Below are 72,089 nucleotides of genomic sequence, written 5' to 3' on the forward strand. Positions count from 1 at the left end.
ATTTCCTCAAAATTGCTTATTTTTCCTAAAATTAAACCACATTAAGCCACATACTATGACAAACACATTTTACTCTTCTTACTAAGCATAATATAACCAAAAATATTAATTAATGTAAGAAAATGATAGTTTTAAGGCTGGAGGATGGCATGATGATCTTCAAAATATACATGTTGATGGGACTCATCATCATCCCCCTATTGAAGGTGTTGCTTACTCTCTGAGCAACTTATTCATCCATGTGAATCTCTTTCGTGGCCTTGGTGGCCTCTCTAATATCCCAAGGCTCCTCAGATGGTGTGACTTCTTATGGGAAAAAACTTGCATTTGTTTCTATCTCAGTCCACTCCCTCTGCTCTTCTATTTCATCTCTTCCTTCTTGTAAGCCTAGCATAAAGGGTGGACTGAGTTTGAGTCTTATCCATATAATGTTCCTGAGGGTTGGCCATATTCTCTAGCAAGCTTGCAGACTCTATGTTCCCAACATTCTATATGTGTCTTCAAAGTGCAGAATGGCTTGATCCTGGGTTGCAATGTATTTGGGTGCTAAAGTAGCATCATTAGAGATGAGGTTGTGATTGTTGATGACAGCCTTAGGGCTCACTAGCTCTGATCTAATATACAAGGGTTCCTTCTCCTTTTTTTTCATTACCATTTTCACCTCCTCAGACTTGTCTCGTCATGATTCATCAAGATGCTAAGTCCATTAGCTGTATGTCTCCCAATATTGAATTGGGATCCCATAAATTCATATCTGTCAAACTGAAATTGTGCATGTAGAATTCAGTTAAATTTGTCATGTCTTCCATACTAGTCCGGTTGCAAAACTCAATAAACGTCGTGTAGGCCTAGAAAGGAAAAGACCCATATTGTGCTAGAGTTGATAATTGGAACTACATAAATTTTTCTTTGAGGAAGAAATCATATGATTTTGATGGTTTTCTGCATTGCAGGCCTTCCATAGAGAGACTTTCCATGGTGGCAGGTCGTGTTTCTTTCTCTTGCAATCTCTCTCTTGACCTTTTCTTTTCTGCATGTAGCTACTCCTTCATAATAGACTCCCTTAGTCTCAAATCAGTTAATTCCTTACCCATTTTAATGAATTTCTCCTCCATGAGGCCCACATCTTCCACGTTCTTGTATTTGTAAATTTGTATCCATGTGTGGGTTCTTCCTCTCTCTATCTTTAACTCATAGAGGAGTGGGATTACAAATTTTTTACAGATAATCTTTCCTCATTCAATAAATTTGAAGTAGGACCCCAAGCTAGGTTGTGGATCAGGATCTTGGAGCTCTTGTAGGTCCTTTCCAACTAACTTTGATGTGGTTTATTCCTTTTGTAGCTCTTTTTTGTGCTCCTGTAGCTTGCCTTGTTCCTCCTATAGCAGAATTTTCGCCTCCTGTAGAAAACCTTGTCTCTCCTGTAGCAAACCCCATCTCTCGTGTAGCTTTTATTCTTCTTCTTTCATAAATTCATCTTGTTTCCTTGGCTCCTTGAAGGTCACTAGCCTAGCAGTGGTCCTACCCAAATATGCGACATGTGACTTGGTTTTGGTTTTAGGAGGAGTGACCTCCTCAATCTTTCCTTCACTAGGTCCTACTTCTTCCTTTTTACTTGGTGATTCATCAATAACTATAGGGACCTTTTTGGGAGCTTATGGTTTCCCATACCTAATTCTGGTGTTCTTCCTAGTTCTGAAATATAGGGGACCTTGTCTTGGTTGCCTCCCCTTGGGCTTAACAAGAGTGCCCTATGTAGCCAATGTTGCAGCTACTTCATGTTCAGTATCCCCTGAAGATATAATTTTTTGATGTGTTTTTTCCTCTTCTTCTTGGGGTTTAGAAGTCTCCTCATGGCTTAATCTTTATTCTACTTGCTTTCCCCCTCCTCTCCTTTAATTTCTACTTCTCCTTCCTCTGTCTCTATTGCCTCTTTTTCCTATGATTTTCTCTCCTCTTCTTTTGTTTTTGCTGCCTCTTCCTCCTCTGTTTTTGTTCCTTTTTATTCTTCTATTTTTCCTTCTTTACCTCCAATTCTAGTTGTTGTTGTTTCTACAGGTGTGATGGCTTGGGTTAATATGAAAATATCCCTATCCATGTCCACAAATTTAGTCCATAGGACAGGGATCCTCAAGTGGCCCAAAGCATCCATCACTATTAAGTTGTTGAGGCCATGGTGAGATAAGTGTTGGTGCTTTCCTTCCCTCAACTTCAAACTCATCTCCATGATTGACTAGAGGAACAAATGGGGAACACTAAGTCTTTGAGGGAGAGGCGATTTCGCCTTGAATCCCAGCTCATGAAGAAATCTGAAGTGGTAGGCATAAACTACAGTCAATATCCCTTCACAAGATATATACTTAAGGATATGATAATCTACCTCATCCTAAGGTTAATGTATGATTTCTCTTCTTACTCCATTCTTATCTTCTATAGGTTTCTCTTTCGAAATGGAAAATTTTTTCCTAGTTGTGACACTCACTTCCTTGTCTTCTTTGCTCAACCTAATTCCTAGGCATAAGATGGTAACTCTGCTTATGGTTTCAAGACTTAGAGATATGTCCAACCCTCTAAAAATAGTAGTGGAACTATCTTCCCCTTGAGAATGTAATGCCATGGAAAATCCGTGAGCAAAATCATCATCATACCCCTTTAAAAACTCAAAGAAACACAACCATTGGTGTCTTCTGAATATGTCCACTACAGGAGGGTGTTGGTGAATCCTCTTGGTGTATGAGGGTTCTCTTTTATTAAATCCTTACCCCATTTCTTCTATTGTCCATCCTTAGTGCTATTTAGGTGTGGAATTCAAAAAAAATTAAACAACCTCAGTGGTGAAACAGTGTTAAATTCTTTGGTAGCAGTGAGGGAGAAGGGTGCTAGAATTGATATCAACCAAAATACTTTTCTCTTCTCCTAACCATTGTAAATTTCCAAAAATACCTCCTACTGCCTAATTAATTTTTCTAGGCTATCAATTTCAAACAGACTTCTCATGTAAGTGGATGTAAAAACAAGGAAGGAGGGTGTAACTTACTTCTTTCCGAAACAATTATGTGTGTGCATGATTATTTTGAGACAATTTCGAGCCACTGTGGCTCCTTTTTCACCTTCCAATTTCTCTTGTAGCTCCTCTATGGCCCTCTTGTAGCATTTGCAGGCCTTTTTGTAGCTTCCTTATGTAGCACTTGCAGACAGGGTTCAAAACTTCTCGATGGCACCCTAGGTGGTATAATACAATAACTCATCCTTCTTCTACCTATTTTTGGAATAAGTGATGGTGAAAATGAAGTCGAGCGCAGTACATAATATTATTTGTTGGGGTAAAAAAATATCTGAGCTCTCTAGTGAAATGGAATTAACACAAGTTTCCTTTTTGGATTGTTTCCCCCCTCCTTGTAATCATTTATCTCTCCTCGTGATTATCATCCCACTCTTCGAGGAAACCACCTTACTTTGAGTTGACATATCCACATTGCATGGGTGACTTAACACAAAACTAAGTATACTAGCTGAGGGCGGTCAAGTTCATTGGCCACCTTTAGCCTATTAAAACACCTTTCTCGACCATTGCACATTTTAGTCATTTTACGCATACAGAAGAGGTGAGGGTTTCCAAACTTGAGCCTGCCTATGGATCGAATTTCTAGAGATAGTTGCATGGTGGAGTTGGGCCATATAACATCACGATTAAGGGAGTTGAATCTTTTACTTGTTTCTTGTACATGTCTTCATAACTTGACGATACTTTTATTGATGACTTTATTGTGTGTGTGCAAGTGCCCCTCTGATGTCTAAGTTGTTAATGTTGGTGGGATGCCTTCCTAAGAATGATGTGTCCCTTATTAGTTGCAGACAAGGCTCCTTCATGCCTTCTATGGGTGGAAAAAAAATATATCATGGATATATGTTGTCACTACACTGGCTGCTACATGAGGAGTTTTCTTCCTGTAACAGTCTTTTGATCCTCCCTTGAAGTCTTCAATTTGCATGATGGTGTTGAGGGAGATGATGACAAGCCATGAGGACAAGGTTAGAGTCATGAGTAAGTAGTGCAGACATTAGAGAAATAGAAAACATTGTCTTCTGTGTTGTTTTAGAGGTAGGACAGAGTGGAAATTTTGAGCAAGCTTTGGTGAAATGGAGTGTATGTGTGTGCATGGATGATGAGTAAATCATTGGAAGACCCACTTTATCATTTCCTAGAGGAATCATGTAATTTTTAGTTTTTCTTCTCATTGGATCCCCCTCTTGTAGCTTCATAGGCTCCTTTTGTAACATTACAGGACCTCCCATAGTAATACAGGCTTCCTTGTAGCATCACAGTGAAGAGGTGACATTCGAATTTCTTTGTGATTGGATGGTGGAGAGAGATGGTTATATGAGTGGAGAGTATGGAGATAAGGTGTATGGATGAGATTTTATAGGTTTTTTCATGTAGCTATAAAATATTCCAATTGTGTGTAGCCCTGCAAAAGAAGAAAAAGGTTAGCAAGAATGGTGTAATATTCTTCCTTGTGTTCCTCTTTTCTCTTTTTTTGTTTTTTTATATTTATTTTTAGACAATAAGGTTTCCTATGTGGAGGTTTTCAACCTGCATTCCTATCCTAGTCACCTTAGAGGAGTTTTTCACCTAGGTATCTTTATTTTTTCTTCTCTTTTTTTTTTATTCTAGGCTGCCTCAAAGAGGTTTTCAACCCTAGATTTGACCTCGGATGCCTCATAGAGGTTATCATCCAGACCTTTTTATTAATTTTTTTTTTTCAAATTTCTAGGAATGTTGTGGATTGGAAGCTATGAAACTCCTAGTCACATTTAATTCTATGTTGACTGAACTGATAAATTCTTCCTTGGATAGAGGTTTTTTATATAGCTTCAACCTATAACCATTTACAAGTAATGGAATACCTTTCTCATCAATGGTTCTGATCTGGACAGATCCATCTTGTCATTAGCTTCCCTTTGAAATATTTGAACCTAGAATCATATAACAGGGCCCAATCCCCTTCTTGAAAAGAATTTTCCCTGATATGCCTCCCATGCCGGACCTTTCTTTGCAATTGTATGACTTCGGTGTGTAGGAGATCTTGCATTATGAACTCATCTAATCCATTAACTTGGAGCGGCCTTTCTTTCTATGTTGTAGTGAAGCTTAAGTCCAACTAAGTTTCCATCCTCAAAGTGTTATATTCAAACTCAATAGAAAGCAAATCCTTTTTCTCATAAACCAAGTCACATGGAGTGAACCCAGTGGTGGTTTTCAAAGTGGTGTTGTAGGCACTGTTAGGATATTCCGACACATAGGATATAGTTAAGTTCAACTTGGTCTAGTATAGAGTTAGGTTAGAGTTAGGTAAAGTGTGTTTCTTTACCGTTGTACATTTTGTAACTTATAATCTGACGGTCACGATATGTAGTGATCCGACGGTTCACTCTCACCTCGGTATTACCGACACTTGATCCGTGGCTTGACACCCGATTGGTCCATGAGTTCTATTTAAAGCGCATGGAGGGTCATTGTTCGGGTAATCCGTGCATGAGAGAAGCTTATGTAAATTTTCATTCTTTGATTAATAAATTGCCTGTAGTACCCACGTTGGGACAGGCCGTGGACTGTTTCCCTCCTTGCACTCTGAGGGTTTTAACCACGTCAAAAATACTGGTGTATTGATTTGAGATCTGGTTGTGAGCGGTGTCCTTTTGGTATTCTTTCTGTGGAACTTACCCTGTAAATTCCTACATGGTATCAGAGCTATTTGAGGGCCGCGTCCGTTGGTGATCCAAATCTGAAGCCGGTAGAACTGCATGCGGCTGTTGTTTCCTAGATCTGCTGTTTCTGACTGCTTTCGGGCCGAGAGGACTGCTCTGTTGCGTTTGGAGCATCTGTTCCAGTGAGGAACCCCTTTCGTTTCACGCGAAAAGGTTTCTGGTAGCCCTAGCTGCGTCATTTTTCAGATCGGGAGGTATACAGTGTTTTTTTTTGCAGTTTACTGTTATTTTCTCTCTGCTTATTTCGGTCTCAGTTTATTTAGCCTTTTTTTTTAACCGGATCTATACCTTTCATTTCTGCGTATGCTCTTTGCCCTGCGACTCTGTGCGATCTGGGCAAATCAGAAACAGAAAGGAAGGATTTTTCTCATGTGTATGCTCTTTTCCCTGCACCTTAGTGTGATCTCAGAAAATCAGAAACATTGAGAAAAATATTTAGTTTTTCGGCTAAAGCTAACTTTGAGATTTTTTTTTAAAATTTCTAGTTTTTTGGCTAAAGCTAACTTCGAGCCGCAAGGTTCGTTTTTCTTTGCATATTCGTGTTGGGTTTTGTGTTTTGTGTTTTGTAGGGAAAAAGAGCTTTCTCAAGGCAAGCACGCAAACCAAGGCCCCCCCCCCCTCTCTCTCTCTCTCTCTCTCTCTCTCTCTCTCTCTCAAATTTTTTGTATAGATCAATTGGTTCAAAGCTATTTTAAGAGAGTAGAGGTCTTGGGTTCAAGTCTCCATTTTGTGGGGGCGGATTTTTTCATTCCCGCACATTTGCGTCTCCATTTTGTGGGGGCGGATTTTTTCATTCCCGCACATTCGCGCACTTTGCCGACAACGTCAACAATTTTTTTTTCAAAAAGCCATAACTTCTTCATCCGGAAGCCTTTTTCAGAGCCGTTTTTTTTAAAACCGCCTATTTTTTCGAGATCTATCCGTTGGAACACTTACTTTCAGCATCTTCAGCTTCAGTTTTTTTTAAAAATGGAAAGTCCATGCCAAGTCATTCTTGACAGCACTAACTACTTCCAATGGGTAGAATACATGGAAGATTTACTTAGAAGTAAAGGTCTCTTCAGAATAGCCACAGACCAAGAGAAGAAACCAAAAGATGAAGACAAGGCGGCAAAATGGGAAAATAGACAAGATCAAGCACGTGGTTTGATAGGGATGTTTATTTCTCCTGATCTTAGATTCCACATTGCAGGACTTGAGACTCCTCATGAAGCATTAGAAAAACTTGCTAAAGTTTTTGGGATTAAAAATGAAATTAGAGCCCATCAACTTGAAAATGAGCTGCTTACTTTGGATCCTAATAATTTTTCTTGCATTGAAGATTTCTTGTCCAAATTCAAGACCCTTAGATATCTCTTGGAAGGTGTTAAAGTTAAGAAAGAAGATGGTAACCTTATTTATTCCATCCTTACTAAGTTGGGACCAGCCTACTCTGTATTTGTTTCCACTTTCCATTCTACAAGGGAAGCTTTCATTTGTCAAGGACAAGACTACAAGGCCCCTTCCTTTGACTCCTTTTGTGATTCCTTAATAAGAGAACAAGAAAAACTCTTACACCTTGGTCTTCTTAATCTTGGAAACTCTTCCACAAAAGCGTTAGCCGCCCAGCAGCAACCAAATTCAAAGAATCCTAAGAAGTCATATCCTCAAAAGAATGGTCCTAAACCATCTCAGCCTCAAAATGAAAGATCATTTCAGCAAAATGATAAGACCAATAAAAACAAATGGAAGAAGACTGATAGACATTGTAACTTTTGTAATCGAGATGGCCACTTAGAATCTAAATGCTTTAAGAAGATGGAAGCCTTGGAAGCCGCAATGAAGAAACATAACATCCATGTGGAGCCTACTTCAACTTCAACTTCCGGAATGGCACTTTCTGCATGTCATTGTCAATCATCTCAGTCTGGTTATGCATTAAATGTATCTTCTTCTTCTTCTCATTCTCATGAGTGGCTCATTGATTCTGGAGCCTCTTGTCACATGGCCAAAAACCAAGCCATGTTTTCTTCTTTAAATGATTGTAACACCAAAAATATATATATTGGTGATGATAGATCTCTTAATGTTGTAGGGACTGGAACTGTTCATCTAGACAATGGTCAGTTTAATGATGTATTATGTGTTCCAACCTTATCCTGCAACCTTCTATCTGTCTATCAGATAACTCATTCAGGTGAAGGTAAAATTGTTGAATTTTCACCTCATGATGTTGTAATCAAGGATCTAAAAGATCCTAAACAGATTCTAGCTACTGGTCTTGCTGATGATTCCAAAAGGTTGTATAAGTTTCACAACTTTGGGTCATCCAATCTTCCCTCAGTATTTGTTGCTCATAATGATGAAGTGAGCAAACTTTGGCATGAGCGATTTGGTCACTTAAACTATCGCTCCCTTCAGCATCTATGTAAAGAAAATATGGTGACAGGTCTTCCTATGGTATCTTGCAGAGATGGTGTTTGTTCCGGATGTGTACTCGGAAAACATCATCGGGACAGTTTTGACAAACGTGCCTCTTGGCACGCCTCAGCCCCTTTACAGCTTGTGCACAGTGATTTATGTGGTCCTCTTCCTGTTGCTTCATTCTCTGGCTGCAAGTACTTCTTAACTTTCATTGATGATTTCTCCAGACGCACTTGGGTATACTTCTTAAAACTCAAGAGCGAAGTATTTAACACTTTTTTGGCCTTCAAAGCCTTTGTTGAAAAACAATCTGGACATCAAATTCTTAAGCTAAGAACTGATAATGGTGGAGAATATGTTAAAAACACATTCATCAACTTTTGCACCGAAAATGGAATTCAAATGCAACATATTGTTCCATACACTCCACAACAAAATGGTGTAGCTGAAAGGAAAAATCGCACCTTAAAGGAAATGGATAATTGTATGCTGCAATCTAAAGGACTCAGTCTTAGTTTTTGGGCCGAAGCAATTAATTGTGCAAATTATATAATCAATCGCACTCCTACTAAGGTTCTAGAGAATATCACTCCAGAAGAAGCTTGGAGTTCCATTAAACCAGATGTAAGTTACTTTCGTGTGTTTGGAAGTGAAGCATGGGCCCATATTCCAGATGAAAAGCATAAAGCTTTAGAACCTAAGAGTGAGAAATGTACTTTTGTTGGATATTCTGAAGATGTAAAAGGTTATAGACTTATTCCATTTAAGTCCAAAAATGTTATCATTAGAAGAGAAGTAAAATTTGATGAAAATAAATCGGCCTGCGAGCCTAGTCCGGCGGATGTGCCACCTCTTCCTATCTCTTCTACTTTTGAAAACATTTCTTCTTCAGATGATGAAAGCGAGGATGATAATCCTCCCCCACCTTCTCAGGATCCTCAACTTCCAAGATGGGTCCGTGCTACTCGGGATGCAGCAGGTGATCTTGCCGGTGATCCTACAGATCAGCGACGTACACGTTCTCAGTTTGAAAGAGCCTCTTCTTTACTGGCTCAAGCTCCAGTAAATCATGATCCTGACACTTTTGCAGAAGCTTCAGGCCATCCACATTGGGAAGCAGCTATGAATGAAGAATATCATTCATTAATGACAAATGATACATGGGATCTTGTTCCTCTACCAAAGGGACGCAAACTTGTTAGATGTAAATGGGTTTATAGAACCAAGTATGGACCAGATGGGAAAGTTGATAAACATAAAGCTCGTCTCGTTGCTAAGGGCTTTTCACAGTTTGAAGGCATTGACTACACTGAAACCTTCTCCCTTGTTGCCAAAATGAACTCTATCCGCCTTGTTCTTTCCCTTGCTGCCTCTTTAAAATGGGAAGTCCATCAGTTGGATGTTAAACTGCCTTCTTGCATGGGGACTTGCAGGAAGAAATCTATATGGAACAACCCATTGGCTTCATACAAACAGACTCCAGCCTTGTTTGTCGACTTAAGAAATCCCTTTATGGCCTCAAGCAAGCTCCTCGGGCTTGGTATGCCAAAATGGATAACTTTCTTTTAGAATCTGGCTTTTCTAGGTGTCATTCTGACAATACTGTCTACACCAAGAAAGTGGGCAACTCTCTTATCATCCTTGTTCTTTATGTTGATGATCTTATTCTTACTGGTAGTGATCCCAACCTTATAAACCATGTGAAGTCCAGCCTTAAAAAGAAATTTGAAATGACAGACTTAGGACATTTACACTATTTTCTCGGTCTTCAAGTCTTGCAATCCCAAGAGGGTATTTTCCTTTCCCAGTCCAAGTATGCTTGTGATATTCTTCGTCACTTTCACATGGAAGACTGTAAGCCAGCCCCTTCTCCCTTTCAGTCTGGAGTCAAACTTTCAGTCTCTTGTACTTCTCCTGAAGTTGATGCTACCTTATACCGTCAACTTGTCGGAAAACTCTTGTATTTAACCCATACTCGTCCTGATCTTTCCTTTGTTGTTGGCCTTGTTGCTCGTTTTATGCAAAACCCCCGTGAAAGTCATTGGAAAGCAGCTAAAAGAATACTTCGTTATGTTTGAGGTACAGTACAGTTTGGGATTCATTACAGTGCCAAAGAAGCTCCTCTGTTAGTTGGTTTCACTGATTCTGATTGGGCTGGTGACCCTGATGATCGGAAGTCTACTACCGGTTATGTCTTCACTCTTGGTTCAGGACCTATTACATGGGCTTGTAAGAAACAGGCTGCCATTTCTCTTTCGTCAGCAGAAGCAGAGTATCGTGGTGCCGTGGAAGCTAGTAAGGAAGCCTTGTGGCTTCGTCAGATCCTATCAGCATCTATGTAAAGAAAATATGGTGACAGGTCTTCCTATGGTATCTTGCAGAGATGGTGTTTGTTCCGGATGTGTACTCGGAAAACATCATCGGGACAGTTTTGACAAACGTGCCTCTTGGCATGCCTCAGCCCCTTTACAGCTTGTGCACAGTGATTTATGTGGTCCTCTTCCTGTTGCTTCATTCTCTGGCTGCAAGTACTTCTTAACTTTCATTGATGATTTCTCCAGACGCACTTGGGTATACTTCTTAAAACTCAAGAGCGAAGTATTTAACACTTTTTTGGCCTTCAAAGCCTTTGTTGAAAAACAATCTGGACATCAAATTCTTAAGCTAAGAACTGATAATGGTGGAGAATATGTTAAAAACACATTCATCAACTTTTGCACCGAAAATGGAATTCAAATGCAACATACTGTTCCATACACTCCACAACAAAATGGTGTAGCTTAAAGGAAAAATCGCACCTTAAAGGAAATGGCTAATTGTATGCTGCAATCTAAAGGACTCAGTCTTAGTTTTTGGGCCGAAGCAATTAATTGTGCAAATTATATAATCAATCGCACTCCTACTAAGGTTCTAGAGAATATCACTCCAGAAGAAGCTTGGAGTTCCATTAAACCAGATGTAAGTTACTTTCGTGTGTTTGGAAGTGAAGCATGGGCCCATATTCCAGATGAAAAGCATAAAGCTTTAGAACCTAAGAGTGAGAAATGTACTTTTGTTGGATATTCTGAAGATGTAAAAGGTTATAGACTTATTCCATTTAAGTCCAAAAATGTTATCATTAGAAGAGATGTAACAACCCATTGGCTTCATACAAACAGACTCCAGCCTTGTTTGTCGACTTAAGAAATCCCTTTATGGCCTCAAGCAAGCTCCTCGGGCTTGGTATGCCAAAATGGATAACTTTCTTTTAGAATCTGGCTTTTCTAGGTGTCATTTTGACAATACTGTCTACACCAAGAAAGTGGGCAACTCTCTTATCATCCTTGTTCTTTATGTTGATGATCTTATTCTTACTGGTAGTGATCCCAACCTTATAAACCATGTGAAGTCCAGCCTTAAAAAGAAATTTGAAATGACAGACTTAGGACATTTACACTATTTTCTCGGTCTTCAAGTCTTGCAATCCCAAGAGGGTATTTTCCTTTCCCAGTCCAAGTATGCTTGTGATATTCTTCGTCACTTTCACATGGAAGACTGTAAGCCAGCCCCTTCTCCCTTTCAGTCTGGAGTCAAACTTTCAGTCTCTTGTACTTCTCCTGAAGTTGATGCTACCTTATACCGTCAACTTGTCGGAAAAATCTTGTATTGAACCCATACTCGTCCCGATCTTTCCTTTGTTGTTGGCCTTGTTGCTCGTTTTATGCAAAACCCCCGTGAAAGTCATTGGAAAGCAGCTAAAAGAATACTTCGTTATGTTCGAGGTACAGTACAGTTTGGGATTCATTACAGTGCCAAAGCAGCTCCTCTGTTAGTTGGTTTCACTGATTCTGATTGGGCTGGTGACCCTGATGATCGGAAGTCTACTGCCGGTTATGTCTTCACTCTTGGTTCAGGACCTATTACATGGGCTTGTAAGAAACAGGCTGCCATTTCTCTTTCGTCAGTAGAAGCAGAGTATCGTGGTGCCGTGGAAGCTAGTAAGGAAGCCTTGTGGCTTCGTCAGATCCTATCAGAGTTTGGCTTTGAGCAGCAGCATCCAACCACACTTTGGTGTGATAATCAAAGTGCCATTCAGCTATGCAAAGATCCAGTCCAGCATCAGCGCAGCAAACACATTGAACTACACATGCACTTCATCAGAAAGCTCATTCATGACCATGTTCTTGAAGTGCAATATTGTCCAACAGATGATCAGGTTGCAGACATCTTCACAAAGGCTCTCACAGAGGCGAAGTTCACTAAACTTCGATATATGCTTGGAGTTCAGGAAGTTGTCACTAAGGGGGGATAGGCTCTAGTGCCTCCTTCCTTCTCCTATTGTGTCATATTTGTAAATCCTTCAATCCTATCCCAAGTTGTTCTTAAGGGGGGATGTTAGGATATTCCGACACATAGGATATAGTTAAGTTCAACTTGGTCTAGTATAGAGTTAGGTTAGAGTTAGGTAAAGTGTGTTTCTTTACCGTTGTACATTTTGTAACTTACAATCCGACGGTCACGATATGTAGTGATCCGACGGTTCACTCTCACCTCGGTATTACCGACACTTGATCCGTGGCTTGACACCCGATTGGTCCATGAGTTCTATTTAAAGCGCATGGAGGGTCATTGTTCGGGTAATCCGTGCATGAGAGAAGCTTATGTAAATTTTCATTCTTTGATTAATAAATTGCCTGTAGTACCCACGTTGGGACAGGCCGTGGATTGTTTCCCTCCTTGCACTCTGAGGGTTTTAACCACGTCAAAAATACTGGTGTATTGATTTGAGATCTGGTTGTGAGCGGTGTCCTTTTGGTATTCTTTCTGTGGAACTTACCATGTAAGGCACAAGTGTCCTCTACTAATCTTTCTGCCCAATCTTTCCTATTGTTGCTAACAACCTTGGTGAGGATTCTCTCCAATGCTCTATTTTTGACCTTTACTTTCCCATTTGCTTGATGGTGATATGCAATGGATGTATTTTTCTTGATATGATGTTGCCTCATGAGATCTTCAATTATATTTGATGTGAATTATGCTCCTTGATAGGTTACTACCTCCCTTGGATACCCAAACTTGTAGAATATATTTTCTCTTAAAAACTTAGCCACCTTTTTCTCATTTGTTTCTTTGATTGTCTTTGTCTCAACCCACTTTTTCAAGTAATCGGTGCACACAATGATGTACCTCTTATGTACTTCTGGTGGATCAATTGGCCCAATGAAATCCATGCCCCACTTTTGAAATGGATCTAAGGACACTTGAGCTTGTAGGGGCATTTCATCCCTAGGTGTGGGTTTTCCCATCCTTTTGCACTGATCACATCTACTAGTGTATATCCTTGCATCTTGATGTAAATTGGGCCAATAGTAACCAGTCTGTAAAACTTTAAAGTTTGTCCTCTTAGCAGAAAAATGACACCCACAAGCTCCATATTGACATGCTCAAAGGATGTCAAATACCTCTTCTTCTCTTACACATCTCCTCAAGATCTTATCTATTCCCAATCTAAAAATATTTCCCCCAATCCAAGTGAAAGGAGAGATTTTCCTTACAATCTTGCTTTTCTCTCGAGATGATAGATTAGGAGGGAACCTCCCAACAACAAAGTAGTTGGCTATGTCAGCAAACCAAGGAAAAAGCACTGAGATGGAAAAGAGGTGTTTATCTCGAATTTTTTTCATCCATCATCTCCTCATTACCTCATAGGCAAGGTTAGTATAGAAAATAAATATGCAACCACATTTTATTTCCCTGGTTTTCCAGTAATAGTCAAATAAACTTGTTGTAACATTAACAACCATATAATTATATTGGAACTTACATTGGGCTTATTCATCAAATATTTAATGGTTGCATGATTAGTATGAACAAAATTTGATACCCAGTGATATTGTGCCTAAATTTGTTTAAAGAATGTACTACATCTAAGAGTTATTTTTTAGTGATAGTGTAATTCAACTTAGCTTTAGACAAATTCTTATTAATGAAATAGATATCATAAGGAAATTTATCTTCTACTTGTCCTAAGGTTCCCCCATAGCTTTATTTGATGCATTAGTATGGATATGGAAAGGAAATTCCCAGATGGGACCCCTAAGGATGGGTGCAGTGGCCAACTTTTATTTCAACAGTTCAAGGGCCTCTTGACAGTTGTTTGTCAAAAAAAATTATGAATACTTGGCTAGTAATCCAAACAAAGGTGAAGCCACTTTACTAAATTCTTTGATGAATCTCCTATAATAACCATATAATTCAATTAAACTCCTAACATCTCTTTACTTTTGAGGGGTAGGGACCATTTGGATGATGGAAATCTTGTCAAGGTCAACCTGTATCCCTTCCTTGGATATGGAATGGCCAAGGACAGTCCCTTCATTCATCAATAATTCAAATTTCTCACGGCTCAATGAGATATTCATTTCAATGCATTTCTTAATGACCTTGCACAGATTGGAGAGAGCTTCATGGAAGTCACATCCATAAGGAGTGAAATCATCCATGTATATTTCAACGAAGTCATGAACAAGTTCAGCAAAAATACTCAGAATTTCCCTTTGGAAAGTAGCAGGGACATTGTATAGACTGAATGGAAGAAATCTATAGGCAAAGGTAACCCAAGGAAATGTAAATGTGGTTTTATATTGGTCTTGAGGTCTGATCTAGAATTGGTTGTATCCATTAAATCCATACAGGAAGGAGAATAATTTCTTCCCTTCAAGACCATCTAATATTTGGTCAATGAAGGGCAAAGGAAAATGGTCCTTTGTAGCCTTTTTAGTTCCCTATAATCAACACAGATTCTCCACTTCCCATTCTTCTTGGGAACTAAAACAAGAGGTGACACCCACTCACTATCTAAAATGGGGTATATGAACCATACATCCAGTAGCTATTGTAATTCTTCTTTCACAATGTCATTAAGATCTGGTTCCATCCTTCTCTGGGGTTGGTGCACAAGCTTGCATCCCTCCTTGATGTAAATAAGATGAGTACAAACTGAGGGATGCACACCCTTCATTTCCTTATAATCCCAAGAAAAATCATCCAGGTTTTGCCTCATTAAATTTCACAATTTTTCTTCTGGTTTGGCCAAGAGAGAGGGGTTGATCTTTAAAGTTCTATATGGGCCAAAATCTAGTTTCTTGACATGTTCTGGACTTGATTCAACAGGGCATAATTCAGTCCAAGGAATACTCCCAGGTTCTTTCATCAACTCATCAATTGGTATGGTAATGGGATGTTGGTTTTGAAGGATATGGTCAATGAGTTCAACTTCATCAAGTTTCCCCCCTCCTATAATAGTATCTAGAGTGCATATTGGGTAGGGTTTTGTGTGATACAATTCATCATCTTCCTCCTCTTCTAACCACAAGGATAAGTCATGTTTGATATAAGGTTGAGAAAGAGGATACAATACCAGTTGTTTTGACAAATGTACATTCTTAATAGTCATGTTTCCATCCCTACAACTAATGTAGGCATCAACAATGGCCAAGCAAGGTCTTCCTAAGATGAGAGGATAACCATTAAACTTGGTTTTGGGCTAGATAAAAAGAAATCATTAGGATACTCCCAAGATTCAATGGATACCATAACACCTTCAACAATTCCCTTAGGAGCTATTTTGGGTCTATCTGCAAGCTGCAGAATTGTGGTGGTCTTCCTCAAAGCCCCTTGGAGATTTATCTTTAGCATGGCTTCCCTATTCATCACATTGATTGCATCCCCAATATCAATCAGGGTATTATGGACTATAATTCCATCAATGTGCACATCCACTATTGGGCTTCCAAGGTCTAGATATTTCGGGAAGATTACCCTCCAAAGCATCAGAGCAGATAGTTTTGCAACAACATTGATGATGGGGGTGTCTCTTTTTCTTCTCTTGGGATTTTTGAAACATCTTTCCCTTATCAGCTTAACATATTTAATGGCCTGGAGAAGGGGTATCTTAACACACAAATTCTTCAATTCTCCCAGAAGTTCAACCACTTCTAGGATGTGTTGGCTGGGGTGGATCAACCTCTCAGGAAAGGGGGATGGATTGACTTGAGGAGCACTCTCTTCCTTCACTTCTTCAAGATCTTCAGGTGGAGAAGGTGGGTATCTAGGAGCACTCTCCTAGACTGAAGGTTGATCTCCTGGATTTCCACAGCATAAGCAAGATAAGGTGTATCTCCATTATATACCCATTGTGCTTGCTTATTTTTTAAGTTAAAATTGGGTTAGCGCTTAGGTGGAGTAGGATGAGTGAGTTTTGGTTGAGGTTGGGATGGAGGCATTAAATCAGGAGGTTTCTTTGACTTGATGCCTTCACCCTTGTGATGGGTTTCTCCATTGACAAGATTGGGGTGGATATGGCTGAAAAGGATGCTTGACAGGTTGAGGAGAATGTGGAGAAGCATAAGGCCAAGAAGGAGGTGTGGACCATAATGGATAATTGGAAGAGTACCAAGGTTGTAAAGTTGCATTCTAATTTGGATTGTAATAAGAGTGATGTGCACCTTGCATGCCTTTTTGATATGGTTGAGGTCCTTGAGGCCTTCTTTGATTAATGAAGAAAAGTTGCTTTTACCCACCTTCTACCCCTTGGTATACATCTTTTACACCTGGAAAATAGGGTATTTTTCTATTTCATGATTTTCTTCACAAAATAGGAAGACTTCTATGACATTCAATGGGCAGTCATTCCTAGGATGTCTTTTGGTGCATCTAGGGTAGAAAACAGCTAGTGCCCTCTCTGATTCCTCCTTATTTCTTTTGACTTGTCTAGTATCCATTTGCAATGCAAATTTACGCAAAATTTCACTCTTAAAATCCTCCAACATGTTCCCTATCTCATTCTTGATGGATGTTGTGGAGGGAGAGGAACTGACCAAGCCTTGAATATCCCTACCCTTCCTCGTAACATCCCTAGAGTGATTCTTGAATATGATTTTGATGTCATCATAGGATAATTGATAGATATCTCTTTCAGATAGCATGTTGAGGGTTTCCAACATATCCTCCCTTATCCCTTAGAGAAGAACTAGCTTGAGTGACTTAGGATCAAGGCTACAATTGGCCCTACTATAACTGAGTTAGAATTTATCCCCATAGTCCTCTAGGGATTCATCAAGTCCAAGATTCATCCTAAATTTCTTCCTTAGTTTCCTTGGACCTAAAGAAGTCCATGTACTTGTTATTGAAGGTTTGTTGCATTTGTGCGTAGGTAGTGATGTTTCCCCCATGCATACTCATAAACCAGTGCAAGGTTTCATCTTCAAGGGTATAGGGGAATAACTTTAGATTATGTTAATCATAGGCATAGTCATAAGTCCTACAAACAATAGCAAATTAAAACATTTAGGTGTCAGGATCCTCAGAGGTCAAGCCATGGAAGTGTGGAAGGGCAGTAGGGTTTATATGCTTCATTTTAGCCTCTCTGTTAGTTTCTCTTATGGGGAAAACCTCATTGTCCATGTTTTAAGCCATAGTTTTGGTAGGTGAAGTGGGTTCTTCTTCTTCCCTAATATGTTCTTCTAAAATTTATGGTTTCTCACCTATAGGGTCTCCTAACTACCCTGTAGTCAAAGAGAGAAGTTCACAGTCACCAAAGAAGAGTGAAGGTTGACTACTTGAGGGTGTGGGAGTTTTTGGTAATAATTTTCCTTGATTATCCCTACTCCTACAAGGGATGAAAGAACTTTTTTTTTCACTTTTTCAAAAACTAAATGCAAAACAAAAAACAATTCTCTAGCATAAAAAACATCTACTTTGACATGTCCCCTACAACAACGACAAAAAGTGGAGAGCCCTGCTATTGCACCAAGAATGTTGCAACTCCCAAGGGCTCCTCAACTCAAATTATCAACCCATGGTTCATAAAACCTTAGAGGTGAAATTGCTATATGCACATTATGTTGGATTCTACTCATGCCACCCTCAGTCATGACAATAGATCAAAGTTCTCAAATACCATTCTATCGAACTATAGTGAAAGCTTGTTGATGAAAGTACATTTGTAAATTGATTCTAGCTATGAAAGTTGAAATTCCATATGCTCAACTTGTATATGATAATTAATCATTTCATGAAAGCACAAGAGATAATCTTCTTGTAGAAATAAATCTACTCTATCTTGCATAATTCATCAAACTAAAACATAATTGCATGTATCATCTACCTATTTCACACTTACTTGAAATTCAAAAACCTAACTTGCAGCATACTTGTGATTAAAAAAAACTAATTCTACTTTCTTTTGCAGTGAGGAAAAGGGATGGTTGGATTGGTATAAGAGCTTCCATTGATCATCAAACCACAAATTTGGGTCATTATTCATCTTGACTAAGCTAAGTTTGAAGGGGGGATCAAAACTGATGAAGAAAAGTGGTGTTATAGGCCTGCTACAAGTGCTACTACAAGAGGCCCTGTATTGCTACAAGAGGGTTTCTAAGAGGCTTTTTAGGGTGAAAATGATGCCTTGAGGGCATGAAGAGATGGATGGAGGTTAGAGAGAGTGAAAAAAGTTTGGGTTGATCCCCCTAGCCAAGCCTAGGACCTCTCATAGGTTTGTATTGCACCAGGATGAATGATCACGGTGTCCTAAGTTTACTAGGGAAAATGACTGTGGAAACAAAGTTTTGGGGAAAAATTGAGGGATGGAGAGAGAGGATGGTGGAGTCCAAGATGGAGTTGGAAGAGGTTCCCTCCCCTACATATCAACGCAACCCTGCAACCAACCACATGCATACATCCATTGGTCATTAACAAAGTGATATAAACTATGATGGAAAAGATGAGTTGAATTTAAATAACATTTATTTTCTTCTGTAACACTACTCTAATCACTAAACTGAATTCTAATCTACATAAAGAAAATTTGAATAAGAACAGATAACATTCATCTATTTCCAAGAAATCATAAACACGATATTTTTTACTGAGATTTTGAATCCTTCCAAACTTTCTCCCACAAGAGAGGTGAAGTAGAAGCTTGCATTCACATGTTTTTATAACTTAACCTCTACTGAAATGAAAGAAAGCTATGAAATGATTGGAATCAAGAGAAAACAAAAATACAAAAGAGGTACCAAATCCTCTAGGATTTTCCCAAACCCAAGGGTATCAACCCTCTGAAATTAACTCAAATGCATCTTAATAACGAACTTCTCATTATCATAAAGTAAAAGTCTCATACATCACATTAAAGTTCAAAATGACAATGTCAAGTTCTGAGCTGAATAACTACACCTAGATTAATCAAAACTTTGAATCCTAATGAGATTTTCATCTTGCTTATTTATACAAAAGGGTAGTTGATAAAATATCCCTTGAAAATATGAGTGACTCCCTCCTTGATCTCAGAAATGGTGGATCTGGTCCCTCTTGAGCTTCACTTGTACTAGGATTTACTTGGCTGATAGTGAATTCAAACTAGTGAGAGAGGATATTGTGATCCCAAGCTGAGTTATGGAGTTAAGGAGGTGAATAAACCCCCTATATTCTCTCATGGTTGTCTCCATCAAGCCCCTGCATAGTAATTTCCTCAAAAATTCCTCTTTTTCCTCCAATTAAACCACATTAGTCCTCATACAATGAAAAACACCTTTTACTCTTCTTACTAAACATAATATAACCAAAAATGTGAATTAATGTGAGAAAATGATAGTTTTAAGGCTAGAGGATGGCATGATGATCTTCAAAATATACCTTTTGATGGGTCTCATCAATATTCTCTAAGATGTCCATTCTAGTGGCCTATAAGAAAAGTATCACAGTGGAAGCCACTACTAAGCTCTTCTTTGAATGAGTGTGGGTACACTTTGGGATCCCACAGCAAATTATCTCAGATCTAGATAGCAAGTTCCTGAGTACATTATAATCAAGCCTCTAGTTGATTATAGATACCAAGCTCACTAAGTCCACGGCCTTCCACCCCTAAACTTATGGCCAAACGAAGTTTGTCAACAAAATGATCGTTCAAATTCTACACATGTATAAATTGAATCATCCACACACATGGGATGAAAATATCCCATATGTCCAGAAGAGTTACAACAGAGCTCTCCATATCTCAACTAGACACATCCCCTCCGCGTCGAATTGGAATTCCAAACCACTATGTCCCGTTAATGTGGTCATACGATTTGCAACTACTCAAGTAAATTCATCTCAATTTCAGGTTGAAGATAACAAGGCTAACAACTTCATTGAGTGCATTCAACACATCAGTCAACAGGCCCATGACATATCAGACAGAGCCAATGCTAATTCCAAGTAGCGTCATGATCAGCATCAAGTGCCACACAAGTTCCAAGTGTGCAACAAAGTTTTGTTACATTTTCAAAAGGAGCGTCTCATTGGGGCCCACTGCAATATTCGCCCCCTCTAATATGGGCCTTACACCATCACTAAGGTTGTGGGAGAAAATTCTTTCAAGCTCAGCATTCCCCCATTCCTTGATTTGCACCCAATTTTCAATGTGGACCGCCTTCAGCATACTTTCCACCATTACTGGAAACATCAAACATTGTAGAACAACTCACACCAACATAACTAAACTCAGATTGCATGGAATAGGCCACAATTGATCAGATCATGGACATGCATATCACGAACACTTACCAAAAAAAGATCCAATTGTATCAGGTTGTCAAAGCTTGCCAACTTCTGCACCAAGGCAAGTGGCTCACCAGGGACCAAGTTTAGAAGAAGCCCCATCTCATGGAGGTACTCAATGCAATGGGGACCATTGCTTCCTAAGGGGGAATGGATGATCGAGGTCGATATTGGTGGCCACCCACCTATTCCACTTGGACCCCCATCATTACTTCTTTTTAGTTTCATTAAATGTAGCACAACTTACTATTTTTGGCAATTTTTCGAGTCCTAAACTTCTGGAGCCGTTTTGAGGGACTAAAAGACATTTTCAAGAAAAACATAGAGACTAAATATATGTCAAACCATATCACAATTTTTATTTTAGCCTTCTCTTTGAGATCTTTGAAACAAGGTATTATGATAGCCAAACAGAGATCGTATGCCAAAGTTACGACCCTAGGAAGTTGACATTCCAACTTACCCCAATGGAACCACAAGATTTTGGCACTTCATCTCCTAGGGTTATTTTTTTGGATGTTTAGGCTTTCTCATTATTTCTCAACAATAAAAAGGCCATCGAACCTCATTGTAACATAGTTCAAAGGCATGTAGTCGCCACATCTCTTCTCAGAGATAAGCTACCATCCTCAGAGCTATTTTCTTTCCATTCTCTATGCAAGCATATTTCAGTTCTTTGATATTAATGAAATGAAGTTTTATTTCTAATGCATCTCGGTGTTTATGTTTGTATCTTTATTTTTTTGCATTCTTGTATAAATATGGATCAGTGGTATCAGATTGGTATTCTCTTTCTTTGTTTTTATTTGCATGTCCCCAACGAGGTCAAGGTATAAGGAGTTAAGGCTCGAACTAGTTGAACATTTTCAAGACCAGCCTCACAAAATCCGACAGCCTCCCATGGAAGAATAAAATAAATGCAAGGGTGCAAGGGATCATTTCAAAATATTTCTCAAGGAATCCCTCCAGTGTTAGACAAATACGATGATGGATAACTTTTCCCAGGTTGTTCGGAGGCAACCCACATGTAACACATCTTCATCCAGCAGCCACTCTAGAGGTGCCACTCCCTTTAAGGTACAAGTCAACTTTGACATTCCCATATTTGAAGGTCAGACAAATGTAGACATTGTAGATAGATGGTTAAATCTGTTGGAATGATATTTTTCATTTCATGACTTTTCCAATCGGGAAAATATCACTTTTTCACTCCTCAAAGTCACCCCCCATGTCAAGGATTGGTGGGAAACCTGTTGTAAATAGAAGGATGAGAGGGAATCCTCACTTTTTTCAGTTGTACCCACTTGGAATTATTTCCAATACATCATAAAAGAACAATATTACACTGTTGGGAGCTATGAAGATAAATACATAAACTATACCACAATGCGGCAAGGAAGGGACCAAGACGTGTCTGTGTTCACAAATATTTTTGATACCCTTTGTACGAAGTTGGGTATCAAGGATTTTGAGTGGAATTTAGTACTCAAGTACCACGAATATCAACATAAGTACATCCAGGAAGAGATGGAGTTCTTGGATATCTCCTCGCTTGGCACTGCCTATCGATATGGTGTCAAGATCGAGGAGGATTTTAAACAGAAGAAGCGAGACTTTGGATTTATGAATCTAAAGCAAGGGAAAGGTGCCCCCAAACCATAGAAAAAAGGACATGGCTAAGGAGGGATGACATAGGACAACCTACCAAATCTACAAGAAAATAAAAACACCATTAAGATAAAGAATGACACGGGGAAATGGTGAGTTCCATAAGAGCCCAACTCACAACACAAGTGAGTGTCGAGCCAAGCTGTCACTGATTGCCGAGCTTAAAGCTTATGAATCAAATTCATGTTCTAAATATGATTCAGAACGGACAAGGGGAACGAAGAAGGGAAACATATTATTAATGTGGATACCAGTGACACCATTTCCACCACCAAGCTCCAGAAGATTGAGCCCAAAGATAGAGAGGAGGGGGAGAAACGCTTCCACTCATAGATGTGCATGAAGGGTTCTCCAATGTAGTTCATTATTAACACTGAAATCCAAAAGAGCCTAATTTTAGAAGAGGTCATGAAGAGGCTGGACCTACCGACCACACCACACCCATAGTCGTACACATCCTGTGGCTTCACCAACGACGAGATCTCCGCGTCAGCCCACAATGTTGCCTTCCCTAAAGAATCAAGCCCTTCAAAGATGATATACTATGTGATGTTTCTCCTCTTGAATTTTGTAATGTATTATTAGGCCAACCATACTTGTGGAATTTTCATGTTGTGTATGATTCTAGGCCTCGCACTGTTATAATTTCTTTGGGAAATAAGTTATATAGGATACTAGAGTTAGCACCGCCTACCGGCATCTCTATGATCTCTGCGAACCATTGTAGTAAGATCATTTCCTAGATGGGGAAATTTTTCATCCTTATGATTCACCCTCAGAGAAGAAGAAGGTTGTGGCCACATCTGTGGCCTCTAGATAGAGCTCCTCCACATGGAAGCAGAAAATGGACAACGTCGTGGAGGAGTACAGGGATATCTTCACCTCACCCAAAGGGATACCCCTGCAATGTTAGGTCAAGAACTCCATTGATCTGACCTGGGGATTTCGCTACTCAACAAGCAAATTGATGAGGCTCATCAATAGGTATATTATATGGGTCACAATGCCATCCTCCAGCTTATTAAATTATCTTTTTCTTACATTTATCTACAAATTTTATTATATTATGCTTAGTGTGAGAGTAAAAGATGTGTTGCTATGTCTTGTGCCTAATGTGTTTTAAATGCAAGAATTGGAGCAATTTTGAGTCGATTTGAGTGAAGGAACTCAGAGTAGACAAGAAAGAGATATTCTAGGAGGTGGTCCACATCCTTAACTCCTCCAATCAATTGAAGATCCCCCACTCTCTCTCATCAACTCGACATCATTGGCAGCCAAGCAGGTTGAGTTCATTGACACCCGAGCCAACCAGTGAAAGTCAAAACAGAGTTAGATTCACCTGTTCTTGATACAGGGAGTCAAATATCCCTATTTTCTAGTGATCTATTGGTATCTCCACTATTGTATAAATAAACAAGATAAGGGACTCATTAGGGTTCAAAGTTTTATTATATCCAAGAGGCCATTGAGTTGAAGCACATTTTACTATTATTTTGATGATTTGTTTGACATTTTTTGAATGATAATGAGAAGTTATGTTTTGATCCATAATTTATTTGACTCAGAGGGTTGAATCTCTTAGGTTAGGCCCAACCCTAGCAACAGAAGTTCCTCTCTTGTATCTATATTCTTAGTCTAGAATGTTGATTAATTGTTGAAGTTTATTCATGTTTCTTTTAGTTTAGAATATTGATTAAGTTGTTGCTTATTCATGTTTCCTTTAGATTAGAGGGTAAATTAGTTGTTGCAATTAAGTAGGAAAAAATCCATCAAAAATCATGTGATAGTGACCCTTATCTATTCTCCCTCATGGGATCATGATTAGAGTACCCCACTATCACAGCCCAAAAACAAAGTGTGATTTCTTGTTCATTACATCGATCAATTTTTAGAATTGGCTAGATAGTTGTTCATGATTTCTTGGAAAGATTTACAGTTGTTATTTTGCTTCTCATTATTGTTGTAGATTAGAAGGTGGTTCATTTCATAGATCAAATTCTTAGCATTAGTTAGATAAGATTTTCCAAATTCAATTCATCTTTTCACATTGAATTGTAATAATTTTCAAATGAAAATATAAACAGGTGCATTTGTTATTGCAAAGATGTTGGATCTACTGGAAAGTAACCCTTTCACCAACTCCATTTAGGTCTTCTCCACATTATTTTGATGCATGCCAACCCATGTTCTAGATATCTACTTTTCGATCGCCGTGATCAGCCATTCTAACCAAAATATGGCCTTCTTGAAGTACTGGGTTTGGCTAAGGGTGTTGTTCACCTTCCCTACATTTTTCACAAATTTCATACAACCTTCCAACCCTTCATCTCACCATTCTTACCCTCCAAACCTTCTCATCCAACTTCCTATAGCATTTTGGGACATCCTATAGCAGTACATGAATCTTGTAACAACATCTTGTAGCACACTTGTAACAGCATGTTTTGACCCTGTTTTGACCTACAATGATATCCTAGCTTACTTTAGGAGTATTTTGACCCCTCATCTTGGACTCCATGACCAGAAGTGCCACCTAGAACATTCCATTCACTCCTTTTCTTTCCTACAAGATTAGATAGAATTAGTTATTTCATTTCTGAATTTAGCAATTAGAACTTTATTTACTCTGCAAGTGTGAATTAGATAGTCAATGCATGCATTCTTGAATTACGAAATGGTAGAATAATATTTTGTTTTCAAGCAAACCTGATAGCTAGATGATTGAGTGCAATTTAGAATAGTTTCCTTTCTGCAAATTAGCATAAGATTTGTGTCCTTTCATAGCATTTACAAGTTGAAATTTTTCATTTTCTGAGTTGTAAAGCATTTACTTTCTCTACACTAGGACAAGAATCTACATTATGCTTTCAATAATTAGACTCCTTTCAATTCAATAGAGGAATGGTCAGGAACACTAATGATCAAGTGACCTAGTTGAGGGTGGCATGAGTAGGATGATGCATCTACTGTGTATATAGCATTGTCACCTCTAAGTTGTATGAAACCCCAGGTTGATAAAGTAAAGTTGAAGAGCCTCTAGAAGTTGCAGCACTCTTGGTGTAATACTAGGACTCACCATATTTTTGGTGTCGTTGTTGGAGAGGTGTATAGGTAGATGTAATTTCTTATTTTCTTTCTGGTTTGCATTTAGTAGATAGATGTTATTCTTGCTTTCCTTTCTGTTTTTAATTTTTTTTTGGAAAAAAACACATAAAAAATAAGAAAAACAATCATGCCTCATAAGAGTAGAGACACTTTAGGTAAATTCTTTCCAAATACCCCCACACCATCCAACAGTCAACCTTCACTCTTGTTCGGTGATTGACAACTTCCCTCTCTAACTGCAAGGGAGTTAGAGGACCCCTTAGGTGAACAACCTAAGATCTTTGAAGAGCCTATTAGGGAAGAAGAAGAAGAAACCATTCCACATACCTACATCATGGATCAAAACACAAATGAGGGTGTTTTTCCCACCAGAGAGACTAGTGGAGATGCTAGGATGAAAAATATAAGCCCTTCTGCCCTTCCTCACTTCCATGGCTTAACCTCAAAGAACCATGATAATTCTTTGTTTGATTTTGCAGTTGTTTGTAGAACTTATGATTATACCTCTAATGACAAGAATTTGAAGTTGTTCCCATTCACCCTTAAGGATGCAACCTTGTGTTGGTTCATGGGTCTACCTAGGGATAACATCATTATCTAGGTGAAAATGCATCAATCCATTAACAACAAGTACAGGGAATATTGTAGGTCCAAAGACACCAAAAGGTAAATATTTAGAATGACTCTTGGACCAGATGAATCCCTGGAAGACTATGAGGAAAGATTCCAACTCAGTTGCAAAAGGGCCAGATGCACCCTTGATCCTGAATCACTCAAGTTAGTCCTTCTTAGAGGAATCAGGGAGGACATACTAGAAACCATAAACATGTTGTCTAGAGGAGACATTTATATTCTACCCTATGACAACATTAAGACAATATTCAAAAATCATTCTAGGGCTGCTAGAAAGAAGGGTAGGGCTATTCAAGCTTTGGTCAGATCTCTTCTGCCACCACATCTATCAAGAATGAAATTGGAAACATGTTGGAGGACTTTAAAAGTGAGTTGTTGCACAACTTTTCTCTACAAATGGACACCATGCAGATCAAGAGGAGACAAGAGGAAGTAGAGAAAGCCTTATCTATCTTTTGCCCTAAATGCACTAGAAGGCACCCCAGGAATGAATTTCCATTAAATTCAATAGGGGTATTCTCGGTATGTGAGGAAAACCATTCCACATATAAGTGTCCTTATTTTCCTGGATTGAAAATTGTATACCAAGGGGTAGAAGGTGGGGTTGAAAAACTCTATTACATCAATCAAAGGAGGCCTCAAGGAACTCGGCAATTCTAGAAGGGCATGCAAGGTGCATCCTATTCCTATTACCATCCCATCCAGAATGCACCCCGACCCCCTTGGTATTCTCCTACTCATCCTTCATGGCCCACACATTCTCCTTGGCCTTATGCACCTTAGTATCCTCCCCAAAATTCCAATCAAATATTTCATCCATATGCTTCTACACATCCTCGGTGGAATAACCCATCACAAGGTTGGAGGCCTCAATTCAACCAACCTCCTACTGTACTAACTCAGCCTCCATCTCAACCACAGCTCATTCATCTTGATCCACCAAAGCAACCTCAGATGCTTACTCAACAAAATCCGAACTTGAACAACAAGTAGGCACTGTTGGACACAGATTGTCATTGATGTCAATATGGCAATATTCAAGAAGAGGAGACAGAGCATGTCGGAGCCGAGAGGATCAAAGGAGCCACATATATTGGAGCAAGAGGAGCCATCGGAGGAGCTATCGGAGCAAACAGAGCCAAGAGGTGCAAACTAAGCAAGAGGAACCACATATGTATATGTCATATCGGAGCCAAAGAGGAGGAGCTACAGGAGCAAACAGAGTGGACCGAGAGGAGAAGATGGAGCAAGAGGAGCCAAGAGGAGCAATATATATGGAGCAAATGGAGAAAATGGACCGAGAGGAGCAGATGAAGCAAGAGGAGCCAAGAGGAGCCATATATATATTACAAACAAATAGGGCCATCGGAGTCATCGGAGAGCAAGTAGCTGAACAGTTTGGTATCAAGTCTCTCGAATGTAACTTGTGTTTTTATGTTAATATATGAAGAGTTTCCTGTTTATGTCAAAACAAAAGAAGAAGTGTGTGTTCTGTAATTATAGCGAGAGGAGGACTGAGCAGAAGCATTGTTCTTGAAAGCTTTTCCATCTGTGTATAGGAGTTAATGGTGTTCTGCTAATATATATCTATGCATGTATCGGATAGCTTAATCCACTGTGTATTGAAAGTGTTGGAGCGCTTATTTTCTGCATGATATGTGATTGAAACCTTTGGAGTCATTTCCTTTTTATCCTAGCGTATACAGGCTCCTTAAATCATTTTACAAGTGCTATATCGAATATCTCTGTTTACATAGAGAATTCAAAATATTTCCCCTTAGGTGGGACAGTGGCGGAGTTGAAAGAATATTAATTTTGGTCCAGACCCATATCGGGTCCAGAAACCAAATATCGCATCAGAGGAGAGGCCTTAGAACAGCCGAAGTGAAAGCTCCGAATTAACGGAGCTGAAATATTATGAAGCCAGTATAAAGTAGATCGGGTCCGGAAAGGGCCTTCAGCAGTGCAAAGTTCCGACTTCCGGAGCCAAGTCCCTTATCAAGTGAAGTGTAAAATCATATCGGGTCCACAGAACTCTTGTATCGCATCGGAGCAGCGGAGGTAGCGATCGCCGAAATCATCCAGAGCCGAAATTATATTTGGAGTAGCCTAAAGGAGATCGGGTCCGCAACCCATCAAGACTCGCCGATAAGGAATCCGCCGATATGACGGATCCGAATTAAGTTTAGGAAGAAATGTAAGGAGGCATCAAGTCCGCGTTACATCGGAGGAATGGGTCTATTGTTTACAGCGAACGCCGATGTTCATCGGACCTGAAACAATATTAAAGGGAGTCTAAAGCCATATCGGGTCCGCACCTCGTCGGAGGTCTGGGCTTAAGAGTTATTGCGACCGCTGAAATCCGGACCCGCCGATAATTGTAAAGGCGGGTGCATAATAATTGAAGTCCAGCATTTGAATTAGAGCGGGGGTTTATAATGTTTTCCGTGTATTATATGATACATGGCCGCGGGGTTAAGGTATATATTAAAACCTGTGTGATGGTTGATTAAGGGCTCGGGTGGTGGCTTCCGATGGTTGATTATTGATAGAAAGCGCAGAATAAAAGGTGGCTTCCGATGGTCGATTAAAGCGCTCAGTGATGGTTGATTAAAGGCTCGGTTGGTGGCTTCCGATGGTTGATAAAATGCTCGGGTGGTGGCTTCCGATGGGTGATTAAAACGCTCGGGTGGTGGCTTCCGATGGTTGATTAAAATGCTCGGGTGGTGGCTTCCGATGGGTGATTAAACGCCTCCGATAAAGCCTGTAAGGTATTAACCACAGGTCAAGGGCCGAGTTTTATTTAAGAAAGGGGAGTTTGGGTTTTTCTACTCAGATTTTGGAACACTTGTATAGACAGAAGAAGCAAAGGAATGGAAGCCGAAGTGTCAAGCGATCAAGTGAGGAGGAAGCCAAAGAGCCAGCATGTAAGAGGAAACGAATGGACAAGGGCATGGAAGTATATAAAAGCAGCAAAAACAGAGAACCCACGTGGTGGTTCGTGAACAGTATAATCTGAGCATGAGATAGTGAAAGCAGCAGAAGAAAAGGGGGCAGCATAAGCAGTGGAAGCTAAAAAAAGCGCAGCAGCACACCAGTGTATACCAAAGAGGTTGGAGCCTCAGAATAGAACAGGATTGAAGTCCTTGGGAGTTGGTGCTCCTAAGTCCAAGATTGGTGTCTTGGAAAAATAGAGTTAGTGCTCAGAAGGTTGGAGCCTCACCAAAGTCCAAGTTGGAGCTTGACAACCAATTGTGACAATCTATTTATTGTATTACTGCACAGTTATATTAATAAAAGTATTTATTCCTACTGTTCATTTTGTGTTCTGAACATATATGTTTTAACTAGTAAAACAATAGTGAGAAAAAGAAATACTGATTCACCCCCCCTCTCAGTATTTCCAACAATTGGTATCAGAGCAGGCTTCTTCATTCTAGCCTAACATCTTGAAGAAGGATCAGCAACCATGATGATAAATCATGAAGCATCAGGAAAACCTCCTCTGTTTGATGGCACTAACTTTGGGTTTTGGAAGAAAAGAATGACTTACTATTTAATGTCCCTTGGACCTGAAGTCTAGCATTTTTGTCAAACTGAATACTGAGCGACTTCCACTCTTCCAAAAGACCAAGACAAGAGGAAAGCCTACATTGCAAATGCAAAAGCCATGAACTCTATCACTAGTGGAATCACTGATTCCGAGTTTACAAAAATCATGCACTGTAACTCTGCCAGAGAAATGTGGGAGAAGCTAGTTAGCTTGTACGATGGAGACTCAAAATTCAAAAAGGCAAAGCTTCAAACTCACAGAAGACAATTTGAAAGTTTGAAGATGGAAGAGGAAGAAGATATTGTAGCATACCTCCTCCGAGTAGCTGAAGTGGTAAATTCCCTGAAAGGATTGGACGAAAAGGTTGAAGAAAGTACTATTGTACAAAAGGTATTAAGGTCCCTTCCAGACAGATTTGACTCCAAAATAAGTGTTATAGAAGAATCAAAGGATCTTGACACCCTCAAAATGGATGAACTCCATGGAATTCTCACTGCCTATGAAATGAGGAAAGGTGGACCTAGCTCCAAAGATGCAGCATTCAAGGCCTCAAAGTCAAAGAAAGGGAAAGAAAGGAATGATTGTAGTGATGAGTCAAATGTGGAATCCAAATTGGCTCAATATGTACGAAAGCTGAAGAGAGGATCTAAGCTAAAAGGCAAGTATCCTCTTATCTGTTTTAAATGTGGTAAAATAGGTCATTATGCAGCAAAATGTCCTCATAAACAAGACAGTGATGATGAAAGAAATTCTAAAAGAATGACATACAAAAAGAAAGGTTCAATAAGAAAAACCTTCTCTCCAAGCAAGGTGAGTCTGATGAGGATGATTTTATGGTCATCAAAAAGAAATCAGATGAGGAAAGCAATCATGATGAAAGCCAAGAAGCATTATTCATGGCACTCACAGATGATGATGACTCGGGGCTAGAAGGAAATGTGGATGAACTGTTAATAAGTGCCATTGAAGAGAACGAGAAACTACGGAACAAAATTATCTCTCTCAAAGTGGAAAACAAGGAAATAAGAAGGAGAGATGATCTCTTGGAAACAAAGCTTAAAGAAAAAGAAGAGACTTGTGAAGAACGTGAGGCCGAAGTAGTATCTCTGAGAAAGGAGTTAGAGAAAATTAAAAAGGGTTGTAAAAGCTCTCAAATACTTGATACTATTCTGAAAAATCAAAAACCTCAACATGATAAGTCTGGAATAGGTTTCAAGGGAGAATCCTCAAGCACTAAGAATAGTGCGAAAAGCTATGCCGATGCACTTTCCTGCAACCCAAAAGATGAAAAAGTATCTTATCAAAAGTGCATCCCATATTCCAAGAATAAAGGAAGAGTTACTCCAAAGAAGAATGTGGAGTCGAATCATGGACACTACAGCAAATACAAATATGTACCCCACCAAGGGCCCATAAAAAATCCAAAGGATGAGGGAGGAGTAATTCTCAGAAAGGAAAGCGAATTAAACCGTGGTTACTTCAAAACCATATTTCTTGGACACTGTTTTCACTGTAAAAACTTCGATCACCAAGCTAGACACTGTATGGCTCGCAGAAGTGAAAAGACAACACAAAAGGACCTAGTAATCATCTCATATGCTCCCAAAAGACAGGGACAAATCAAAACCTTCAATTCATTCGATCCCCTGACTAAATTTGATCTGACTTGCTCTTTTTGCTACAATAATGGACACTATGAACAAAACTGCCCACTCAAAGGAAGAAAGACGAGTAGCAAGATCTCTGCAATGGACAAATGCAGCCTGGCTCTATTTGCGCAAAATAATGGAAACCAGTGGTTTGTGGATAGTGGATGCTCCAGACACATGACAGGAGACAGAAGGAAATTTATTTCACTGAGCAAAAAGGAAGGGAATGTGTCCTTTGGAAGCGGAACTGGAAAAATTGCAGGAAGAGGAACATTTACTCTGATCAATGGAAAAGGAAAAGCTCAATATGCTCTGCTGGTTGACGGACTCAAACACAACCTTCTAAGTGTCAGCCAAATTTGTGATCAAGGACATAAGGTTGTTTTCAGCACCAAAGACTGTGAAATAAGAAACTCTGCCTCAGGGAAACTTGTGCCAAAAGGAGTGAGAACACCAGACAATATTTACGTTCTGAACAAAATTCAGGAAAACAAATGCTACTTGATTCAAGCAGATAAGAGTTGGTTGTGGCACAATAGACTTGGACATACCAGCTTCGAAAATCTGGTCAATATCAGCAAGATCAAAGCTGTACAAGACATCCCAAGGTTGTCCAAACCAAAGCAAGCAGTGTGTGGTCCATGTCAACATGGAAAATAGACCAGAACCAGCCACAAGACAAAGGAACACTGTACATCAAAGCCCTTGGAGATCATCCATGCTGATGTGTGTGGGCCAACTAGAAAACAAGCACTCCAAGGAGAAAGGTACTTTGTGTTATTTTTTTATGATTATACTAGAATGATGTGGATATATTTCATAAAGTATAAATATGAAACTTTTGAGTGTTTTAAGAATCTAAAATCCCTTGTAGAAAATGAAAAAGATTCAAAAATTAAGTGTCTCAAAACAGACCGAGGAGGAGAATTCACATCAAACGAGTTCAGAGAGTTCTGCAATATTCATGGAATTAAAAGGGAATACTCGGTTGCCAGAACACCTCAGCAAAATGGGGTAGTTGAAAGACGAAACCGAACTGTCCAAGAAATGGCAAGAACCATGCTGTTAGCAGCAGACCTACAACCTAAATTCTGGAGGGAAGCAGTAGGGACAGTTGTCTATACATTGAATCGGACTCAATTGAGACCAAATTGTGACAAAACTCCTTATGAGCTATGGAAAGGGAGACCTACTTCGGTGAAGTATTTCAAAATATTTGGAAGCAAGTGCTTCATAAAAATAAATTATGGTTCACCTGGAAAATTTGATTCTCTGGTTGATGAGGGGATATTTCTTGGATATTCTCCACGGAGCAAGGCTTACAAGTGCTACAATTTTCGACTGAAGAAAATAGTGGAAAGCATCGATGTAAAGGTTGATGATGATCTTCCAGAAAAGGAAATTGAATAACAAGAAGATGACTTTCTCATTGAAGAAGAATAACCTAAAGAAGAAGAGATAGATGATGAAGAAGAAGAAGATGAAAGAGAACCACCTCATACCCCTTCAAAGATGAAGTATGTAGAAAGATATCATCCAGAAGAACAGATCATTGGCGATAAAGATGAAGGTGTGCAGACCAGAAGAAGGATAACAACCTCACCCAAGAGAAAAGCCATTGCCCTCCTATCTATGATAGAACTAGAAACATTCATAGAAGCAAGTAAGGATCCTCATTGGGTAAAAGCAATGGAAGAAGAAATGTCCCAAATTGAGAAGAAAAAGACATGGGAGTTGGTACCTCGTCCAAAGGACAAAAACATAATAGGAACCAAATGGGTGTTCAAAAATAAAATGAATGAGGAAGGACAGGTTATCAGAAACAAGGCAAGACTTGTCTGCAAAGGCTATTCACAAATTGAAGGAGTTGACTTTGAAGAGACATTTGCACCAGTGGCCCGTATGGAAGCTATCAGGATGTTCTTAGCATTTTCTTGCTTGAAAGGATTCAAAATCTATCAAATGGACGTGAAATCAGCATTTCTAAATGGGGAACTCAAGGAGGAAGTCTACATGGAGCAGCCAGAAGGCTTTGATCTGACAGTAGGAAAGGACCTAGTCTGTAAGTTGAAAAAGGCTTTGTATGGGTTGAAACAAGCTCCTAGAGCTTGGTATGCAAGACTGGATAACTATCTTCAACAACAAGGCTTCAAAAGGGGAGTGGCTGGAAGCAATCTATACATAAAGACAGATCAAGGTAAGTTACTAGTTGCTCTTGTTTATGTCGATGATCTGATTTTTGCTAGTAATAATGATGAAATGAGCCATGAATTTTCTCAAAGCATGGCAAAAGAATTTGAGATGTCAATGATAGGAGAACTGTCCCACTTCCTTGGACTTCAAGTATCTCAAACCAGAGCAGGATTGTGTATATCTCAAGCCAAATATCTAAAAGACATGCTCAAAAAATATGGAATGGAGGACTGTGCACCCATGAGCACTCCCATGACCACAAACTGCAAACTGAGCAAAGATGATTACTCCCCTCTAGTAGATGCAACTCATTACAGGTCAATGATTGGAGCCCTTCTATACTTAACAGCTACATGACCAGACATAATGCAAGCAGTAGGAATGGTGGGAAGATTTCAATCGGCTCCCAAACAATCTCATTTATTAGCTGTAAAAAGAATTCTCAGATATTTGAAGGGAACCTCTGATTTTGGTCTCTGGTACCCAAAGAGTTCAACATTGACTGTAACTGCATACACCGATTCTGATTGGGCTGGAAACATAGATGATCGGAAAAGTACTAGTGGGAATGCATTCTTCCTAGGAGACTGTTTGGTATCCTGGCTCAGTAAAAGACAGTCATCCATATCATTATCCACAACCGAAGCCGAGTATATTGCTGCAGCAGACTGTTGTACTCAGATACTATGGATGAAGGAAGCGCTAAAATATGTCAACATATGTACAGATCAACCAATTACCATTTATTGTGACAACACTAGTGCTATCAATCTCAGCAAAAATCTAGTGATGCACTCAAGAACCAAACATATACCAATCAAGTATCATTTCCTCCGTGAGCAAGTAGCTGAAAAAAACATTGTTCTGGAATATATAAGTACTAAGGAGCAGATAGCTGATATTTTCACTAAACCTCTTCCTCGGGAAGCATTCGAACACCTGCGACAAAAGATGGTGGTTATTCCTTTATCATCACTCAAGTCTATTCATAAAGATGCAGCAGGACAGGGGGAGCAACTTGACAGGGGGAGTTCATATGCATTCCTTTGCCATTGATGTGAAAGGGGGAGAAGGCAGAAGAATATTGCCATCAATAACAAAGGGGGAGATTGTTGGACACAGATTGTCATTGATGTCAATATGGCAATATTCAAGAAGAGGAGACAGAGCATGTCGGAGCCAAGAGGATCAAAGGAGCCACATATATCGGAGCAAGAGGAGCCATCGGAGGAGCTATCGGAGCAAACAGAGCCAAGAGGTGTAGACTAAGCAAGAGGAACCACATATGTATATGTCATATCGGAGCCAAAGAGGAGGAGCTACAGGAGCAAACAGAGTGGACCGATAGGAGCAGATGGAGCAAGAGGAGCCAAGAGGAGCAATATATATGGAGCAAATGGAGAAAATGGACCGAGAGGAGCAGATGGAGCAAGAGGAGCCAAGAGAAGCCATATATATATTACAAACAAATAGGGCCATCGGAGTCATCGGAGAGCAAGTAGCTGAACAATTTGGTATCAAGTCTCTCGAATGTAACTTGTGCTTTTATGTTAATATATGAAGAGTTTCCTGTTTATGTCAAAACAAAAGAAGAAGTGTGTGTTCTGTAATTATAGCGAGAGGAGGACCGAGCAGAAGCATTGTTCTTGAAAGCTTTTCCATCTGTGTATAGGAGTTAATGGTGTTCTGCTAATATATATCTATGCATGTATCAGATAGCTTAATCCACTGTGTATTGAAAGTGTTGGAGCGCTTATTTTCTGCATGATATGTAATTGAAGCCTTGGGAGTCATTTCCTTTTTATCCTGGCGTATACAGACTCCTTAAATCATTTTACAAGTGCTATATCGAATATCTCTGTTTACACAGAGAATTCAAAATATTTCCCCTTAGGTGGGACAGTGGCGGAGTTGAAAGAATATTAATTTTGGTCTCGACCCATATCGGGTCCGGAAACCAAATATCGCATCACAGGAGAGGCCTTAGAACAGCCGAAGTGAAAGCTCTGAATTAACGGAGCCGAAATATTATGAAGCCAGTATAAAGTAGATCGGGTCCGGAAAGGGCCTTCAGCAGTGCAAAGTTTCGACTTCCGGAGCCGAGTCCCTTATCAAGTGAAGTGTAAAATCATATCGGGTCCATAGAACTCTTGTATCGCATCGGAGCAGCGGAGGTAGCGATCGCCGAAATCATCCGGAGCCGAAATTATATTTGGAGCAGCCTAAAGGAGATCGGGTCCGCAACCCATCAAGACTCGCCGATAAGGAATCCGTCGATATGACGGATCCGAATTAAGTTTAGGAAGAAATGTAAGGAGGCATCGGGTCCGCGTTACATCGGAGGAATGGGTCTTTTGTTTACAGCGAACATCGATGTTCATCGGACCCGAAACAATATTAAAGGGAGTCTAAATCCATATCGGGTCCGCACCTCGTCGGAGGTCTGGGCTTAAGAGTTATTGCGAACGCCGAAATCTGGACCTGCCGATAATTGTAAAGGCGGGTGCATAATAATTGAAATCCAGCATTTGAATTAGAGCAGGGGTTTATAATGTTTTCTGTGTATTATATGATACATGGCCACGGGGTTAAGGTATATATTAAAACCTGTGTGATGGTTGATTAATGGCTCGGGTGGTGGCTTCCGATGGTTGATTATTGATAGAAAGCGTCGAATAAAAGGTGGCTTCCGATGGTCGATTAAAGCGCTCGGTGATGGTTGATTAAAGTCTCAGTTGGTGGCTTCCGATGGTTGATAAAACGCTCGGGTGGTGGCTTCCGATGGGTGATTAAAATGCTCGGGTGGTGGCTTCCGATGGTTGATTAAAACGCTCGGGTGGTGGCTTCCGATGGGTGATTAAATGCCTCCGATAAAGCCTGTAAGGTATTAACCACAGGTCAAGGGCCGAGTTTTATTTAAGAAAGGGGAGTTTGGGTTTTTCTACTCAGATTTTGGAACACTTGTATAGACAGAAGAAGCAAAGGAATGGAAGCCGAAGTGTCAAGCGATCAAGTGAGGAGGAAGCCAAAGAGCCAGCATGTAAGAGGAAACAAATGGACAGGGGCATTGAAGTATATAAAAGCAGCAAAAACAGAGAACCCTCGTGGTGGTTCGTGAACGGTATAATCTGAGCATGAGACAGTGAAAGCAGCAGAAGAAAAGGGGGCAGCAGAAGCAATGGAAGCTGAAAAAAACGCAGCAGCACACCAGTGTATACCAAAGAGGTTGGAGCCTCAGAATAGAACAGGATTGAAGTCCTTGGGAGTTGGTGCTCCTAAGTCCAAGATTGGTGTCTTGGCAAAATAGAGTTGGTGCTCAGAAGGTTGGAGCCTCACCAAAGTCCAAGTTGGAGCTTGACAACCAATTGTGACAATCTATTTATTGTATTACTTCACAGTTATATTAATAAAAGTATTTATTCCTACTGTTCATTTTGTGTTCTGAACATATGTGTTTTAACTAGTAAAACAATAGTGAGAAAAAGAAATACTGATTCACCCCCCCTCTCAGTATTTCCAACAGGCACAATAGGTCTATAGTGGAGAGACATCTTATCCTGCCTATGTTGTGGAGATTCAAGAAATCAACCTTGGGTCTTGAAGAGGGCTCCTAGATAACCAACCTCTGTCTCCACCTGAGGAGCTTGAAGAGTAAAAGGAAGAGAGTATCCCTCAAGAAAATTTGCCTCCTTTTCTTGAAAGATTGATCCATCCTAACCAGCACACCCCAAAAGAGACTGAACTTCTAGGAGAATTGAAAAACTTGTGTGTTAAAATCCCACTCCTCCAAGCTATCGAGGATCTTCCCACCTATAATAATCTTATAAAAGAGAAATTCTTCAAACATCTTGGGAGGAGAAATAAATACACCCCTACCATCAATGTCATTCGTCAATTTTCTGATCTAATGCTAGGGAGAGTGATTTTCCCAAATTATTTAGACCCTAGAAGTCTTATGGTAGATGTGCACATTGATGGAATCATTTTCCCTCACTCCTTGATTGATATTTGGGTTTCCATCAATGTGATGACTAAGGAAACCATGCTTAAACTAAACCTTGAATGATCTTTGAGAAAGACCACCACAGTGTTGCAACTTGCAAATAGGTCCATGGTGGCTCCTAAGGGAGTTGTGGAGGATGTAATGGTCTCTATTGATTGCTGGGAGTATCATGTTGACTTCCTAGTTTTCCATCGCAAGACCAAATTCAATGTCTATCTTATCATCCTTGGAAGACCATGGATAGCCATTGTTGATGCTTACATAAGCTCCGAAGTTGGGAACATGACCATTAGGAATGGGCATTTATCCAAACAGTTGGTAGTGTACCCTCTTACTCAACCATCCCTGGAGCATGACTTACCCTATGGTTGGAAGAGGAGGAACATGAACTGTATCGTACCACATCCCATCCAATATGTACCCTAGATGTTGTTATAGGAGGGGGGAAACCTAATGAAGATGACCTCATTGAACAAATCCTCCATAACCATCCCCCCAACACCATGCCTCTTGATGAGCTTGTGAAGTAATCTAAGGGTAATCCTTGGACTAAATTATGCCTAGTGGACCAAAGTCCTACACATGTCAAAATTGTATAATTTGGTCCATCTAAAACCTTGAATATCAACCCCTCTCTCTCAGCCAACCAAGAAGAGAAGTTGTACAACATGTTGAGAGAACACTTAGATGCATTTGCTTGGAGCTATAAGGAAATGAAGGGAGTTCATCCTTTGGTGTGTACTCATCACATCTACATCAAGTAAGGATGCAAACCTATGCACCAACCTCAGAGGATAATGAAACTGGCCCTCAAAGACATAGCAAAGGAAGAGTTGCAGAAGTTTTTGGATGCAGGGTTCATCTACCCCATCTCATATAGTGAGTGGGTGTCCCCTCTACTTTTGGTCCCAAATAAGAATAGAAAGTGAAGGATCTATGTGGATTACAGAGAGCTAAACATAGCCACTAAAAAATACCATTTCCCTTTACCTTTCATTGATCAAGTCTTGGATGGTCTTGCAGGGAGGAATTTCTTCTCTTACGTGGATGGATTCAATGGTTACAATCAGATCCATATCATCTCAAAGGACCAAGATAAAACTACATTCTCTTGTCCTTGGGGTACCTTTTCTTATAGGGACCTTGCTTTCAGATTATATAATTCCCCTGCCACGTTTCAAAGGGCAGTTTTGAGCATATTTGCTAAACTAGTCCATGACTCTATAGATATCTACATGGATGGTTTCATTCCCTATGGGTGTGACTCCCTAGAGTCTCTCTCTAACTTGGGGAAGTTCCTAAATAAGTGCATTGAAATGAAACTCTCGCTTAGTCCTGAGAAGTGTGAATTCTTAATGAATGCAAGGACTTTCCTTGGCCATTCAATATCTCAGGAGGGAATACAAGTCGAGCCAAAAAAAATTGCCATCATAAAAAGGGTCCCTACTCCTCAAAAGCAGAGGGATGTTAAGAGATTCTTGGGCTTAGCTGGATATTATAGGAGGTTTATAAAAGACTTCAGAAAATTAGCCTCACCATTGTTTGGATTGTTGGCCAAGGAATCTGAATTTTGCTGGTCAGATAGTTGCCAAGAGGATCTTAAAAGAAAAATTAACTATTGCACCCATACTTAGAGGCCCAAATTGGGCTCTTCCTTTTCACATCCATGTTGATGCATCTGAAAAATTTGTAGGAGCGGCTCTAGGCTAGATAGATGAAAAGTTGCCTTATGCAATTTACTTCATTAGAAAAAATTTGTCTAAGGTTGAATTGAATTACATTGTAACTGAGAAGGAACTCCTAGTTATTTTCCACTCTTTGAACAAGTTCAGACACTACATCACTAAATATCAAACTTTTTTGCATACTAACCATGCAGCTATCAAGTACTTAATGAACAAGCCTTATGCGAATGCTAGAATTATTAGATGGTTTCTTCTATTCCAACAGTTTGATTTAACTATCATTGATAAGCCAAGTAAAGAAACTGTAGTTTTAGATTTTTGTCTAGACTTGCTTTGCCTACAGGTGAGGAAGCGATGGTTGATGATCAACTGCCATATGAGCACTTATTTTCTATTTCAGTTCTCTCTCCATGGTTTGCTGACATAGCGAACTACCTAGTTTTTGTAGAGTTCCCTCCAAATTTTTCATCTAGGGAGGAGTAGGATTGTGAGGAAGAGTGCCCCTTTCACTTGGATTAGGGGAAATCTCTTCAAGATGGGACTAGATCAAATCTTGAGGAGATGTGTTAGAGAAGAGGAATTCTTTAATATCCTCTCATTCTGTCATGATGGACCTTGTGGAGGTCACTTTGCTACCAATAGGACAACTTTCAAGCTTCTACAAGCTCGTTACTACTAGCCCACTCTCCACCAAGATTCAAGAAGATACACCAGTCGATGTGATTATTACCATAGGATGGGGAAACCTAATCCTGAGGATGAAATTCCCTGGCAACCTAAAGTGTCTTTAGAGCCATTTGAAAAGTGGGGAATGGATTTCATTAGGCCAATTGATCCACCATCAAGGAAGAAAAAGTACATCATTATATGCATTGATTATTTAACAAAGTGGGTTTAGATAAAGGTTGTCAAGGTAGCAACAAAGGAGAAATTGGATGAATTCTTAAGGGAGAATGTTTTCTACAAATTTGGGTACCCCAAATATTTATTCACCGATCGTGGAGCTTAATTCACATCACATATATTCGAGAATTTTTTAATATAGCAGCATATCAAGCACAGAAAATATATTGCGTATCATCCTCAAGCCAATGGACAAGAAGAGTTCACCAATAGGGCACTAGAAGGCATCCTCACCAAAGTTCTAAGCAGTAGAAGAAAGGATTGGGAAGAAAAATTAGTGGAGGCCACTTGGGCCTATAATACAACTTGGAAGACAACTACTCGTTTTACCCCTTATGACTTTCTCTATGGAAAGAAGGCTCTACTCTCCATTGAGTTTGAGTACAATACTTTGAGAATGGTATCACAGTTGGATCTAGATGTCACCAAAGCACATAAGGATAGTCTGCTCCATTAAATGGCTTGGATGAATTTAGAATGAAAGCCCTCCTACACACCAAATTTATCCAATTGTCGACAAAGGTCTGGCATGATAGGAACATCAAGGACAAAGTTTTTCAAGAATGGGATTGGGCTCTGCTATATGACTCTAGGTTCAAGGACTTCAAAGGAAAATTGATGACAAGGTGGTTAGCCCATACCTGATAGATAAATTCCATGAAAATGGATTTGTTCAAATCAGGACCATTGATGAGGAAGGGATTCCCTTGATTTTTAATGGCGACAGATTGAAGGTTTACAGAAATCCCATGTCCAAGGAAGAGTTCATCAACACCATCAGCAGAGAGGTGAATGCGATTGGAAGTGTCCTAGGTTTCGAGTCACAGCATTCTTAGATATTGTTTTTGTTTATGAAAAAAGAAAAAATAATAAGAGACCTAGATGAAAACCTCCATGAGGCATCTAAGGCCAAATCTTGGGTTGAAAACCTCCTTGAGGCTGCCCAGGAGTGAAAAAAGGAAAAAATAAAAATAAAAGATCCCTGGGTGAAAATCTCCCTTAAGGTGCCTAGGGAAGACATGCAAGTTTAAAACCTCTCTTCAGGAAGCCTATGTGTCCCTCACAAAACACAAAAACAAAAACGAAAAAGAGAGAGAAAAAAACAAAGGATAATTCCATGATAGGTATCTACAACCTGTCCATTAGTGATTTTTGTTATTCTGCAGGTATTGATGACAGTGAAAATTTTCAGAACTACAAGGACAGCATGATCAAGTTCCATTCAATTTTTCCCTCCAGCCACTCCATACCCTCCACGAAAAGAATGTCCTCACCACTCTCACCCATCCTCATGGCTCAAAAACCCATTTTTAGTGCCTCTCTGGATTGCTACAGGAAGTGTGTAACTACTACAGGAAGATCCTATAGCACTATAGGAAAGTCATGAAATTCTACAAGAAAAGGATCTGATTGGAAAATCATCATGCATGACCTATCCAAGGTTATTTAGGGTCCTCCCACCTTGATCCAACACTAACCCATCCTCCATGCATCCCTGATTCATAAAAATCACTATCTTTCAAAACTAACCCTAAGCTTTGTGTCATCCCAAAATATATTCTAAAAAAATGCAGAGGACATTCCTTCCATTTCCACATCCATTCACTACTCAATTAGGGCCCTAATATCATCCTCCAACCCCGTACACTCTTTATCATCACTCCCCTGAAGTTGAAAGCCATTGAAAAAGAAAAAAGGGCTACTACAGGATTTCCTATAACGGTCTGTGACACTATTGCAATAAGCCTAAAACCTAGAATTTTCTTCCCATCAAGTTGAGGGGATTATACCATCATTTTGAAGCACCTTTCCATTCCAAGCAAGAGTCTACAGCAGTAGCAGCAGTACCTGATATATCAGCAAAAGAACCTACAGACTTGAACAAAACCACATTCAAATACACAAGCGCAAAGAAAGTATACACAGGAGCAAAAAGACAGCAAGGTAATTTCCTGGGTAACAATACAAAGGACCAACATTCCAACATGCATCGATCGAGCACAAGGTAGGCACAGGTATGGTAACTTCTAAGCTTCTCCCTAGCTGTAAAATAATGAAATAATTATGAATTTTGAGTAAGGTATTTTTTATAAGATAGAGGTGACCAATTAACTTAGCCACCCTTGGTCAGTGAACGAGAAATGATTTATCAGACATCATGCAACGTGGGAGTATCACATCAGTCAAGATCAGTTAAAAGGGAGTGGGTGTTGATTATGAGGGATGAGAGAATGATAAGACCAATGGTTAATTGAGTAAAACTCGTACTTATGCCAATTCATCACAACGCTTTGAGCCTTACCTAAAAATAGCATATAACGTACCAAAGATCAAATTCTCTTGCATCTTCATTCATTTCGAAATCAATTAATGTAAGGATGATCCTAGGAAGCTATTGAGAGGAGTCTAACCCTACCTTGTCATTCATACAAGAGGAAACTATAGGAAGTTACAGGAAGCTACATGAAGCACATATAATTGCTACAAGAAGCCTCCAAGGGTGTAAGAATGCTTCCTAGGGTCGATTTGGTCTTCAATTATCATTATACCAGGCCTTATGGTGAAAATTAAGTGGCTATAAAGTAGAGGGGATATACATAATTGACATCAACTAGAAATTCCAACCCTATGTTCCCTTTGAATTCATATCAGAGCTATCATAGGAAGAAACCCTCCTACACCTAGTTGAAAACAAAGAAGAGGATGGGAGGGGGATTCAATAGGAGAGAGCCTACAGATACTAAGAGAATTCACCTTCATCCCCCCTGTAGTAGATATTTTTAGAAGGAATCAGTGGTTAGGTTTCTTTGAGCTGCTAAAGGGATATGATGATGATATCACTTATGAATTTTCCATGGCCCTAAACTCTCAGACAAGAGCTAGTGCCACCACTGTGGTGAGGGGATTATCCATTACTATCAGTCCTGAGTTGATTAGCAGGGTGAAAACCCTTCCCCTAGGGGTCCAATGGAGAAAAGAAGACAAATCCAGTAGTGCCATTGGCAAGAATAATTTCTTTGTTGTTGATGATAAGCCTATAGAAGATAAAAATGGAATCAGAAGGGATAGCTTGCCCTATGCCTGGGATGAGGTTGCCTACCATATCCTCAAGTTCATATCTTGTGAAGGAAGACTGAGTGTAGTCTATAGCTACCAGTTTAGACTGCTCCATGAACTGAGATTTCAAGCAAGATTTCCCATAGCCCAAAGACTCGGTGTGCCTTATTTTCTCCTATAGTCCATCATGGAAATGAGTCATAAGGTGAAAGAGGGAAAGCAACACCACTTAGGCCACCATGGCCTCATCAAAATAATAGTTGAAGATTCTTTGAATAAATTAAGAGTTCCTATCCTCTGGTCCACATTCAAGGATATGGATAGAGAAGAACTCCTTGAAACTCAATTCCTTGCACTTGGTGAGATCCAAACCTCTAGTGATGAAGGAGAAGAGGTCGAGGCAGAAGAAGAAGAAGAAGAGGAAGAAGAGGCAGAGAAAAGATAGGAGGAACCAGAGAAAAAGGAAGAAGATGAGAAATGGGAAAATGAAGAAGAAGAGGAGGAGAAGCAATAAGAAACAAGCCTTAAGAAAACCATTGCACCTAGATAACAAGATGTATCCCTTGAGTAGAAAATTATGTCTCCTAGACCCACTGAAAAGTATCTAGTTATTGCCCTAGCTGCCTTGAGCACACCAATCAAACCTAAGAATAAAAGGTACAGGAAAACCCCCCTCTACTTAAATACAAAGAAAAGCACTAGTATTAAACAGGGGAAGCCTCAAACTCCCACTAAGACCCCTATGACAATTGAAGAGTCGATAAGTAAAATAAAGGAGCTAGAACCCATTGAAAAGAAATTTGAGGAAGTCACATCTACTGAAGCCAACTCAAAGACTCCCATAGCCTATGTAAGAAGGCTTGTTACTACATAAACCTCCTCTAAGCAACCCAAGGCATCTACCACACTCCAACAAAAATGAAAGGAAAAATAGAGCCTACTACAACAAACACAGAAAGTGTTATAGGAAGAGAAAAAAATGTTGCCGGAAGAAAAGAAGGGGCAGAAAGAAGGAAAAGAGGCAACACAACAGTTATAGGAGGGGGAAGCTTCTCCAAGAAAATTTGAAAATGATCTTCCAAAGATACAAGAGCCTAGTCCACAACCCAATTTGAGCTCCTATTACAATTTCATTGAAGGAGACAAAGTGATCCTTGTTGGGCTAGGGTCCCTAGGGTTAGTTTTGGGGTTAATTCAACCCAATTTTGTTAAAGTTTTTGTAAAAGATGTAAAGTCTCCACGAAATGTTGATGCAGAGCGTGCAGATAGATGGGAGTCAAAGGGGTATTAGCACCTTGTTTGGGTTGGTTTTAAGATTCTCTCATGGTCCGTGGACCATGGTATTGTATAAAGGGAAGTTATAAATAGTCGATTCATAGCAAGTCTTAGAGATAACTTTTGATAGAGAATTGGGTACGCTGAAGGGTTTTTGTTCTCTTGGGCAAGTGTTAAAGAAGGAAGGCTCTGCTTCTTGTACTTAGGTGAAGAAGGGAAGGCTCTTGTAGTTAAGTGCGTAGGAGGCCTAGGTAGAGTCTACATCTGAGTGCGCGGACCCCTGAAATTGAGTGTGCAAGGTAGAAGAGTCTGTAATCTAAATGTGGAAGATCAATAAAGACTAATTTTTAAGAACTATTGTGCATTTCTATGAATCTGTTTATGTTATATTTTGTCGCTTAATGATATAGTTTTACGAATAATGGATGAATGTTGTGCAAAATCACTGAAACTATCTTAATGATGCATGATATGAGTAGTTATCTACTTTCACGATGTTAAAAGCTATTTCTGTTATGTTTTCTGATGAATTGATATATTTACGCAAACTCGAAACTAGGGTTGATTATTTATGCGTGTTAGTAGATGATCTGTTTTTCTAAGGTTGAAAAAGACTAATCGTAGACCTTCGCGAAGGTCTCGAAGCCATCTTTCCCTAGTTACAGTGACAGGCCCTAGGAGGATACCGATCTGCACGAAGGCAGATATGAAGCTGTGAAAACTTAGAAATCGCTTATCACATACCCCTGGATGTAGAAACTTGATTTTAGCATCCACCAATACTACTTCGGGTGAGACTGCAACCTGCGCAGGTTGTTGCCGAAAGGGCCAGCAGGTGAAGGTTTTTTTGGTTGGTGAGAACAACTTTGAACCAGGGTCAGGCCCCCTTAAGCCAACAATCCCACAAAAATTTGCAGTCGCACTCTTCTTTGAACTTGAAGCAGAAAGAGGAAGGACACATAGATGGACGCAGATTTCCAAATCCAATAAGGTGGAAGATGTATTCCTTATGGAAGAAAATCTCCTAGAAATGGGCAAGGAGCTGAGTGAGTTAAGGGATATAGAGTACACAATGAGAACACAGCTGCAAGAAGAAAATAGATGGTTGAGGAAGAAATTACAAGAGAAGGAAACCTAATTGGCCAAATGGCAAGCCTCTCCATGGAGGCACTACAATGCAGACTGCCATCCAAACACTATGCACTTTTCCTTAAATACCAACGGATGCAGTTCCAGATCAAGACATTAGCACAACAAGGCTACATGCCATTCCAGGGATACAAGAAGTTCATTGAGTTGTGTGACAAGAGTAGCATTGAACACAAAGCCAAATTAGTTGAATTCTACCTACACAACCTCACCTTAACTAATATGAATGTTTGGGATCGCAATGAAAAATTGGGAAACTTGCAGCTGATGGCCCTTGCATCTTAGATGACACATGAGGAGGCCAGAGCTGAGGAGGTGAGGAAAGTATCAGCCAAAGAAGAAAAATAACCCCTCTACATCAGGGAAGAGAAGATAAGTTCCATGGTTTTAATCAGCACTCACAACATCATTTCCAATGATGCTAAGTTAGCACCTAGATACTTTACCACCCAAGAGTAGGCCATCTCCCACTTTGAGGACACTCTTAGGCTGTTAGGGATAGAGAGCCAACAAGCATGTCAAAGGATATGGGATACCCTGCCACGCATTCTCCAAATCAAAGAGTATCTCTCCTGAAAGGTTGAGGAATGCATTGGATAGATCGCCTTTGTACAAAAGGGCCATGAAAATATTGAAGATCAATTGGATTGGACTTAAGCTCAATCCACCTTTGTTGTTGGGTTTAGAGGAAGGAAGGAATGAAGAAGAGGAAAGGACGCAGTGGGTAGACATAGAGAAAAATGTAGGCTTATATCCTCAGGAAGGCACACCATCTGCAGAACCTTGGGATGTCAAAGAGGCCACCAAGACCATGAAAGACATGGACATAGATGACTGGGTTGCTCATAGGATGGGCAACAGTTTCAGTAGGGGGGCGATGATGAGGCTCATTTGTAGGTATATTATATCGGCCACAATACCATCCTCCAGCTTATTAAATTATCTTTTTCTCACATTTATCTACAAAATTCATTATATTATGCTTAGTGTGAGAGTAAAAGATGTGTTGCTATGTTTTGTGGCCTAATGTGTGTTAAATGCGGGAATTGGAGCAATTTTGAGTTTATTTGAGTTCAGGAACTCGGATTAGACAAGAAAGTGAGATTCTAGGTGTCATTTACAACCGAGACTAAGTTCATTCAAATTCGAGCCATTACAAGTCAAAGAAAAGTTAGATTCGCCTATTCTTGAGTTAGGGAGTCAAATATCCTTATTTTATAGGGAGTTGTTAGTAGCTCCCTTCTTGTATAAATAAACAAGCTAAGGGACTCGTTAGGATTTGAAGTTTTATTATAGCCAAGAGGCCATTGAGTTGAATCATGTTTTACTGTTATTTTGATGATGTATTTGACACTTTTTGAATGATAATGCGAAGCCTGGTTTTTATCCAGCACTAAGTTGACTTAGAGAGATGAAGATCTTGGGTTAGGTCCCAACCCTAGAAATAGACGTTCCTCCCTTGTATCTATATTCTTTGTCTAGAATGTTGATTAATTGTTGAAGTTTATTCATGTTTCTTTTAGCTTAGAATATTGATTAAGTTGTTGCTTATTCATGTTTCCTTTAGGTTAGAGGGTAAATTATTTGTTTTAGTTCAATAGGGAAAAATCCATCAAAAAGCCTGTGACAGTGACATAATCTCATCTCCCTCATGGGATCATGATTAGAGGACCCCGCTATCACAGCCCAAAAAGAGTGTGATTTCATGTTCATTGCATCGATCAAGTTTTATCATTGGTTAGAGAGTTGTTTATGAATTCTTGGAAATATTTACAGTTTTTATTTTTCTTCTCATGATTGTTGTAGCTTAGAAGGTATTTCATTTCATAAATAAATTTCTTAGCATTAGTTAGACAAGCTTTTCCAAATTGAACTCATCTTTTCCACATTGACTTGTAATAATTTGCAAATGAAAAGAGAAACAGGTGCATGTGTTATTGCAGAGTTGTTGGGTCTGCAGGCAAGGACCCCTTTCACCAACTCCATTTAGGTCTTCTCACCTTCTTTTGATGCATGTCGACCCATGTTCTAGATCTTAGTTTTTTGGTCACCATGAGCAGCGATGCTAGCCTAAATCCGACCTTCTTGAAGTATTGGCTTTACTAAGGGTGTTTATCACTTTCCCTACATTTCCAAAAATTTCATACGACCTTCCAACCCTTCATCTCACCATTCTTACCCTTCATACCCTCTTATCCAACTTCCTGTAGCATTTCAAGACATCCTGTAGCAGTACAAGAATCTTGTAACAACATCATGTAGGAGCTTGTTTTAACCCTATTTTGACCTGCAATTATAGCCTAACTTATTTTAGGAGTAGTATGACCCCTCAACATGGACTCCATGACCAGAAGTGCCACCTAGACCAATCCCTTCACTCCTTTTCCTTTCCTGCAAGATCAGATAGCATTACTTCTTTCATTTCTGAATTTAGCAATTAAAACTTTATTTACTCTACAAGTATGAATTAGATAGTCAATGCATGCATTCTTGAATTTTGAAATGGTAGAATAATATTTTGTTTTCAAGCAACCTTGATAATTATATGATTGAGTTCAAGTTAGTGTAGTTTCCTTTTTCAAATTAGCATAAGATTTGTGTCCTTTCATGGCATTTACAAGTTGACATCTTTCATTTTCTAAGTTGAAAAGAATTTACTTTCTCTGCACTAGGACTAGCATTTACATTATGTTTTTAGTAGTTAGAATCCTTTCATTTCAATAGAGGAATGGTCTGGAACCCTAATGATCAAGTGACCTAGTTGAGGGTGGCATGAGTAGGATGATGCATCCACTGGGTATATAGCATTGTCACATATAAGTTTTTATGAAACCCCGAGTTGATAAAGTAAAGTAGAAGATCCTCTGGAAGTTGCAGCACTCTTGGTGCAATACTAGGGATCATCACAAATCTATCAATGCTATGTTCTAGAGAATGATGAAACTAAGAGGTAGATTCAAGAGTTGTTGTAGAAAGGGCACATCAGGTTGAATTCATCACCCTATGGGAGCCTGATCATGCCGGTTCATAAGAAGGACGTGACATGGAGACTCTGTATTGACTATCAGGCGCTGAAAAAGATCAATGTCTGGAAAAGGTATCTGATCCCACGGATTAATGAATGGGGGGGGGGGCGCATATTTCATCAAGATTGACTTGAATTTTGGTTATCGCCAAGTACTAATCGAACCCTTCGATGTGTGGAAGATTGCATTCAAATCCAAGCAGGGGATTTTTGAATGGTTGGTCATGCCTTTTGAGTTGATGAATTCCCGCGCAAACTTCATGAGGTTGATGGACGACATTTTGCAGCTCTTCACCAACTCGTTCGTGGTAGTTTATTTGGACGACATCCTGATCTTTTTCTGGATTTAGGAAGAGCACCTCCACCATATTCGACAAATCCTCCAAACCTTGTGACAACATGAATTGTGTCCCAGTCTAGAGAAATGCACTTCTGGTATGACCCAGGTTCAATATCTGGGGTAAATCATTGATGAGCGGGGTGTGCACTTGGACTATCCAAGATAGAAGTTATTCGGGATTTTCCAACCCCAACCACTCTAACAAATCTCCATGACTTGTTGGGTCTTCCCAATTTCTACCACAGGTTTGTGTTGGGGTTCTCTCATATCACTTGGCCTTTCAGTCAAGTCACTAAGGGTGGGACGAAAGCAAAATTATTTTGGTTTGAATCCCAACAAAATTTGTTTGTCAAGTTAAAGCATCGTCTCTTCTCTGCACCAGTGCTCACATTACCATACCTTTAGCAACCATTTGAGATTGAGACGGATGCCTATGATTATGTTATTGGTGCAATTCTTACTCAATAGGGGCATCCAGTGGCATACCATAATGAGACACTTTTTGACACAGTCTAAAAGTATCCCACCTATGACAAAGAGATGTATTCCAATGTGCAGGCCTTCCAACAATGGAAGCATTACATTCTAGGGAAGGAAATAGTCATCCACATAGATGACTGACCTCTTCAGTTCATACAAACAAAAGGAAAGTTGCAGAACGAACGCCATCAGAAATGGTCCACATACCTGCAACAGTTCCATTGGAACATTAAGTACAAGAAGGGAAGAACCCAATAATGTTGTAGACTACCTTAGCCAACTGTCGATCATGGTGCTGACCACTATGCTCAACTCTTGTGGACACAGGACTTCAGTGTGGCCGCATCTTTAGAAGAGAAATCAAGAATTTAGAAACACATACCAGATGCTCCTAGAAGGCAAGTAAGTTTCTCATTTTCACCTCTAGGGTACATTGTTATGTCACCTGGGATACCTTTGTGTTCCTTCAAGTGAGCGTGTCAAGATGATTTGGGAGGTGCACTACAGTCGGTTCGCTGGACATTTTGGAGTATAGAAAATATTGGCAGTATTGCATAAGTATTTTAATTGGCCAAACCTTTGAAAAGATGTTGGGAAGTACATCATATCCTCCATTTCCTATGCCATTTCCAAATCGGCCATCAAGAAGCAAGGCCTATATACTCCTTTGCCTACTCCTAATCGACCTTGGGAATCCATCTCCATGGATTACATGTCAATCCTTCCTTCTACTAAGCATGGAAACAATTGTGTTTTCGTGGTCATCGACAGGTTCTCTAAGATGGTCATTCTAGCGGCCTGCAAGAAAAGTATCACAACAGAAGTCACTGCTAAGCTCTTCTTTGAATAAGTGTGGATACACTTTGGGATCCCACAATCCATTGTCTCGGATCGGGGCTCTTGAGTACATTTTGAACATAATTACCGACCAAATGAGAAAATTACCTAGCACCCAATTTTTTGAGGTAGCAAAAAATCACCCGATTTTGAAAAGTGGTGATTGAGAATACACCTTTTTTTTAGAATATTTTTGGCACTTTAAATTTTCTTATGTATCAAGTATGAAGATTTTTTTAAAATGTTAATGATTTTCATGTTGATTTTGAAAAGTGTTGATGCAGCGTCAAGTCCTTTTTGTTGCATGGTTTATTTTTGACACTTCAAATTTTCTAATGAATTAAGTGTCAATAATTTTTTTTTTATTTTTGATTATTTTACGATTTTTCAAATTGTCTTATTCATCTTCTTGTTTTTAAGATGTTTATTTTTTAAGGGTTTTCCAAACATGTGTTTTTTGTTTTTCTTTGCAATATTTTTTTATAAAGAAATTTTTAATTTGTTTTGCAAAGTTTAAAAAAAATAATAACATTAATCTCTTGAGGTAAGGATTTTTTATATATTTATATATTGTTAATTAATACATCAATACACAAAATAATTGTCACTCAAAAATAACAATTTTAAACACTTGATAAAAAAATACACATTTTGCATATAAATATAATTTTTTTTTAAATATGTATTTCATGACCTTTTCACTGAAAGCAACATGTTAAATAAAATATTTTTATGAAAACAATTGACTTAAAAAATTCAAAAAATAACAAATTTTCTAAATTTTATAATAAAAAATGATGATATTTTAAATATTTTTTCCAAAAAATGATTCAAAGGAATTTTTTTTTAACTTCAAAAAAAAATAGAACATACAATTTAAAAAATAAAATAATAATAATAATATAAACATAAAAAAAATAAAAAATACAATTCAATTAAAAAATGAAAATAACAAAAACTAAAACTAAAGAAAACAAAAATATCAAAAAAAAACATTAAAAAAAATGAAAAAAAAATACTAAAAACAAATATTAATTTTTAAATAATAATAAAAATAACAAAAACTAAAGAAAACAAAAATATCAAAAAAAAAAAAAAAACAAAACATTAAAAAATAAAATGAAAAAAAAAATACTGAAAACAAATATTAATTTTTAAATAATAATAAAAAAATTAAAGAAATAAAAAGACAAAATTTAAACATAATAATTAAAAAACAAAAAATTAAAGAAAAAAACACAGTGAAACAAAAAACAAATTAAAACTCTTAATAATTATTATTATTATTAAAAATAACCTGGAAATCACAGGTGATTCCCAGATTGCCGTGGACATGGTAAAGAAACTAAATAATGGTAAGAGCTGGGAAAAAGCCACCAGCAGTTGGCGTACTGCGGGGATCGTTCAGGACATTGCTGTTCTCTTAAAAAAGATTGAATATAAGGTAGTTAATCATGTTCGCATGAAAGGTAACCAGGCAGCTGATTACCTGGCCAATTGGGGCAGCAGAGGGAGGGGTAACAGGATGGACCAACAATGGAAGGCTGTGAGTGGCCGTAGCGAGTGGAAAGAGTTAGCCGGGATCATCAAATTGGATTATGACCAAGCCACATAAGCACCTTGTCGGATCAATGAGCTGGCATGAACTAAGGCCGTGGAGATCCCGATGTCTGATCAATGATCACTCGAGGAAATGGAATGTAATAATGGTTGAGTGCAGAGATGTACTGTGGCAGTGTGAGAAGGTAGTGGCACTTGATTTTGCCCAAAGTGCGAGCATTAATCTGTGTATTTTTAGTGGAGAGAATGGTGGGCTGTCAGAAGCCTCGATAGCAAACATAAATCATACAATAACTACCATTAATGATGCCAACCGTGCTGGTAACTGGCGGCATTCGACAGCCGGTGATAAACGGGACCATGCGGTAAACACCTCCACTTATATTAAGATCGGGGAAGAGGCTCGGACTCCTGTTTGTTTCCAAATTAGGAGAGGAGAGAATAGGGCGCTGGTAAGATATCTGGCTGGGACTGAGAGCGCAGAGCACCAGGGACTGCCCAGCAAAGGGAGACAGGGAGAAATGGAGACCAGGCAGCGGACTAAGGAGGCCGAAGAACACCAAAGGATGGCGACAAAGGCGCAGAATCAGAAAGGGAAAGGACTTGCCCAGGACAGCCCTTCGACAGAAATTTGGGAAATCGAAGATGAGTCGGAGGAGGAAATTCCTCTGGACGGAGAAGGAGGGTGGTCGATTCCGCTGAAAAGGATGGCTGCTGAGAGCCAGCACCAACAGTGTGATGGGTTCTCTGAGCCAAGCGGGAAGAAGGGGCGGCGCCCGGGGTTGAGGAACAGTGCTACCACCCCTGTCGAGGAAACGGAGGGAAGCAGAAAACGAGGTTGGGGCCCGAGGAAGAGGGTGCAGAGGGAAAGTGAGGGGACGGGACGGACGCCGAATCCGGAGAAAAAGACTCGGCTGACGGTGAATTACAGACTTAAACGGGCGGAAAGGGCGTTCCTGAAAGAGTCTAACCCCGCGGTCCGTAGAGTGATGAACCAGTCTGTTGACGAGATGGAAGAATGGGAATCCTTGCTTCACGACCCCGGCCATACTAGGGGGCGAATGTCGCTCTTCAAACAGTCATTACACATTTACTGGGTGATGAAAGGTCTCCTGGCGAAGGCGCTTGAGCAGGTGGCTCAAGAGATGGTGAAGTTGGCCAAGGGCGACCCGGACCTGCGCAGGGAGCTGAGTTTCATTCGAATTGCTATGGAACGTCAGGAGGAGAAGATGGAGGCCCTGCATCAACTGCTGAGGAGCATGCAAGGAGCTGATGTTGGAGGAACGCGACAGCAACCGGACCTGGATACCGCCTGAGCTAAGATATGCTGGAAAATCTTCAATGCCTTTTTAACTGTAGTTTTTTGGGTTATGTAGAGGCTGATATTTGCGTATTACAGATGAATAGTTTTAGAAAATCTAAGGATTGTCTTGTAATTTTGGCTAAAATTTTGAGACTATGGGCATTTTATTTTTGGGCAGCCACCAGAAACTATAGGTGGATTATCACCCGGTTTCCCCATGAGGGCGGGTTCTCTGCACTATCCTGATGTTTTGTAAAGTTTTTATTTTTATCGAGTAATAGAATGGGTTCTACCGTAGCTTACAAAAAAAAAAAAAAATATTATTATTAAAAAAAAAACATTTTTAAAAATAATTAAAAAAGAAACTAAATATTTAAGAAAATAAAAAAATAAAACATTAATAAAAAAAAAAATCAAACTGAGGCGGGCCCGGGCTTGGGTGGCGCCCAGGACCCAGTCTAGTGGCCCCCAGGGCAACAAGCTGATTCCTAGAATCTGCATGCTGCCTAGGGGGCCATTGGACTGCGGCCTAGAATCGGCTTGTCGTCCAGGGGCGCACTGGACTGGGGCCTGGGCAGGCGGGGCAGGTTGCACGCAACCCTCCACCGCCCGCCCAAGCCCCAGCCCAGTAGCCCATGGGCAATAAGTTGATTCCTAGAATCGACCTGCCACCTAGGGGCAACTGGCTTAGGGCCTCTACAGGCAAGGCACGCTGCACGAAGCCTTCCTGCTCCCGCCTAGACCCTAGGCCAACGGCCCTTGGGCAGCAAGCTAATTCCCGGAATCAGGCCTGCCACGCAGGGGCCATTGGCTTGGGGCTTGGGCAGATGAAGGAGGCTGCATGTACCCCTCCCTCGCCTACCCAAGCCCCTTGCCAGTGAACCCTAGGCGGCAGGCCAATTCCAGGAATCAGTCTGTCGCCCATGGGCCTCTAAGTTGGGGCCTAGGTGGAAGGGGGAAGAGTTGCGTAAAGCCTCTCTCACCCGCCTAGGGCCCCAAGCTAACGACCCTTGGGTAGGCGAGGGAGGGTTGCGTGCAACTGTCCCTCGCCCGCCTAGGCCCCAAGCCAACGAACCATGGGTGGTAGGTCGATTCCAAGAATTGACCTGTCGCCCATGGGTCGCTAGGCTGGGGCTCTGGGCGGCAAGTCGATTCCAGGAATTGGCCTACCGACCATGAGCCGCTAGGTTGGGGCCTAGGTGAGCGAGGGAGGGTTGCGTGCAGCCTACCCCGCTCGCCTAGGCCCTAGTCTAGCGACCCCCTAGGCGGTAGGCCGATTCCTGGAATCAACGTGCCACCCAAGGGGCCACTAGACTCAGGCTTAGGCGGGTGGGGAGATACCCGCAGCTCCACAACAACCCAGGCCCGAGCCCGAGCCCGCTACAGTTTGACTTTTTTTTTAATATTTTTTAAATGTTTTTTATTATTTTTAAATTTTTAATTATTATGTTTATTAATTTGTTTATATATATTAATTATTATTTTTAATTGTTTTAAATTTATTTATTTTAATGTTTTCTTTTCAATCATTTATTTTGGTTAATTTTTAAAAAAAATGTTTATTTTTATTTTTTTAGCTTTTTTATTTGTTATTTTTTATTTTTTATTTTAATTGTATTTTTAATTTTTTTAACTTTTAATGTTTCTAATTTTTTTTTTTTTTTTTTTTTTTTTTTTATTTAATGGTTTTTAAAATTGTATGTTCTATTTTTTTTAACATTTTTTTTTGTTACTTTTACTTTAGTCTTATCTTAATCAATTTTTTTGAATAACTAAACTTAAAATGTCATTTTTGAATATTAAATTTATCAAAAATTCATAAAATGTGTTATTTTTCTAATTTTTATATTTAATTTTTTTATAAAAATATTTTATTTAACATGTCATTTTTAGTTTCTCATTTTATTTTTATTAATAATTTTATATCTTTTAATTTTTTTCGGGTTCATTTTTTTTAGTTTTTTGTTAACTAATTTTTTTATTATTATATTTTTTATTTTTTTTTTATGTTTTTTTCAATAATTTTTTTAATGCTTTTTATTTATTTATTTTTAGTTTATTGTTTTCTTTTCCCTTTACTTTTTATTAGTGTTTTTTTTATGAGTTTAATTTTGAGCTATTTAAGTTTAATTTTTTTAATTATTTCTTTGAAAGTTTTTTAATTGTTTTTAATTGTTTTTAGTGGTTTTTTTAAATGTTTTTGTTTGTCTGTCTTTTTAATTAATTTATCTCATCAATATTATTTATTTATTTTTTATGTTTTTTTAAAGCAATTTTTTAAATTCTTTTCTTAAATTATGTTTTTTTTTTTTAAATAATTTTTTTAATATATATGTGAAATATTTTTTTTTAATTATACATATATATGGGTTTAAAGCCCCAAGGGATAGCTCAAATGGTCGAGTTCCCGCTGCTAAGCACTTTCCCAGTTGGGAGGTCACGGGGTCAAATCTCCTCGACGCCCTCGGGGTTAGGCCCGATATGGCCGACCGGCAGATCCCTTCGGGTGGAACTGCCCCGCTTCTCTACGTGGACGTAGCGGCCACTCAATGCCCGTGAACCACATTGAAAAAAAATATATATATATGGGTTTAAATTTTTATCTTTTATAAGTTAATTTTGTTTTTTTATTTACATTTTTATATTTGATTTTTTTTGTCTTTTTGATATAACTTTTTATGTTATATTTTTTTGTCATGTTTTTTAATTTTCCTATGTTTTAATATATATTTTTGTTTTCTTATTATTATTATTATTATTATGGTTTTTTTCAATGTTTTTATATTCTCAATATATTTGGTTGGATATCTATGTTAAAATAAAAAATATGTAAAAGTATTAAGTTTAGGAGAACAATTTGTTGTTGATGGTGTACTTCGTTTGTGGGGTATAGGGTTCTGGAAATCTTCAATATTTTTATTAGTTTTGATTTATTAAATTCAAAAGAAATATAATTTTAATATTATATTACTATTATATTATATATAAAATTAAAATTAAATATATATATATATATATATATTTCTTAATAATGAATTATAGTTTAAAAAAAAAAAACAATTTGCAAATTTCAAAATCTTAAAATTATTTAAAAATAAAATATTTACACAAATTTTCAAAAAAACAAATGTTTTAATGCAAAGTGTATCAAAAACTCCAAAATCGCATATAAATTCATTTGTTTTGTATTGGTGTTCATTCATCATAACTGAAGTGTTTCCTATCTAGTGACTTTAATACATTCTATAAAATAGAAATTATATTTAATAATTTGTTATTAATATGATAAAATGAAAACAAATTAATATAAATTAAATGGTAATAACTTTTTCAAATAATATTAACACCATGGCTAAAACTTGTTGAAATTTTAGGTTTTTCATAGAGGTGATATTTTTATCTTTAATGTCATGCTTGGAATTTTAAGGCTTTTCAGAGACATTATATTTTATCTTTAATACCATGCTTGAAAATCGTTGGAATTTTAAGACTTTTCGGAGACGTGATGTTTTAAATTAACGTCATTATTAAAAGATGTTGTCAATTTATCTTGGAAAAATAAGGACGTTATTCCAGCATCAACACTTTTTTTTCAAGCTATTTTTTCATGCTTTTTTGGATTTTTTTGTTAGAGTTCATGTTTTGAGGTAATAGATGTCATTTGATAGGTAACTATGTTTTTTTATCAAGCCTCTCGTTGATGTTGGATACCAAGCTCACTAATTCCATGACCTTACACCCCCCAAATGATGGCCAAATAGAGAGCTTCAACAAGATGATCGTGCACATTATGTGAATGCACAACTCGAAGCATTCATGCACATGCTATGAAAGTCTCCCCTATGTCTAGAACAGTTACAACAAAGCTCTTCATAGCTCAACTGGCCACAGCCTTTTCAGGTGGGATTGGGATTCCAGCCATTATGTCCCATTGATGTGGTCATACCATTTGCAGCTACTCAGGTAGATTCAGCTCATGTCTAGGATGAAGCTGACAGGGCTAACAGCTTCATTAAGCACATTTATCACATTTGCTAACAGGATCATGACATATTGGACAAATCCAATGCTAAGTACAAGAAACATCATGATCAACATTGGGTGCCACACAGGTTTCAGGTGGGCGACAAGTTTGGTTACGTTTGCCGAAGGAGCATCTCGTTAGGGCCCACTGTAAGCTTTGTCCGCTCCGATATGGGCCTTATAGCATCACTAAGGCTGTGGGACAAAATGATTTTGAGCTCAACATTCACTCATTCCTTGGCCTTCACCCAGTTTTCAATGTGGACCGCCTTCGACTATACTTTCCAACATTACTGGACACATCAGACATTTCAGAATAGTTCACACCAACAGAGCTAAACACAGACAACATGGAACAGACCAGAACTGATCAGATCATGGACATGCAGATCAAGAACACTCGCCAGCATAAGATCCAATTGTATCAGGTTGTCAAAGTTGTCCAACTCCTACACCAAGGCAAGTGGCTCACTAAGGACCAAGTTTAGCAGAAGTTTCCCCAACTCATAGAGGCACTCAACACAATGGGTACCATCATTTCCTAAGGGGGGAGGACTGATCCAAGTGGATATTGGTTGCCAAACACCTATTCAAATTGGACCCCCAACGTTGTTTCTTTTCAGTTCCCTTAATTGTAGAACAACATACTATTTTTGGAAATTTTTCGGGTCCTAAACTTCCAGAGTCATTTTGAGGTAATAAAAGACGTCTTTAAGGAAAATGTAGAGACCGAAAAATTGTCATTCTAGTTTACTAATTTGTTTTCATCCTCTGAGCGCCAAGGGTTAGCTCAATCACTCAAGTTGGGGCCTCGCCAAATGGGAAGTCACAGGGTCAATTCCCGAAAGCTCTTGGGGTCAGGTCTTGTAGTAGGCCGAGGGGTGTCAACCCAGATTTTTCCCGTGGACGTAGCGCCACCCATTGACCGAAGGTGTCTATGAACCATGCCTAAAAAATCCCCAAGGGTTAGCTCAATCGGTCAAGTCGGGGCCTTGCCAGATGGGAGGTCACAGGATCAATTCCTGAAAGCTCTTGGGGTCAAGTCTTGTAGTAGGCCAAGGGGCGTCAGCCCAAATTTTTCCAGTGGACGTAGTGCCATCTTTTGACCGAAGGTGTCCGTGAACCACGCCAAAAAAAAAATGTTTTTGTCCTCCTCTTTGAGATCTTCAAAACGAGGTATTATGATAGCCAATCGGAGATCGTATGCCAAATTTACGACCCTGGGAAGTTGACATTCCAACTTACCCCAATGAGACCACAAGCTTCTGGCACTTTATCTCCTAGGTTTAGGTTTTTTCAATGTTTAGGGTTTTTCATTGTTTCTCAATAATAAAAAGGTCACAGAGCCTCATTATAACATTGTTCAGAGGCATGTAGCTGCCACATCTCTTCTTAGAGATAAGCTACCCTCGCTTGAGCTAGTTTATTTCCATTTTGTATGTAAGCATATTTTTGTTCTTTGAGATTAATGAAATGAAGTTTTATTTTGGTTGCATATCGGTTTTTATGTTTCTATCTGTATTTTGTTACATGCATGTATAAGTCTAGATAAGTGGTATCAGAGTGATCTTCTCTTTCTCTATTTTTCTTTGCATGTCCCCAACGAGTTCAAGGTATTAGGAGTTAGGGCTCGAATTGTTTGAACCTTTGCAAGACCATCATCGCAAACCTCAACGGCCTCCCATGGCAAAAGAAAAGAAATATGAGGGAGCAAGAGGTCCTTTCAAAATATTTCTTGAGGAATCCCTCGAGTGATAGAGGAACGCGATGATAGATAAATTTTCCCATATCCTTTGGCGACTAACCACAGGTGAGGCATCTTCATCTAGTAGTCGCTATGGAGATGCCACTCCCTTTAAGGTACAAGTCAACTTTGAAATTCCCATATTTGAAGGCCAAATAGATGCAGACGTCATAGATAGATGGCTAAATCTGTTGGTAGAATATTTTCGATTTGTGACTTTCCCAATTGGGAAAAGATTACTTTTAGACTCCACAATGTCGACCCCCTTGTCAAAGGACTAGTGGAAAAACTACTATGAACAGAAGGACGAGAGGGAATCCTCATTGTTTTCTGTTGCACCCTCTCGGGATTCTTTCTGATACTACATTAAGGAACTATATTACCCTTTCGGGAGCTATGAATATAAATACATAAAGTGGGCCACGTTGTGGAAGGGAAGGGATCAAGACATGTCGAAGTTCACAAATATTTTTCATACCCTTCTCACAAAGTTGGGTATCAAGGATTCTAAGCAATATTTGGTACTCAAGTATCATGGTTTCCTACACAAGTACATCCAAGACGAGATGGAGTTCCTAGACAACTCCTCACTTGGTGCCGCCTATCTATTTGCTCTCAAGATCGAGCAAAAATTTAAATAGAAGAAGTGAGACTTTGGATCTGTGAATCCAAAGCAAGGGAAAGGCACCCCCTGTAATGTCCCTTAATAATAAATAATAAGTAATACAATATAATATTAAAATACAAGAAAATAAACAATAAACAATAAATAAAAAATAGTAATAGTAAATAAATAATAAATAATAATAAATAATAAATAACAATACTAAAGCTCTAAATAAATATAAATAAAAATAAATAGAAAAATAGTAAAAATCAGTAAAGCTATAAAAGCAGTAAAAGTCAGTAAAGTTATCAAAAAGTAAAAACAAAAGAATAAAACAAGAAAGCAGTAAAGTTGCATGTTGACACATGGAGTGTGTGCATGTGGTTCCCCTTCCAATGTTTGCTCTATTTAATAGATGGGGAGGAAGATGAGAGGCATTCCATCATTCCATGATTCCCTCATCCATTCTCTTGGGAGAATAGTGTTGTGAGACAAAGGATTCCCTGGCAGTAGTACGTTGATTGAGGGCTCGGGGGTGGCCAGTTGTAGCAAGATTTTGTGCAATTGAGCCTATGGTTGGGTGGAGAGTCGTCCCCAAGACTTTGTTGCAGTTAGCATAATTCAACTAGCATTCCATAGGTAAGTTGTCTCTACTCACATTTCTTTTGAAATTTAATGTTAACTAGTTGATAAATTGTGTGTTGATTATAAATCGCTTGATTCGGGCGTGAGCCTTGGGGCTAGAATTGGACTAGGATACAAACCAGGGAGGCTTATGCCTAGTTCCGAAAGTGGGAAAAAGGACAAAGGTTCCTTGGGATTTCTCGGGCGTTGTGAAACTTTCGATGCCTGCTGGTTATACTAGTTCAACAGAGGGTGTCGGCGAGAATGAAATAATAAATAACAAAATAAAATGTTAAATAATTCAACTTAACTTCGGGACTAAGTTCCTTAAAGTGGGGGAGTATGTAATGTCCCTTAATAATAAATAATAAAAATAATACAATAATACAATATAATATTAAAATACAAGAAAATAAATAATAAACAATAAATAATAAATAGTAATAGTAAATAAATAATAAATAATAACAAAATAATAAATAACAATACTAAATCTCTAAATAAATATAAATATAAATAAACAGAAAAATAGTAAAAATTAGTATAGCTATAAAAGCAGTAAAAATCAGTAAAGCTATCAAAAAGTAAAAACAAAATAATAAAACAAGAAAGCGGTAAAGTTGCATGTTGACACATGGAGTGCATGCATGTGGTTCCCCTTCCAATGTTTGCTCTATTTAATAGATGGGGAGGAAGATGAGAGGCATTCCATCATTCCATGATTCCCTCATCCATTCTCTGGGGAGAATAGTTTTGATGAGACAAATAATTCCCTGGCAGTAGTACGTTGATTGAGGGCTCGGGGGTGGCTAGTTGTAGCAAGATTTTGTGCAATTGAGCCTAGGGTTGGGTGGAGAGTCGTCCCCAAGACTTTTTTGCAGTTAGCAGAATTCAACTAGTGTTCCACAGGTAAGTTGTCTCTACTCACATTTCTTTTGAAATTTAATGTTAACTAGTTGATAAATCGCGTGTTGATTATAAATCACTTGATTAATCTAATTAATTAAGTGTTGTTATTTCGAGGCTGTTACATGCCCAAATCACAAAACAAAGGACAAATCCAAGGCAGGGTGACCCAGGACAACCCACCGAAGCTGCAAGCAAAGAACGACACTATGAAGACAAAGGACACAGAGAAATAGTGGGATTTCCATAAGATCCCCACTCACAACACAAGTGGGTGTCAAGCCAACCCGTCATTTGTGGTTGTTAGGCCCATACACTACTAGTGTAACCCCTTATTGTTATTAGTATAACCCACTTATTATATTGATGTACCCATGTAGTGCCCATATTGTTACTATTGTGCCCCATAGAAGCCCACTATTGTTATTATTGTGCCCTTACATTATTATTGTTATGTCGGCTCTGATTATGTTATGACCCCTTAGACTCCTATATATGGAAAGGAGGTCTTTTCATTTGTATCATCCAAGAATTGTTCATTTATGTAATGTAAAGGAGGTTTCCTCTTCGAAGAGGCTGAATTCTAAGGCGTTGATCTATCTTTTCTATCTTTTCTTGAGCTGGTTTCATAACATTTGGTATCAGAGCTTAGGATTCTAGGGTTTCGCTGCTCCAGACAGGTCATCGTGGCATTTTCGCTATAACTCTTTTTCTGTGACGTTTCAGAAGTCGCAAAAAAACCCATTTGAGAAGAAATCGTGTTGAATCTTGGGTCCAAATTTCAGAGCTTTTCGCATGATATTTGCGGAGATATGATTTGAGGAAGTTGGTCTCTTTCCAGACTACTGAATTACATTCAAAACAGTGACCTGGGGAAAATCGTCATAACTTTCTCTCTGAGCATTAGATTGAAATTTTGTAAGAAGGTACAGAAAGAGGACGGACTTTAGTTTCTTGTATGCATTTTTCAGATCCAAAGGTTGAAACAGTGACTCGTGGCACGTCGTACAAGTTCGCTCTACTGAACTAGTCTATAATCAGGTCATCTTGGGAGATTGTGCATAACTCGTTTTTGGAGATTCCAATTTGGATCAGACTGGTGGCATTGGAAAGAGGACACAGAGGGCTACTAAAGCTCACAATTTCAGAACTTAAAGATCCGAAAGTACAGAGTTACAGTCATTTCAAGGTAGAGCTCCTAAAATCAAGAAAAATCAAGATGAGGAAGTTTGATGGCAAGGATCCGGTAAATTGGATACATCAGATGGAGCAATATTTTGATATACATGGTGTACAACTGTTACAAAAGGTATGTACTGCATCTTCATATTTAGAACCAAATCAATTTTTATGGTATAAAGGGCTTTGTTCTCGTAAACAACTTGTTACGTGGTCAATTTTCACGGAGGAAATGATAGCACATTATGAGGATACAAAGAGCAACACCTTCTTTAGAGAAACACCACAACAATTGGAAAGAGTAAAAGGGCTTTGTGACATAGTGGAAAGCAAAATTATGGAAACCAGGAAGTGTACCCCTCACAACTATAAATATGGAAGTGTTGTTTCTCCTAGCCTTCCACAACCTACAAGGGTTACACCACAACAATTGGAAGAAAAAAGAGAAAAGGGGCTTTGTTACAATTGTGATAGCAAATGCACTAAAGGTCATAAGTGTGCTGAGAAGAAATTATTTTACATAGAATATGAAGAGGAGGAAGAAAAGGATCAAGAAACAACAAAAGAAGAAGATATACGCCATGACCCCACCCCAGAGAAAGAAGAAATGAATCAGACCATATCTTGTAAAGCATTGGCAAGAATTACCACTCCTCAAATTCTCAAGATAGAAGGACATATCAAGAAGAAAAAGGTGCAAGAAGTGAAAGATCACATCGAGAAAGAAGAAATGAATCCAACCATATCTTGTAATTCATTGTTCGAAATTACCACTCCTCAAACTATCAAGATAGAAGGACATATAAAGAAGAAAAATGTTCAAGAAGTGAAAGATCACATCGAGCATCAAGAAATAAATCCGACCATATATTGTAAAGGATTGGAAGAAATTACCACTCCTCAAACTCTAGAGATAGAAGGACATATCAAGAAGAAAAAGGTTCAAGCAGTGAAAGATCACATCAAGCATCAACAACAATTTCTCCAACTTTTAAAGGATAACACCACTTCAGTGCAAAATCAAATGAAACAACAGGCACTTAAAAAATGGCGACCTTACCGAATGGGAAGACTCTTCAAGGATGAGGATGTGGAAGCATTTTTTTGTGCTATTTATATTATCCAACCAGATTGGATAAACAAAGCAAGGGATGAATGGAAGAAGGACGAAGAAGTATGGCCACTTATTCAAAAGTTGCAAAAGATCCCAATTCAAACAATATTGCCAGAAATTAAAGAGGAAGGAAAAATCATATTGGAACCTGGAGCAGTCACAGAAACAAGGACTCGAGAGCTACGAAATCGATCAATTTCAGAGTATCTCATCAAGTGGAAGAACTTACCCGCTGAATATTCCACATGGGAGGACAAGAATTTTATACAAAAGCATCAAGAACTACTCAAGCATTGAGGACAACGCTTTTTGAAGGAGAGGGGCATGTTAGGCCCCTACACTACTAGTGTAACCCCTTATTGTTATTAGTATAACCCACTTATTATATTGAAGTACCCATGTAGTGCCCATATTGTTACTATTATGCCCCATAGAAGCCCATTATTGTTATTATTGTGCCCTTACATTATTATTGTTATGTCGGCTCTGATTATGTTATGACCCCTTAGACTCCTATATATAGAAAGGAGGTCTTTTCATTTGTATCATCCAAGAATTGTTCATTTATGTAATGTAAAGGAGGTTGCCCCCTCGAAGAGGCTAAATTCTAAGGCGTTGATCTATCTTTTCTATCTTTTCTTGAGCTGGTTTCATAACAGTGGCCAAGCTGAAAGCTTTTAAATCATATGCATGTTCCAAATTTGAGTCAAAACCTGACAAGGGGAACAACAAAGGGAATCATATTATTGATGCAGAGCCCAGTGCCATTGTTTCCACCACCAAGCTCCAGAATATTGAGCCCGAAGATCCAAAGGAGGGGGCGCGCCTCTTCCACTCACAAATGTGGGTGAAGGGTTCTCCATTTCAGTTCATTGTCAATAGTGAAAGCCAAAAGAACCTCATTTCAGCATATCTTGTGAAGTGGTTGGGCCTAATGACCACACCACACCCATAGTCGTACACCATCGGGTGGATTCACCAAGGACGAGATCTTCGTGTCAGCCAGCATTGTTGTCTTTCATCCATCATAAATCCCTTCATAGATGAGGTATTGTGTGATGTTTATCCTCTTGAAGTTTCTGATATATTATTAGGCCAACCATTCTTATGGAAGTGTCATGTTGTGTATGTGTATAGGCCTTTCACTGTTATTATTTCTTTTTAGAAATAAGTTATACAAGATATCGAAGGTAGCACCGCCTACCGACATCTCTTTCATCTCTATGAAGTAATGTAGTAAGATCGTTTCCCATACCGGGAAATTTTTCCTCCTTATGATTCGTCCTCGGGGAAAGAATAAGGTTTTGGCCACATTTTCAGCCTCTAGACAAGAATCCTCCACACTACAGCAGCAAATGGAAAAGTTCATGGAGTAGTACATGGATATCTTCACCTCACCCATAGGGGTACCCCTACACTATCAAGTCAAGCAATCCATCGATCTATCCCTGGGCGCACCGCTACCCAATAGGTTGATCTATCAATGCCCTATTCTAGAGAATGATGAAATCAAGGGGTAGACTCAGGAGTTTTTGTAGAAAGAGCACATCAGACTGACTTCATCACCCTGTGGGAGCCCGATCATGTTAGTACAAAAGAAGGGCAGGACCTGGAGATTCTGTATTGACTATCAGGCGCTAAATAATATCATTGTTCAGAATAGGTATCCAATCCCATGGGTTGATGGCCTTCTAGACCAGCGCAATGGGGCCAAATATTTCATCAAGATTGAATTTAAGTCTAGCTAACCAAGTATCAATCGAACCCTCTGATGTGTGGAATATTCCCTTCAAATCTAAGGAGGGCCTTTTCGAATGGTTGGTCATGCCTTTTGGGTTGAGGAATGCCCCCACAACATTCATGAGGTTGATGGACAACATCTTGCGTCCCTTCACCAACTCATTCATGGTATTTTATTTGAACAAAATCATGATATTCAGCCACTATTGGGAAGAGAATCTCCACCATATTCAATAGGCCCTCAAAAACCTGTGACAATATAAATTGTGTGCCAGTCTGGAGAAATGCACTTTTGGTATGACCTAGGTTCAATATCTGGGGTACATCATTGATAAGGGGTGTGAATGTGGACCCAGTCAAGATACAAGATCTTCGGGATTGGCCAGCCACAACCACTCTAATAGATCTCCACATCTTTCCGGGTCTTGCCAATTTTTATCGTAGGTTCATGTTGGGATTCTCTCATATCACTTTGCCTTTGAGTCAAGTCACCAAAAGTAGAGCTAAAAAAATTTATTTTGGTTTGAATCCCAACATAATGAATTTGTCGAGTTAAAGCATTGTCTCTGCTTTGCATTGTGATATTACTCAATAGGGGCATCCAGTATCTCTAAACTACACTGTGATAGTACTCAGTTGCATCTAGTGGCATATCATAGTGAGATGCTTTTATACATAGTCTTAAAGTATCCAACCAATGAAAAATATATGTATTTCTCTGCCCAGGCATACAGAAAATGGAAGCAAAACATTATGGGGAAGGAAACGGTCATCCACACAAACTACCGACCCCTGTAGTTCATACAGACACAAGGAAAGTTGCGGAACGATCACCATCAGAAATGGTCCACATACCTGCAAAAGTTCCATTTTAATATTAAGTACAATAAGGGCAGCACTAATAGTGTTGCATACTACCTTAACCAATCATCGGTTATGGAGCTGACCACTATGCTTGACTCTTGTGGACACGAGACTTCGGGGTGGCCGAATATTTGCAGAGCGATCCAGAATTCGGCAACACATACCAGATACTCCTGGAAGGCAAGCATGTTCTTGATTTTCACCTCCAGGGGTGCACTATTATGCCACCTGGGACACCTTTTTGTTCCTTCAAGCGAGTGTGTCAAGATGATTTGGGAGGCGCACTACAATCAGGTCATTGGACATTTCGGAGTAGAGAAAATAGTGGCTATGTTTCATAAGTATTTTTATTGGTCGAACCTTTGACATGATGTTGGGAAGTACATCAAATCCTACACTGCATGTGCCATTTCCAAACCTACCATCAAGAAGCAAGGCCTATATACTTATCTGCCTACTACTAGCCGCCTTGGGAATCCATCTCCATGGAATGTTGGGACTTCCTTCTACTAATCATGGCGACGACTGCATTTTCGTGATCGTCGACAGATTCTCTAAGATGGCCATTCTAGAGGCCTACAAGAAAATTATCACATCAGAAGCCACTACTAAGTTATTCTTTGAACAAGTGTGCATACACTTTGGTATACCATAGTCCATAATCTTATATTAGAACAGTAGGTTCTTGAGTTCATTTTGGTCAAGCCTATAGTCGATGTTGGATACCAATGTCACTAAGTCCATGGCCTTCCACCCCCAAAATGATGGCCAAATACAGGTCATCGACAGGATGATCGAGCACATTCTATGCATGTACAACTCAAAGCATCCATGAACATGGGATGAAAGTCTCCCCTATCTCCAGTACAGTTACAACAGAGCTCTCCGTAGTTCAACTATCCATAACCCCTTTCAAGTGGGATTGGAATTCCAGCCACTATGTCCCATTGATGTAGCCATACCATTTGAAGCTACTCAGGTAGATTTGGCTCATGTCCAGGCTGAAGCTGACATGGCTAACAGCTTCATTGAGAGCATTCAACACATCCAACAGCAAGTCCATGACATATTGGATAGAACCAATGCTAAGTATAACCAACATCATGATCAGCATCAGGTGCCACACAAGTTCCAGGAGGGTGACAAAGTTTGGTTACATTTGTAGAAGGAGTGTCTCGATGGGCCCACCACAAGCTTTGACTGCTCTGATATGGGCCTTACACCATCACTAAGGTTGTGTGAGACAATTCTTTTGAGATCGGCATTCCCCCATCCCTTGGCATGCACCCAGTGCTCAATGTGTACCGCCTTCGACGATACTTTCCACCATTATTGGACACATCAATCATTGTAGAATAGTTCACAGCAACAGAGCTAAACCCAGGTTGCATGGAACAAACCACTATTGTTCGAAACATGGACACGCAGATCAAGAACACTCACCAGCAGAAGATCCAATTGTATTGGGTTGTCAAAGTTGGCCAACTCCTGCACCAAGGCGAGTGGCTCACTAGGCACCAAGTTCAGCAGAATTTTCCCCATCTCATGGAGGCACTCAACACAATGGGGATCATTGCTTCCTAAGGGGGAGGACTGATCTAGGTGGATATTGGTGGCCAGCCGCATATTCCACTTGGACCCCATCATTGTTTCTTTTCATTTTCCTCCCCCATCATTGTTTCTTTTCAGTTTCCTTAGTTGTAGCACAACCTACTATTTTTGGCATTTTTTGGGTCCTAAACTTCTCGAGTTGTTTTGAGGGACTAAAAGACGTTTTTAAGGACAGCAAAGAGTGTTGTTAAAAATAGCAACAAGAAAATCGTAATCTAATTTGTCCTTGAATTAAATTAGGAATAAATTGTAATCCTATTCTCATAGCAACTTGTAACAGTTAAATAAGTTAAGTTAACTTAGTTGGCTTAGCAAATTTCAGTTGGGTGTCTATCTAGAGTCATGTAGAGTGATCCCTAATTTTAGGTGCCTGGGTTGAGTTATTATTGATTTGTAATTATTTGATTCAGTTTAACTGAGTTAAATTTAGTTAAACTAGTTCTAACTGATGGAGGGACTTGTGAGAGGTCAAGTGAAATAGATTGGATTTAATTCACATCTAGTGATCAATAAGATAATTGATTATTCACTCATAAATAGCTCATGCATGTCAGTTCTGTGAAATACCCAGTTGAGATTAGAGTTCAAGGACAGTGTACTATCAGTTGTAAAGTCATCTAAATTAAACCAATGATGCATGCAATCGGAGGAAGGCCTATGGATGGATTGCGCAGTTATGAGTGAGGAATTTCCCAATTAAATATGGGTTAATTCCCAAGGGAACAAAGCAAGGAATTAGGAGCTTGGCAGGCAGTAGATTTGGCTAAGTATTGGCTTGAGTTGGTTTGTGAAGTAGTGAGTGAGATTGTACTTGTGCACAGATTGTTCAGGTTGAACACGCATTGTATTTTCTTCTCAGATCTTCTGGTTAATGCAATATACAGATAGTAGGGGGTTTTAGCAGAGGCTTTCCCCATAAAATTATTGTGTTAAGTGTTACGATTTTATTCCTTTTTGCTTCATGATTTCATCGATCAAATTTTGTTTCCACCAGATGAGTAGAGTATATTCAAGTCAATTGTTTTAGCATATCACAATCTGCAATTTGAATCTACAATAAAATTATACATGGTATTAGAGTTGAAATCACTATAGAAGAGGAGAATATGAGTTTGTTGTGCATGTGAAATCAAATTTGAAGTTTCAAACTTCAGAGCCAGGAGAATTTCGTTCTATGGTTTGAGACTTGAGTATGCCTTTGAGGGTAGCTCGAATTACATAGCTTGGAAGGAAAAGATGGAGTCAGTGTTGGAATACAATGAGCTGAAGGAATTCATAGATCATAGTATCTCAAAGCCTTCAACATCTCATGCTAAATATTTGGCATAGTGGAGAAAGTATGTGGAAAAGGTGAGAAGAACTATCCTAGAAGAAGTTTGAGATCGTATTGTCTTGAATCTCCACAATAAGATAACTCCAGTTGCAATGTGGAAGGCATTGACGAAATTGTTTCAAAACAGTAGTGATCACAAGAAGTTGGCACTGAAGGACAAGCTCAGAAAGATCAATATGGAGAAGGGTGATACAATACTGAAGTACTTAACCAAGTTCACCCAATGTGGGAATGAGCTTGGAAGTGTCAGTGTTAATGTTGCGGAACACGATCTAATGATCCTAACACTTCTAGGACTTCCCAAGAGCTGGCACAACTACCATGACCCAGTTAATGGGAGGGAGAAGCTACCAGAGTGGGAGCGGTTGTGGTCCGACTTGGTGTAGGGAGAGATTCAGAAGAACACCAGAGATGGATCCTCATCCAAGAATGATGATGAGGAGAATTTTTCCTTATCTGGAAAGGTGAAGAAATGGAAGGGGAAGTCATCCCATTCCAAATCAAATTCCAGTCAAGGTGACAAGAAGAATGACATGTCAAAAATTAAATGTTTTCACTGTCACGAGTTGGGACACTGACACAAAGTGTTCGCACAAGAATACTAGTAAGAAGGGCTCAAGAGGAGGGGCAGGTGAATCCCTTGCTTCACAATTTGAACTGGATTCCACCCTCATCGCTTGCATGGTGTCATCAGTGATGGGTAGTGTGTGGTACCTAGATAGTGGAGCCTCATTCCATATGACCACAACAAATAGCTCTTCATTGACTTGGAGGATAAGGAGCTCCAGATGCACATAGAGATGGGAGATGATGGGAGGTATAGGATGACCAACATCGGTAATTTTACCTTTCAAAGGGATTCTAGTTCTCCCCTCACATTGAAAGATGTCATATATATTTCAGGTTTGAATAACTTAGTTTATGTTGCCATGTTTGAGGACCAAGGCTACGATGTGATATTTAGTAACGGAAAGGAAATCCTTCATCACATAGCCCCAGGACAAGTGAAGCATATCAAGGTTCGAGTGAAGAACCTTTACAAATTGGATGTAGAGGAATGTGTTACTTTGGGGACTAAAGTAGAGAAGGTGGAGAGTTGAGACATCGGTGAGTTGTGGCATAGAATATTTGGTCACTTGCACCACGGAACCTTGAAGATCATGTAGAAAATTTCTACAGGACTTCTCAAGGGTACACTAGAGTAGAGAGATGCATACAAAGGATGTACATTGGGGAATCACACCAAAGCTTCCTTTAATGATAAATACAATCGAGCACAATCAATCCTTGATTGAGTTCACTCAGATGCTTGTGGATCGTTCTCGACAACATCCACGGCCAAGCACATGTATTATGTAATATTTGTTGATGATTTTTATTGTAAGTGCTGGATTTTCTTCGTGCAAAATAAAGATCATAAATTCACTAAATTTTGTGAATTTAAAGCACTTGTCAAGAAATATACTAGCAGGAAAGTTAAAGATCTAAGAAGTGATAACGGTGGAGAATATGTGTCAAATGAATTCAAGAACTTTTGTGCATCAAAAGGAATTCGATAAGAGTTGATAGCACCTCATAACCCATAGAAAAATGGGGTGGCTAAAAGGAAGATCATAGGTATTGTGGGAGTATCACAGGTGATGTTACATGAACAGGGCCTATTGTTGTTGTTGTGGGCTTAAGCATGCAACGAAACTGTTTATTTGCAAAACATAAGTCATCATCGACTTCTCTAAATGAGTACACCAGAAGAATATTTTTTAGGTAAGAACCCAGATGTGGCCCACTTTGGGATATTAGGTTCATCAGTCTACTGTCATGTTACCAAGGATGCACAAAAAAATCTAGAGCCAATAGTTGAGTTGGGCATATTTGTGGGGTACACTAATACACCTCTCAACTATCGGATGTCATGCCATCCAGCAAGATAACAGTGGTTCATAGATATGTGAATTTTGATGAAGAGAAGGCCATGAGATGTTCCCTTGAGAGGGAGCTTCAGTTACATGCATATGTAGATCTTTTAGCTCCAAAGGAGGAACCTCAGAATGATGTGGAGCAGGCACATGCAAAGGAGCAAAGAGTGGAAACACCCACTCATCCAACGACTTCTAGAGATGGGAGAAAGCGCACTAGAGAGGTTGATAGATTGTTACATGATGCTAGAGAGAGTGTGGGAGCACCCACAGCACAGTGCAGGTAGAGGAGGCCACCAGAGTGGTACACTAGCTACATGGATTTGATAAGCGAGAGTGTAGAGATTGATCCATCCTCATTCGAGGAAGCAGTGCAGCAACCAGTGTGGGTTGATTCCATGGTTGAGGAGTATGACTCCATTATCAGAAGCAATGTTTGGGAGGTGTTCCCAAGACCAATAGACAAGTTAGTGGTGAGGTCCGGATGGATTTACAAGGTATATCAAATAGTAGATGCTTGTGTGGATAAACACAAGTCCATATTTGTGGCCAGAGGGTTCTCTCAGGTGGAGGGAATTGATTACGATGAAACCTTTTCTCATGTATCAAGGTGCTCATCAATCAAATCTATTCTAGAATTGTTAGCATGGATGAGATGGAAGATACATCAGATGGATGTAAAGACAACATTCCTCAATGGCATTACTAAGGAAGAGGTGTATATTGAGTAACGGAAATAATTTGAGACCTTCAACAGAGAGTCGCATGTGTGCATACTCAAGCGAGCATTGTATGGACTGAAACAAGCACCTTGTTTTTGGTACACCAGGATTGAAATCTATTTCACCGGGTTGGGCTTCACCAAGAGTGAAGCAAATGCGAACCTTTACCATTGGTTGAAGGAAAATTGTTGATTATAGTATGATATGTCGATGATTTGATTCTGACGGGTAATGAGAAGCTAATAAAATCTTGATAAAAGGATCTTGCAAAATATTTTTAGATGAAGGACCTTGGGCTCATGCATTACTTTCTTGGTATGGTGGTATGGCAAGGAGATGATGAATTGTTTGTATCTCAAGACAAGTATGCCAATGAGATACCAAAGAAGTTCCATATGGAGAGCAGTAAACCCATGGAGACTCCTCTAACATGCAATTGGAGGAAGGAGGATGCTACTTCAGGTGAAGTGGTGGATGCTACTATTTATAGACATATTGTGGGTTTCTTATGTATTTGGTGAACACACGAAC

Source organism: Pinus tabuliformis, chromosome 4_1, assembly GCF_031772625.1.
Source record: "Pinus tabuliformis cultivar Carrire ecotype Pingquan chromosome 4_1, CPIR1, whole genome shotgun sequence".
Taxonomy (NCBI): domain Eukaryota; kingdom Viridiplantae; phylum Streptophyta; class Pinopsida; order Pinales; family Pinaceae; genus Pinus; species Pinus tabuliformis.